This window comes from Lampetra fluviatilis, chromosome 73 (genome assembly GCF_964198595.1).
Source record: "Lampetra fluviatilis chromosome 73, kcLamFluv1.1, whole genome shotgun sequence".
In the NCBI taxonomy this organism is placed as follows: Eukaryota; Metazoa; Chordata; class Hyperoartia; order Petromyzontiformes; family Petromyzontidae; genus Lampetra; species Lampetra fluviatilis.
In genome coordinates, this window is record NC_136347.1 from 2,503,592 (window position 1) to 2,568,803 (window position 65,212).

Sequence of the window (65,212 nt, forward strand, 5' to 3'; positions counted from 1 at the left end):
TAGTGTAGAAGTATATAGTAGTATATAATGTATATAATAGTATATAACGTAGTATAGTGGTATATAATGCAGTGTAGGAGTATATAATGTAGTGTAGTAGTATAGTATATAGTAGTGTCGTAATATATAGTAGTGTAATAGTATGTAGTAGTGTAGAAGTACAAAGTACTATATAATGTAGTATAATAGTGTATAATGTATAGCAGTACTGTACTTACCGTACAACACGTTTGAAATCGACAGGAGCAAAGTTGGGCTTACGAACAAATCGACTTACGAACAGACATCTCGAACCTCTTCGTAAGTAGAGGAGTCCCTGTATCTTTGGGCTCTACTTGACTGCACGTCGCGTGGCACGGGTACGGAGTTGCTGGCGGCCCGAGATAACCAATGGCGATGATCCACTTCCCCCCAGAGGGTCCCGTCGTTGTGAACTGCAGCCTCTTTGTGGAACACTTCGGCTCGGTGGAAGAGACTACCATGGTGAGAGACGTGTGGGTGGGTGATTGGGTGAGTGGGTGAGTGAGTGGGTGAGTAAGTGGGTGGGTGAGTGGGTGGGTGGGTGAGTGGGTGGGTGGGTGATTGGGTGGGTGAGTGGGTCGGTGAGTGGGTGGGTGGGTGATTGGGTGGGTGAGTGGGTGGGTCGGTGAGTGGGTGGGTGAGTGGGTGTGTGAGTAGGTCGGTAAGTGGGTGGGTTGGTGAGTGGCTGAGTGGGTGAGTGAGAGGATGGGCGGGTAGGTGAGTGAGTGGGTGGTTGAGTGTGTGGGAGAGTGAGTGATAATGTGGGTGAGTGAGTGAGTGAGTGGGTGAGTGGGTGGGTTGGCGAGTGGATGAAGTGAGTAGATGAGTGGGTGAGTGATTGGGTGGGTGGGCGAGTAGGTGGGTGAGTGGGTGAGTGGATGAGTGTTATTATATCACCTGCGGTGTGGTGGTTGACGTTCTCAACGTGGGTTGAAGGAACAAGTGGGCGAAGTTCGCTGAACTAGTCACTGTGGTTGTAGCAATGGAAGAGTGACGAGCAGGTGACTGAGCATCATTGGGTCTGTGCTTGGCAATCGCGACATACATTAAAAAAAGAGTCAAACCAACATTGTGTTCATTGTGATATGGTGACATTTGTTATTGTATTGTGTGCAATCTCGCCACCCACCCAATCATTCACTGACTCACCGGCCCGCCACCTACACACCCAATCACCCACCCACCCCACCCAATCATCAACCGACCCACCTGCCACCCACCCACCTATCCACCCACTCACTCACCCACCCACCCAATCATTCACCCACCCACCTGCCACCCACCCAAATAACTCACCCACCAACCCACCTACTCACTCACCCACCCACACACTCACCCACCCAATCATCCACCGATCCAACTGCCATCCACCCACGCCACCCACCCACTCACCCATCCACCCACCCACCCACCTGCCACCCACCCACCCATTCACCCACCCACCCACACCCACCTCATGCGCCAGGACTACGAGGTGACCATCTTCGTCCGGCAGCAGTGGAACGACCAGCGGCTGTCCAACTCCTCCAAGCATGAGACCCTGGACCTCGACTACACCACCATGGACGCGGTGTGGCGGCCCGACCTGTACTTCGCCAACGAGAAGAGCGGCCGCTTCCACACCATCACCACGGACAACCGCATGATGCGCCTACACCGAAACGGGGACATCTTCCACTCCATCAGGTTGTTCCGACCTCTCCCTTAACAACGACTTAAACTCTTCTTGGTTCTTTCGGTAAAGTCACGTAGAAGGGAAGTAATAAAATAATAAAATAAAACATAAAATAATTCTCACGACGTTTCGGCCACAATGCAAGCAGCCGCGTTGTGGCCGAAACGTCGTGAGAATTATTTTATTGTTTTATTTTATTATTTTATTACTTCCCTTCTACGTGATGACTTTACCGAAAGAACCAAGAAGATGAATTCCTGCAGTCACGAAAGCTTTAAATCGAAATTTAACGACTTAAACTATCAGTGTAACACGCTGTCGGCTGTCGCGAACAATATCGTCCACAATGCCGTGTTTTTTTTTGGGGGGGTGGTGGGGGGTTAAATCGCGTAAGTATAAATATCTCGACAAACCCAGATTGTAAATGTTGTGGATTTGCTCTCCAACGCGCAAACGGTGAGCGCTGTGCTAGTGTAGAGGTGTAAACTCACACGGAGACGATATTCGCTGTAAGGGCTCTTGCCAGTTTATTAACTACTACACTCACGTACAGAATCACCGGATGACACCAAAGGTAGACAGACATCCGCTTAACTCCTCGGCCTATCCTAACCGAAGCTCCCCACTAATCCCACTCCGATTCCTCGTGTCTTCCGATCCTTTGGCTCCTCACAACGACCCCGCATCTCATCCCGGGGTCCCGCCTAAGTACCTTTGCCCCTCTGGATACATGACGTAAAGCTATGACGTCATCCCACCCTTTCCTGCCGATTCCTCACTTCCTCCCACTACTCCTCTAAACGAGTAACGAATTGACAACGTTCTCTTTATGTGACAGAGCTCCTTACTAATTGGCTGTGCCGGGTGGTGGCGGGTTTAATGACACATTTATATTTACGTGATCTAACCCAACAAAAACTACTTTTATGGATAATATTGGTCACGAAAGCCTCCTACTACCTCTATCACTCTCTCTATCACTACTTCTATCAATACCCCTATGACTACCCCTACCACTACCCCTATCACTACCCCTATCACTGTCTCTATCACTACCAATATCAATACCCCTATCACTACCCCTACCCCTATCACTACCCCTACCACTACCCTTATCACTACCCCTATCACTACCACTACCCCTATCACTACCCCTATCACTATTCCCTTCAATGCCTCTATCACTACCCCTATCAATACCCCTATCACTACCCCTACCACTACCCCTACCACTACCCCTATCACTGTCACTATCACTACCCCTATCACTACCCATATAACTACCCCTACCACTATCACTACCCCTACCACTGTCTCTATCACTACCCCTATTAATACCCCTATCACTACCCCTTATCACTACCCTTATCACTACCCTATCACTAACACTACCCCTATCACTATAACTACCCCTAACACTACGCCTATCACTACCCCTATCACTACTGCTACCACAACCCCAACTCAGTGTTGGTGCTATCACGTGGTTCTTCCATGAGTTAACACAATGCGGAACGCGCACTCTTATTGTGACGTCGTTGTGCCACCCTCATCGCTGTGCCACCACTCCCCATCGCAGGCTCTCTCTGACTCTCTCCTGCCCCATGAATCTGCGCAACTTCCCCATGGACACTCAGAAGTGCTACATCTTCCTGGAGAGCTGTAAGTAACTCCTCTAACACCCCGCCATCCCTCCAACCCACCAGCAACAACATACGAATGGCAACGACTCACCCAACCACTCACTTACCCGCTCACTCGCTCGTCCACTCAATCACCCACTCACTCACTCGCCCAAACACTCACCCACTCACTCGCTCGCCCGCTAAATCACCCAGTCAATCACCCACTTTCCCACTTACTCACCCACCCGGCCACACACTCACTCCCCTACTCACTCACCCACTCACTCACACTCACTGACCCAACCACTCACCCACTCCTCCACCCACCCACCCACCCACCCACTCACTCACCCAACCACTCACTAACCCACCCACCCACTCACCCATCTACCAACTAAATCACCCACCCACCTCTCTGGCCATGGTGTCTCGTCCCACCCGCAGATGGCTACACCACAGCCGACCTCCTGTTCCAGTGGGTCCCAGGTCAAGCGGTGGAGCTCGCCAAAGACCTCAGCCTGCCCCAGTTCACCCTCAGCAGCAACATCAAGCTCAGCACGTGCAACAAATACTACGTCAAAGGTAATCGTGGCAGCAGTGACCACGTGCAACAAGTATTACGTCTGACTGCGATGACTGGCCGATGCACCAGCTGTGCCAGGCTAGGCGCCGGAGGAGGTCATGGGCCAGACCCAGCAGGTGCCATGGGTTGATCGACCGAGATGACTGGCAGATGCCACAGATGTGCCGCCTCCTGAGCCAGGCTAGGTGCAGGAGGAGACAACGTATTAGCCTAGACAGCATCCTTCTTTAGGCCCTATTCTCACTACCAGTGTCAGGCAAGAGAACGCCAAAAGGCGACCAGTACAAGGACAATGCACTATCAGGGCATTTATAGCTCGGGGTGAGCAGCTACATAATAGGAGCTTTTTGTCTAACACTGGTAGAGACAATGCCATCATATATAATTATCAGAACATGTTTGTTTAACACGTAGGCTTTTGTGACCAATATCATCCATATTAGAGGTATTTTTGGGGGTTAGATCGTGTAAATATATAAATGTGTCGTTAAAACTTGCCACCACTCGACACAGCCAACTAGTAAGGGTTGTCACGTAAACTGAACGTGGCCAATTTGTCACTAGTTCAGCACTAACCGCTTGTGTGCTTCAGAGTAAACCTACTATACACGTTTACATATTCGACCAGCCGTCACGTTTCGCCAGTAATTGCAACAACAACAACCACAACAACAACAACAACCACAACAACAACCAGTAGTGTTGTGGAGAAATCCTCCCTTCTCCTATTTTGGTCTTATAATGGATAACTACGGATAATAATGGACACGAAAGTCTGCGTGCTGAACTGAATAATAATTGCGCCAAAAATGTGAAGTTATACAGGGACTCTTCCACTTACGAACATTCGACTTAAGAACTTTCAGAGATACGAACAAACCTCTCCCGTATGTCGAGTTACATCAGCGTCTACATAACATGAAGAACCAGTAGCATCTATGTATACAGATGATACAACTTTTAAAGCCATTCCCCCACTTTAGTGTACATGCCGTCCAACACGTTTGGAATCGATAAGAGTAAAGTTGGACGAACACATCGACTTACGAACAGACCTCTGGAACCTAACTTGTTCATAAGTAGAGGAGTCCCTGTAGCCGTGTAGTATACAGTAGTTTATAGTAGTATAGTGTGTAGTTGTGTTGTGTATAGTATAGTGTATAGTGTGTAGTAGTGTAGTGGATAGTGTAGTGTATGTATGTTGAACTTCTTTCGCACCGTACGTCGTGTGGTCAGCGGTCAGACAAGAGGCTGTCTCATTCATTAATTCATAAACTTTCCCTGCAAACCCGTTGGTGGTCAACCGGTAAGGAAGTTTGTCAATTAGGCATGACGTAGGCATCACGTGGTTGTCACGTGGGCGTCACGTGGGCGTCGCACACTGTACGTGTGACAAGCCACATTTCGTGACTCGCCCCCTGGGTGTTTCCGTTATGCACCATGAACACCACCCCCCACCTACCCCCACACCCCCCACCCACCCCCACACCCCCCACCGACCCCCCACCCCTACCCCCACGTGGCAACTGACGCAGGGAACTACTCCTGCATCAGCGCCTGCTTCCGGCTGCGGCGTCAGATGGGCTTCTACCTCATCCAGCTCTACACGCCCAGTGTGCTCATCGTCATCATCTCCTGGATGTCCTTCTGGATCGACATGTCCCTGACACCGGCTCGCGTGGGTTTGGGCATCACCACGGTGCTCACCATGACCACGCAGAGCATGGGGTCACGCTCCTCCATGCCCAAGGTGATGGATGGGGCGCTTCCTAAATTACAGGGGGTCTCCTCTTACGAACGGGTAACGTTACAGAAGTCTGTTCGTAAGTCGATTTTGACCGTAAGTCGAACTGTTCATAAGTCCAGCTTTACTGCTGTCGATTCCAAACATGTTGTACAGCGTGTACATTAAACATGGGGAATTGCTTTAAAGGTTGTGTAACATCCTTTAGATGTAGATGCCACTGGTTCTTCATTTTCTGTAGATGTAGATGCCATTGTTTCTTCACGTTCTGTAGATGAAGATGCCACTTGTTCTTCACGTTCTGCAGATGTAGATGCCACTCGTTCTTCATGTTCTGCAGATGTAGATACCCATTGGTTCTTCATGTTCTGCAGATGTAGATGCCACTGGTTCTTCATGTTTTGCAGATGTAGATGCCACTGATTCTTCACGTTCTGCAGATGTAGATGCCACTGGTTCGTCATGTTTTGCAGATGTACATTGACTGATGGTGATGATGGTGGTGGTGATGATGATGATGTTGCGATCCGGTGGATTGTAACATGACTGATGATAATGATGGTGATGATTGTGATGATCATGGTGGTGATGGTTATGATGGTGAGGATGATGATGGTTATGATGGTGATGGCTATGATGGTCATGGTGAAGGTTATGCTGGCGATGGTGATGTGCTACCTGTGTGAGTGCAGCTCTCCTACATCAACGCCATGGACGTGTGGATGACCTCGTGCCTCATCTTCGTCTTTGCCGCCCTCTTCGAGTTCGTGCTGGTCATCATGATGTCAGGGACCTTCAGCATCCTCAACCAGCACGCGCCGCCCGCCTACCAGGTATACCCCCCACGTGATCACAATCGTCGTCGCCGTCATCATCATCATCATCATCATCATTATCGTCGTCATTATGGTCGTCATCATCATCATCATCATCGTCATCAACGTTGTCATCATCATCATCGTCGTCATCATCGTAAATCATCATCATCATTCTCGTCATCTTCATCATCATCATCGTTGTCATCATCCTCGTCATCTTCATCATCATCGTCATCATCGTTGTCATCATCCTCGTCATCTTCATCATCATCGTCATTATCATCGTCGTTGTCGTCATCATCATCATTATCGTCGTCATTATGGTCGTCATCATCATCATCATCATCGTCATCAACGTTGTCATCATCATCATCGTCGTCATCATCGTAAATCATCATCATCATCATCATCATTCTCGTCATCTTCATCATCATCATCGTTGTCATCATCCTCGTCATCTTCATCATCATCGTCATCATCGTTGTCATCATCCTCGTCATCTTCATCATCATCGTCATCATCGTTGTCATCATCCTCCTCATCGTCATCATCATTATCCCATCATCGTCGTCGTCATCATCATCATCCAGGCGTTGGTGGCTACAAAAGCACGTGGCTGCCTGCGATCGAGAATCGAGGGTTGGTGGATCACACACACGCGCCCCAGCGATCATGGCCGATAATGATGATGGTGGTAATGATTGCTTTGTTCGCTCTCCTACCGTTGTCTGTCAAAGGCCGACGCCCCAGGGATGAAGAGTGAAGGTTCTGACACGGTAAAGTGCAACACAAACATCCCCCGTGTAGTCCTCAAAAGGCTGTCGGGGAAAGTGCCTATGAAGGCCGGGAACGGCACACGAGGGGATGGGTGGCCAGCAACACGCTCACCCGGCCGCCTTTGTCTCCCCAGTACCGATGATTTTTACACACCACACCAGGTACCAATTTGAGGCTGAGTCGACCTAGGGGGTGGAGGCCCAGGACAGGTTCAGTTAATCGTCATTGATGGTGTTGGTGGCCTTGAGCGGGAATCGATATCGGGTCTCTGTCGGGTTCATAGGGCAGCGTAGCGCTAACTGCTGTGCCACCACTAAACCCCACCCCCACCCCCCCAGTTCTCTCTCCGTGTGCCCGGCAATGTAAATGGGTTCACCACAGTACGATGATCGGTAGGTCACGTGTGGTGGTGATGGTGGTGGTGGAGTAAATTGTGGTCAACTGATGGAAAATGAATAGGGTGCTTTACCCATTCCGGTAATGCTACAGGAGGTGTGTTCAGATGTTCATATGCCAAATAGACGACACACAGCTGCTATCACCAGAAGGCATCGTCAAGTCTGCATTAACCACACGTGCATCTCTGGTCTAACATTGGAGGCCTGTAACTCTGGTGTAGGCCAATCAGTTCCAAGGTCAATGTGTAACATCGTGTTTGTTGGCGTTGTCCTTGTACTGTTCATCTCTTTGGCATTGTTCTCCGGTCTAACACTGGTGGTGACACAAGGCCATAGAGCAGGAGGCTATAGGCTCTGGTCTAGGCCAATCAGTTCCAAGGACAATGCGTAACGCAAATATTAAAGAAGTGTCTGTGTTGTACATTTTACTAAAAGCACGATGTGTGTTTAATGCTGACTTGATGCCTTGTAATGATACTATCTGTGTGGGGAGCAGTAGTGTAGCGCCTCACTGCGCCACGGACCTGGTAGAATCCTGAGTTTGATTCGCGCTCACGGCCACCAACACCAGTGACAATTATCTGAACCGGGCCTGCAGGGCCTCTTCCCCAAGGTCGACTCTAACGAGTACCTGTTGCGGTGGTGTGTAGTAAACATCGCCACTAGGGAGACAAAGGCGGCCGGGCGTGGTGTTGTCCACCCACCCTCTCGTGTGCCACAGTGCCGACCTTCATAGGTTGTGTTCGTTAACAGCACTTGCCCCCAACAGTCTGTTAAGGCTATATGGGGGATCTTTGTCTATTTGGTGTTTGTTGTGTGTCTGCTGAGTCGACCTTGAGAATACACTTCTTAGCTCGATATGCTTCACTCGGGAAATCGACTCCCGATTCTTCTGATTCTGAACATCTTAACACACACGTATTCTTGCCGGAATAAGATGGGTACATCCATAACAGAGGCTTATTTGGTTGGGGTTGATCGCATACATATACAATGTGTTGTTAAACACACCACCGCCCGACATGGCCAATTATATAGGAGGTTTGTCACGTAAACAAAGTGTGCTAATTCGTTACTAGTTCAGCACTAACCGGTATGTGTGCATTGGGGAGTAAACCCACTACAACATTTAGACAATTCGAGAAACAGTGACGTTTCGCCGGTGATTACAACAACCAGCATCATCAGGCAACAGCCAACTCTGGCTGTCGCGATCTAACCCCAAAAAGCCTCATCGGTAATATTGGCCACGAAAGCCTCCTATGGATACGGGTTAAGATGGGTAAAGCCAACTCCTTTTGTCATCACCTTGCTAAGTAGTACCGGCATAATAGGTCCCGTAACATATGTGGGTTTGTTGGGGGTAACTACCAAATCTTTCCAATGTGGACCGGCCAACGTGGAAGAGTAGGCCAACACAAAAAAATACCCACTTCATTCGAGGGGGGAGGGGAGGGAAGAGGAGGGGGGGAGAGAGGGTAAGAGAGTGGTGTGTTCCTCTTTTGAGAGAGCTCCTTCCTCCGGCTTGGAGGACGCACTTTGGTGGCTAGGCCTCGCCTGGTATGCAGGAGGTTGTAAATTCGATCCTGACCCTGATGACGCCTGCTGCTGTATATTTGGAGTTTCCATGTTATCTCCCTCACCGGGTATGCGGGAGGTCGTTGCTTCGATCTTATTTACATTTGAGGTTTGCACGTCCTTCTCTCTCTCCGTGGTTCGCGTGGATTTTTCTCCGGGTTCTCCGGTTTTTGTCCCACCTCCACATTTATAATCAACGGTCATGCATTCAGAGCATTTGGCTGCCGCTATGAATTCCCATGTAACGATGACGATGATCGCAAGCCGCCACTTCGTTGTTGAGCGAGCTATCATTTGTGGTAAGTTAATACCTCAGTGGGCTTTGCCTGGTAGGATGGGGATTGTTTAGTTTTATTTGTAATGTGTTTGGGTGATTTCTTTACCTTTCTTGTACTTTGCACTCGTATTGTGTTTTATATTGTTTGTTGTTGTAACGTTCTTACCCCATGCCCCTTCTGGACATCTGTGATGAAAGAGCTTTATAGCTCATCCAATTCTTGCAATATACATAATGATTGACACGTAGACTTTCGCGACCAATATCATCCATAATAGAGGTTTTTGTTTGTGGGTTGGATCGCATAAATATATAAATGTGTCGTTAAAACTCGCCACCACCCGACACAGCTAACTAGCCACAAATTTGGTTGTCGCCTGATGAGGCTAGTTGTAATTACTAGCAAAACGTCGTACTTAGATTGTAAATGTTGTGGCTGTACTAGTGACGAATTGGCACATTCTGTTTATGTGACAACCCTTACTAGTTGGCTGTGTCGGGCAGTGGCGGGTTTTAACGACACATTTATCTATTTACACGATCTAACCCAAAAAAAAACCTCTATTATACATAATGATTAAGATTCTGCTGATTCTGATTCACCTGGTAAAAATAAACAATAGTTTTAGTTGAGGGATGATGCTCCTTCCGCTGCCAGTGACGGGAGTGAGGGAGCATTTGCTGGAGCGGCGCCATTTTGTTCTAGTTGCACTTGGCATTGGCGCGCCATTTTGTTTTGTTGCACTTGACATGGGTGCCGCCATTTTGTTTTGTTGTACGTGGGAGGCGGCGACATTTTGTTTTTGTTGCACATAGCAGGGGCGTGCGGGCGAGGAGCCGTCCTGCGAGGAGGCGATGCGGCGCGCCCGCGTCATCGACAGCTGCTCCCGCCTCCTCTTCCCCATCGCCTTCGTGCTCTTCAATGTCATCTACTGGGTTGTCTACCTCGCAGTCATTAGCCCATAGTTGTTGTTATCATGGTGTGGGTCAGGGACTGTTGTCTTGGTGTGTGGTCTGGGACTGTTGTTGTCTTAGAGTGGGTCTACTGGGGTTGTCGACCTGGCCGTGAGGAGCCCCAAGTTTTTGTTGTCATAGTGTGGGTGTGTTGGTTTGGGACTGTTGTTGTTATCTTGGTGTGGTCTTCGACTGTTGTTCTTGTTTTTGTCTTGGTGTGTGGGTTTAGGACTGTTGCTATCTTGGTGTGGTCTTGGACTGTTGTTGCCTTGGATTAGTCTGGGACTGTTGTTGTTTTTTGTGTGGTCTGGGACTGTTGTTGTTGTCTTGGTGTGGTCTGTTTTTGCATTGCTGCATTTCCCCAAGAGTGAAGTTGGTGGGAATTTACATACATGCTTTATATATTTATTTAGTTTAGTGACTTGCTTAATTTTTCTGCGTTATAATGGTGCTCGCGTTCCGTGTTATAATAACGGTGCTCGTTACGTGTTATAATAGTGTGTGCATTCTGCGTTATAACGGTGTGCTCGTTCCACGTTATAACAGCCCTCACATTCCGTGTTATAATAACGGTGCTCGCGTTTCGCGTTATAATAACGGTGCTCGTTCCGCATTATAACAGTGTGTGCATTGTATGTTATAATAGTGTGCTCGTTCCGCGTTACAACAGTGTGTGCTTTCCGCGTTATAAGCGTGTGCGTTCCGCGTCATAACGGTGTGTGTGTTCCACGTTATAATAACAGTGTGCGCATTCCACGTACAATGATACAGTACGCGGAGTGAGTGGGAGAGTGGGTGCGTGAGCAGGCGAGTGAGTGAGTTGGTGGGCGAGTGAGTGTGTGGGAGAGTGAGTATGTGGGTGAGTGAGTGTGTGGGTGGGCGAGTGGGAGAGTGGGTGGATGAGTGGGCGAGTGAGTGTTTGTGGGTGGGCGAGTGGGAGAGTGAGTGTGTGGGGGGGTCGAGTGAGTGGGAGCGTTCGTGAGTGGGTGAGTGGGAGAGTGAGTGGGCGAGGGAGTGTGTGGGAGAGTGAGTGGGCGAGGGAGTGTGTGGGAGAGTGAGTGGGTGAGCGAGTGAGTGTGTGGTTGAGTGAGTGGGTGGGCGAGTGAGTGAGTGGATGGGCGAGTGAGTGGGAGCGTTAGTGAGTGGGCGAGTTAGTGTGTGGGTGAGAGAGTGGGTGGGCGAGTCCGTGAGTGAGTGGGAGTGAATGAGTAATTATGTGGAATGCTTCGATTCTCCAGTGATCCCGTGTCTCCGTGTCCACTGCTGAAGTGCTCGCTAGCAATAAAGATGCTCACACAACATTCGTTCTCTGTTTGATTGCACGGTGTCTTTTTGCCTTCACCACCACATTTGTGTGATGGCACACAATTATACGGGGGGGGCGTGATCTATGTATCTATAAGTCTCTATTTATCAGTGTGAGTATATAAGTCTATTTGTGTCTCTATGAGTCTCTAAGTATGTATCTCCATGTATCGCTGTGTATCTCCATGAGTCCCTTTGTATCACTGGGAACATGAGTCTCTATGTATCTCTATACGTCTATTTTTATCTCTATGTGACGTATAGAGATATATAGAGACTCATATACTTCCTCTGAGTCTAGTTGTGTCTCTATAAGTTTATTCATCTCTATGTATCTCGATGAGTCTCTCTGTTAGTGTTTGAGTGGTTGGCTGAGGTGCCATCTGTTGAGGAATTGCGAAGGGCAATCTGAAGCTTGAAACGAGATAAAGCGCCGGGGAAAGATGGGGTGGGGGCAAACATCCACCCCACCACCCCCGCCGACCGAGTGATGGAGCCCTCCGTGCGAGCACCCTCTCTGAGGGACACACTCGTGCTGCTGGCTCACAGCCGCAGGGAGTTAACCCACGCACCCGCGTACGCTAACGCAGCACACAGCGGCACAGCGGCACGCTTGCGGCCACAAATGCGAGCGATTACTTTTCCTCTGGCAGCGCGTTTCCCCAGGCAGTCGCTCTGCACATAAATCAGCGACACCACACCGATGCTCTGTGCTAACTTTTATTCGCGACGCAAACCCCGCACTGCCAAAAGGGAATATTTGGCGAGACGAGCTTAGCCTACTGCTGCCCAAGTCCCCTGATACTCAAACGCCCTATCACGTACCTCGCAGCTGTACTCACGGCGTCGCACGGACACTGTGAGAGTTGGAGGGAGGAGGACGAAAGAGAACTTCACCTATCCCTTTCTAGATTTGAAGCTTTCGTGACTGCAAGGATTCATACTCTTAGGCTTTTTCGGTAAAGTCACGTAGGTAAAAAATAAAATTAATAGAAGTAATAATAGAAATAAAATAATAAATCACAACGTTTCGGAGGCAACACAAGTCTCCGTCATCAGGTGGGACCGTCACAGCTAAAATTACTGCATCGAGTGAGGAAAAATTCCAAAAGACCAGCCCTTAAATACAAGTTAAGGGGGGAGGGGCTTATCTGAATGTGGTAACCAGGGAATGGAACGTGGGGGTGGTGGGCGGGGCTACAAGAGAAATTGGCCAACGTCATCATGTGCAAGAGAACAATCGGTGTACCTCGACCTATCCCTGCCTTGTGGCGACACTCGCTGGCGTCGCACGGACGCTGCGAGCGGCTCGAGAAGGCAGGACGGCAGGGAGTTGGTCTTGGCGGCCAAGATGTTGAAGAAAAAGAGACCCTGAATGGTCCCGGCTTCCTCTTTTCATTCCCCTAACTTCAAAAGCCCGGGGTGACGTTGTACCGCGTGGCCCATCTCTGATGGTGCATTGTCTTTGAGTTGTGCGCCTTTTGGCGTCATCTGGTCCAACCCATGTGAGACTAGGCTCTAAGGAAAGCTGTCTCGGGTGTGGACCAATCAATTTCAAGGACAGTGCATACATTATCAGAGTTATGTTTTTTGTTTGCATTATGTCTGCAGGTATTGTGGTCTATGCAAACATGACTCCTCGTTAAAAAAGGTGTCAGTTTTGTTGCCAGATAAAATGGTAAAAAACCAATTATCATATTTTTTACTGGCAAATGATGTACCAATGGTGCACTTATACCTTGTCTTACGTGGAGTGCGGTGGCCGCTTGTTTCCGACCACCCATTGTCCTTCCATGCTCATTAATTCAGACCTCATGGTCTGCTCTTCTTGCTCAATATTCCACCCTCAGCCCCTCCCGTTGTCGTGAATGACTCATTGCGGCTGGCCCAGTGAACCTTGTTGCGCCCATATAATTTTAAACCAACTCAGAGGCACCGCAATGTGACCTGTCCCGCGAGGGTCAGCCAATCTCCTGGCACCGGGAAACCGTGGGATTTTCCTCCTAGGGACCCTTTGAATTAAAACCCGTCGTACCAGGCAATCCGCTCCTAGACAATACGTTTGTGTGCTGCGTGTGGGTGCTCAGTGTGGGGGCTAAGTGTGGGGGCCAGGGGTGAGTTGCTTCGAGGCCGTGGTACCACAGTGGCATTTGTGCAAAGACTGCCCTACATGAGATCATAACAACAGTCTGGACCACTGGACGGGTTCCGCAGGATTGGAAGGAGGCCCTAGTGGACCCCCTCTTTAAGAAGGGGGGGACCGCACAGACTGTAACAACTACAAGGGCATCTCCCCTGTGCCAGCCTTCATAGGTGCTCACTAACAACACTTGCTCCAACAATCTGTTGAAGGCTATATGGGGTATATTTGTCTTTGTGTCATGGCGTATACGAGTATGTGATGATTTAAACTCATGCGTTTGCTCAGAGGAGTTCATGTATCGTCTGAAGTTCCCCGTGCGTGACTCACTCACTCAGCCACCACCACGATGATCAAACAAGACAAAGATCCCTCGTATAGCCTTAGCTGACTGTTGGGGAAAGTGCTGTTAGCGAGCACCTATGAGACCAGAACGACACACGAAGGGATGGGTTGCGAGCACCACGCCGGGCCGCCTTTGTCTCCCCAGTGGCGATGTTTACCGCACACCGCACCAGGTACTCATTTGAGGCTGAATCGACCTAGGGGAGCCCCAGGACTGGTTCAAATATTCGTCACTTGTGTTGACCGTGAGTTGGAATCGAACTCAGGTCGCCGGGTTCATAGAGCAGCGTAGCGCTAACCGCTACACTACCGCTCCCCACACACACACACACAGACAAAGACACACACACAGAGACAGACACACGCAGAGAAATAGACACAAAGACATACAACAACCGCCCACGTGAAGTGTCGAAAGCCCGCTGGCAGGAGGACTGGCCGATGCACCACCTGTGCCTCCTACTGTGCGAACTTGCTGTGCTTTAGCCACCCGGCACCCCACTCATTGTTGTGAGCGTCGCTCCTCTGCCCTCCGTTGTTGCTTGAGGGCGACTGCCTCCAACTGCCCAGTAGCAGCGTCCTTCAGGAGCCTCCTCAATAGAGCTTGATCTTGACACCGCTGGTACCGGCCATCGGCAAGTCCACTCAGCTCCACATCTTCTTTAACCACATCACTCCATCTGTTCTCTAGCCCATTTAGCCTCTATTCGGCCGAACAAAAGCTGTTTAGGCATGTGGTGGCTGGGCATGCGGGCTACATGACCCAGCCAACACAGCCTTGCCTGCCGGAGGAGCTCACCGATGGGACTTTGTCCAGATCTTTCAAGGATTTGTGAGCTCCTCACACAATCCAGCCTGGTTAAACCCAGGATGGATCGTAGACAGGCCAGCCTAAATGTTTCTAACTGGCGAAGATGTTCCATTAGGGAGGTCCACGTTTCGCAAGTGGAGAGAAGGGAGGGCAAGACTGTGGCCGAGAAGGCCCGAAGCTTCGTGTGGAGCGACAGACCAGGAAGCTTCCACACAGTGCTACGCAACCGATGAAAAGATAATGCCATTCGACTGATTCGGAGTGAGACCTCTGCTGTCAAGCCAGAGCTGGTCATGAGCACACTGCCCAGTTTTGGGAAACTCTCCTCTCTCTCCACACATGTCCCATCACCAATTGGGAGTTGTGGGGATGGAGTGTCTGATAGTACAAAATACCCAGGCAGGTGCTTATTTTTGTTCAGCAGCATCGCCTCCAACTCCCCCTCTGAGTGAGATAACGACACATACAGACAGACTCACGCAGATAAATAGACACGCACAGACATACACACAGAGACAGACACGCGCGCTAACCGCTACACCACCGCTCCCTACACAGACACACACAAAGACACACACACAGAGACATACACACAGATAGACACAGAGAGCCATATGTGCACACAGAGACAGACACACGCAGAGAAATAGACACAGACATACACAGAGACAGACACGCTAACCACTACACCACCGCTCCCCACACAGACACACGTAGACAAAGACACACACACAGACAGACACACGCATAGATATAGACACACAGATAGACATACGCAGATAGACACGCAGAGACATAGACACACATAGAGACAGACACGTGTGCTAACCGCTACAGTATCGCTCCACACCAGGGGCGGTTTCTTCATTAGGGCGATTGGGCGACGCACCACCAATGTCATTCAACCACAGAGTCACGCTAGCCGTCACTGTGCCTCTGGATATAGTCCAATCAGCGTCATGCTACGTTCTGTGGAGTACCGCCTCTTTTTGGGCGATTTCCCTCCAGCTGAGAATCGCCCCGAGTGGTCCCATAGATTTACATTCAAAGATGTTTTTTTTCGAACGGGGGCGCTGCAATGCATTCTCTATGGCTTCCGGGAGGGCTCGCCCTAACGTGCTTACGTCATCATACGTGCTTACGTCATCATACGTAAGCACGTTTCATCCAACAATATAATTTGTCGCCACCTAGTGGAATCTTTAATAAAAGAAACTTGAGTGGTTTGTTTTAATAGTGAGTATAGAAACAAACAAGATGTATTGTAAGAGTCACTTTATTTTTCATTAATATTAAAGAAGTGAAGTTGTCTTTACATGCTTAAGCTGTTAATTTATCCATTGCATGGGTGGACCTTATCCTTATCAATCATCCAGACATTTGCCCCCCCTGAGAGATTTTGCAGGAGCCGCCACTGCTCCACACCATGATCACCACCACCATCATTATCATCATCGCCACCACCACCACCATCATTATCATCATCGCCACCACCACCGCCACCATCATCATCGCCACCACCATCATCATTAACATCATCGCCACCATCATTATCATCATCGCCACCACCACCATCATCACCACCATCATCACAATCATCATCGCCACCACCACCACCATCATTATCATCATCGCCACCACCACCACCGTCATTATCATCATCATCGCCACCACCACCACCACCACCATTAGCATCGCAACCACCACCACCACCATCATTATCATCATCGCCACCACCACCACCGTCATTATCATCATCATCATCGCCACCACCACCACCACCATTAGCATCGCCACCACCACCACAATCATTATCATCATCGCCACCACCACCATCACCATCATCACCACCACCATTATCACCACTACCATCATTATCATCATCATCACCACCACCACTACCACAATTATCATCGCCACCACCACCATTATCGCCACCACCATCATTATCATCGCCACCACCACCGTCATCACCACCACCACCGTCATCAGCTCGTCACAGAAGAGCTGACACGGCGTAACGCGAGGCGCGCGCGGGGCGTCCTGCCGGGTTTGCGTCTCCGAACGCGACACGCGGACGGGATAATGAGTGGCGCCAAACCCAAGCCCAGAGACAACATCCCTCGCGCATCGGTGGGCGACAAGAAACAAAAGAGCTGAGCACGTGGGACATCTTGTTGACGATGCAAACCGGGGTGGGGTGGGGGTGTGGGGGATGAAAGTTCACCTTGTTCGGCATTTCTGCGTCGTTGGCACTTCAGTGACAAGCTCCGACTGTTGGCTACTGCTGCTGCCCCGTGTCGCTGCTAACACCGCCGTCACTTCGCTCGTTGCACGCGGAATTTGGCCCAGCCGCTGGACATATGTCGCACACGCAAGGGGCCGTCCATATATGACGTCACGCCCCTAGGGGGGTGGGAGGTCAGACATTTGTGACGATGTGTGACGGGGGGTTTGAGAAATGTGACGTCACATCAAAATGCGCAACTTTAAATACATACAGACAACACGTTCTACTTAATTAAATAGACCTTTTTAATAAATGTTTTCTCCTACAACATCAGAGTGCAGCGCCACATTAAATGCGCACTACAATGACAATAGTTTAAAGCGATTTGAAGAGGGGGGGGCAGAGCTTTGTGACGTAATATTTGAGGGAGGGGGGTCTGACTTTTTGTGACGCCGTGTGACGATGGGGGGGGGGGTCAAAAATCATCCAAAATCGCGTGACGTCATTTATGGACGGCCACCAACGCATCTGACCAATAGGGAGCCGGCATCCCTTGACTGCACCCAGGCATCGATCATCCTCCCGTCGTATCTGCACCAGGTGGAAGTAACTCTGGCATCGCCAGGGCCCAATGAGGGTTCATCTTGGTAGGCCCTAGGCACAACTGTGTCGAAGGCACTTCAGTGATAAGCTCCCACAGTTGGTCACTGCTGCCCGTGTTGACTGCCCGAGCACGGCCACTCTTTGCTGAGAATGAGGTTTGTGCCAAAGAGAGCGTTTGAAGATGTTTATTTGCTCATTTTTGCAATGACATAATTTTTCGAAAAAAACTCAACGGTGTTGGATTTCTCCCTCACTTTGGGTGAGTCGGTGATTGAGTGTGTTGTGATGAGTGGGTGAGTGGCTGGGTGAGTGGGTGAGTGAGTGTGTTGTGATGAGGGGATGAGTGGCTGGGTGAGTGGGTGAGTGAGTGTGTTGTGATGAGTGGGTGAGTGGCTGAGTGAGTGTGTTGTGATGAGTGGATGAGTGGCTGAGTGAGTGTGTTGTGATGAGTGGGTGAGTGGCTGGGTGAGTGAGTGAGTGTGTTGTGATGAGTGGGTGAGTGGCTTAGTGAGTGTGTTGTGATGAGTGGGTGAGTGGCTGGGTGAGTGGGTGATTGAGTGTGTTGTGATGAGTGGGTGAGTGGCTGGGTGAGTGGATGATTGAGTGTGTTATGATGAGTGGGTGAGTGGCTTGGTGAGTGGGTGATTGAGTGTGTCGTGATGAGTGGGTGAGTGGCTGGGTGAGTGGGGGAGTGAGTGTGTTGTGATGAGTGGGTGAGTGGCTGGGTGAGTGGCTGAGTGAGTGTGTTGTGATGAGGGGATGAGTGGCTGGGTGAGTGGGTGAGTGAGTGTGTTGTGATGAGTGGGTGAGTGGCTGGGTGAGTGGGTGAGTGAGTGTGTTGTGATGAGTGGGTGAGTGGCTGGGTGAGTGGTTGAGTGAGTGTGTTGTGATGAGTGGGTGAGTGGCTGGGTGAGTGGGTGAGTGAGTGTATTGCGATGAGTGGGTGAGTGGCTGGGTAAGTGGCTGAGTGAGTGTGTTGTGATGAGTGGGTGAGTGGCTGAGTGAGTAGGTGAGTGAGTGTGTTGTGATGAGTGGGTGAGTGGCTGGGTGAGTGAGTGAGTGTGTTGTGATGAGTGGGTGAGTGGCTGGGTGAGTGGGTGATTGAGTGTGTTGTGATGAGTGGGTGAGTGGCTGGGTGAGTGGATGATTGAGTCTGTTATGATGAGTGGGTGAGTGGCTTGGTGAGTGGGTGATTGAGTGTGTCGTGATGAGTGGGTGAGTGGCTGGGTGAGTGGGGGAGTGAGTGTGTTGTGATGAGTGGGTGAGTGGCTGGGTGAGTGGCTAAATGAGTGTGTTGTGATGAGGGGATGAGTGGCTGGGTGAGTGGGTGAGTGAGTGTGTTGTGATGAGTGGGTGAGTGGCTGGGTGAGTGGGTGAGTGAGTGTGTTGTGATGAGTGGGTGAGTGGCTGGGTGAGTAGGTGAGTGAGTGTGTTGTGATGAGTGGGTGAGTGGCTGGGTGAGTGGGTGAGTGAGTGTATTGCGATGAGTGGGTGAGTGGCTGGGTAAGTGGCTGAGTGAGTGTGTTGTGATGAGTGGGTGAGTGGCTGGGGGAGTGGGTGAGTGGCTGAGTGAGTGAGTGATTGAGTGTATTGTGATGAGTGGGTGAGTGGCTGGGTGAGTGGGTGATTGATTGTGTTGTGATGAGTGGGTGAGTGGCTGGGTGAGTGGGTGATTGAGTGTGTTGTGATGAGTGGGTGAGTGGCTGAGTGGCTGTGTGAGTGAGTGTGTTGTGATGAGTGGGTGAGTGGCTGGGTGAGTGGGTGATTGAGTGTGTGGTGATCAGTGGGTGAGTGGCTGGGTGAGTGGGTGATTGAGTGTGTTCTGATGAGTGGGTGAGTGGCTGGGTGAGTGGGTGATTGAGTGTGTTGTGATGAGTGGGTGAGTGGCTGGGTGAGTGGGTGATTGAGTGTGTTGTGATGAGTGGGTGAGTGGCTGGGTGAGTGGATGATTGAGTGTGTTATGATGAGTGGGTGAGTGGCTGGGTGAGTGGGTGATTGAGTGTGTCGTGATGAGTGGGTGAGTGGCTGGGTGAGTGGGGGAGTGAGTGTGTTGTGATGAGTGGGTGAGTGAGTGGCTGAATGAGTGTGTTGTGATGAGTGGGTGAGTGAGTGTGTCGTGATGAGTGGGTGAGTGGCTGGGTGAGTGGCTGAGTGAGTGAGTAATTGAGTGTATTGTGATGAGTGGGTGAGTGGCTGGGTGATTGAGTGTGTTGTGATGAGGGGATGAGTGGCTGGGTGAGTGGGTGAGTGAGTGTGTTGTGATGAGTGGGTGAGTGGCTGGGTGAGTGGGTGAGTGAGTGTGTTGTGATGAGTGGGTGAGTGGCTGGGTGTGTGGGTGAGTGAGTGTGTTGTGATGAGTGGGTGAGTGGCTGGGTGAGTGGGTGAGTGAGTGTGTTGTGATGAGTGGGTGAGTGGCTGGGTGAGTGGCTGAGTGAGTGTGTTGTGATGAGTGGGTGAGTGAGTGTGTCGTGATGAGTGGGTGAGTGGCTGGCTGAATGAATTAGTGTGTTGTGATGAGTGGATGAGTTGCTGGGTGAGTGAGTGTGTTGTGATGAGTGGGTGAGTGGCTGGGTGCGTGAGTGATTGAGTGACAGCTCCACAAAGTATCTTATAATTTGGACATTAATCGCAGCAAAACCATTTCATGATCCACTCGCCTCCCTCCCTCCCTCATCAAAGAGACCGCTGTCACAGCAGAGCCGGGAATCCGTCCCCTGATGCTACCTGTAAGTGGACCCTTCGCCGGTAACGCCCCCTCGGCTCGAGTCTCGCTCGGTCGCTCGGTTATTCGAGCAGCACCAGCCCCCATCCCAGTCATCACGGTGTAACTCACACGACCTATAACAACACCCTTAGCGTGGCCAATTACCCACCACTTATTTAAACACACAGAGACACACACAGACACACAGAGAGACACACACACACACACGCGCGCGCGACGGGCACACGACTTGCATGCGAAACCAGGGTCACTATTTGCCCGGGTCTCCTATAAGCCGTGCTCGGAGCTCCAAGGCTCAACGGGGTTGGCATTTTCTTGGCGGATCAACAGCGCTGAAGGGGTGGGGGGAATAGCGAGGAGGTGGAGTTGGAGGAGGTTGGAGGAGGTTGGAGGAGGTTGGAGGAGATTGGAGGAGGTGGAGGAGGTGGAGGAGGTGGAGGAGATTGGAGGAGGTGGAGGAGGTGGAGGAGGTGGTTAAAGACGGGACGAGGTTCAGGCGCTCGTGGTTCGGTGGAGGTGAATGGAAACGAATCGTCCTGTACATCGTTATTTAGGATCTCTGTTGTATCAACAAAACAGATTGTTTAAACAGCAACAACAACACCTGCAACTACAATACACCACTACACACTCACACATATACACCGCTACACAAACTCACATATATACACCACTACACACTCACATATTTACACCACTACACACACACACATATATACACCACTACACACACACACACATATTTAAATCATTGCACACTCTCTGCACAGAAGAACTGCCGCTAGTGTAGCTGCTGGAGATGGTCGAGGTGGTGGTGGTGGCGGCGGCTTCCCTGATGCTGCTCGCCATGCTCTCGACATCTAGGTGAGCCTCTACTCCACCACCTCCTCCACCACCTTCACCACAACCACATTTGCCACCACCACCTCCTCTTACAACTCCTCTTCCATCTCCTCCACAACCACTTTCACCACCACCACCACCACCACCTCCTCTTCCAACTCCTCCACAACCATTTTCACCACCACCACCTCCACCACCTCCACCTCCTCCACCACCTCTTCCACCTCCTCCTCCACCACCTCCTCTTCCAACTCTTCCACCACCACCACCATCTCCTCCACCACCTCCTCTTCCATCTCCACAACCACTTTCATCACCTCCACCACTTTCACCACCACCACCACCACCGCCACCACCTCCTCCTCCACCACCTCCTCTTCCAACTCCTCCACCACCACTTTCACCACCACCACCACCACCACCACCACTACCACCACCACCACCACCACCATCTCCACCACCTCTTCCAACTCCTCCACAATCACTTTCACCACCACCACCAGCACCACCACCACCTCCTCCACCACCACCACCACTTCCTCCACCACCTCCTCTTCCATCTCCTCCACAACCACTTTCACCACCACCATCACCACCACCACCACCTCCTACACCTCCTCTTCCATCTCCTCTACAACCACTTTCACAACCACCACCACCTGCTCCACCAACTTCTCCTCCACACCCAGGAACCCATTCAAACGCACAGTGGCCTGGTCTCAGCTAGCTGATGAAAGTTGCAAGCGAGAATGTCATCATCGCTTGCCGAGGGTAAATGCGCGAGGTTTAAGACTGTGAATCATGCAGCTGCAATGGCTGCTTAGGGTACACGGTCCAAACCTCCCCAGAGACCCTGGCTGACAGAGGATGTGTTCAGGCTGGCTTATAAAAAGCGACACGCCCACTCTCATCGTCTACAGTATCCCACGTTCGAGAATGAGGAGGTTTACCACAGCCCTCGCTCGGAGGTTCGGAGAGCCTTGAGGTGCTGCAAAGATGGGTGGTGGTTGTGGGTTGCTGAGGAGATGGAGTCTGCCTCAGTATCCCACGATCACAAATAACTCTTTGACTCCATCATCACAAAATAACTTGCAGCGCACGCCTATCGCCGTCACTAGGGGCAAGAAGGCGATCCGATCTCCAACCCCCAGGAACAGGTTTATAGATTGGCTGAGCATTTTTGTGAGGTCTTGGGATAGGGAAAATCGCTCAGCCTGGAAAACATCATGGGGCAAAGTGGGGATGAGCCTGCTAAGGATGCCGTGCCTCAAATATTTCGGTAGAAGTAGTCACTCCCTGTGAGTGGCTGGCTGAGGTGACATCTGTTGAGGAAGTACTGAAGGCGATCCAGAGTCTGAGACCAGGAAAGGCACCGGGCAGAGATGATCTCCCAAGCGAAATGCTGAGGGAGGGTGGCATGTGTGCGCAGGCTGCCCTATATGACATCATAAAACGAGTCTTGACCACTGGACGGATTCCATAGGATTGGAATGATGCCCTGGTGGTCCCCCTCTTTCTGAAGGAGGACCGTACGGACTATAACAACTACAGGGGCATCTCCCTCCTCAGTATGCCGAAAAAGGTCCTGGCAAGGATTATTCAACATCACCTTGCCAGGTACGCTGAGGTGAGGCTTACAGAGCCCCAATGTGGTTTCAGGAAAGGGCGGTCCTGCACAGATGCTATATTCTCTGTTCGTATTCTACAGCAGAGGTGTAGGGAATTCCAACGAGACCCACATCTCTGCTTTATTGACGTGGTCATGGCCTATGATACTATCAATAGGCCTGGGCTCTCCGTTGTTGTGAGCAGAGAGTCAGGGACTCTCTGCTCACAATCATTAAGGACCTCAATGATGGTGAGCAGGTCTGGGTAAAACTACATGGCTGGGAGTCGGAGCTATTCCCTGTTCACCTTGGGGTGCGACAGGGATATCCTCTGGCTCCCATGATATTTAACATCTATTTCGACCACGTAGTTCGTGAAGCCTTCGATGGCTGTATTGGAAGAATTTCCATCTGGTACAGATACAATGGGAGGCTGATCGATGCCCGGGTGTGGTTAAGGGATGGCTCCCTAATGGTCAAACATGTTACGTTTGCTGATGATCTGGTGATTGCTGCTCACTCAAAGGAGGAGTTGGAGGCGCTGCCACTATAAGATGGGGCCTTACCATCATCACCACAAAAACAAAGCACCTGCCTGGGTATTTTGTACCATCAGACACTTCACCCCTACAGCTCCCAATTCATGATGGGGCAGTTGTGGAGAGAGTGGAGAGTTTTCCATACCTGGGAAGTGTCCTCATGACCGGCTCCGGTTTAACAGCAGAGGTGTCACTCCGAATCAGTCGAGCGGCATTATCTTTTCATTGGCTACATGATGCTGTGTCGAAGCTATCTGGTCTGTCGCTCCACGAAGCTTCGGGTCTTTTCGACCACGGTCATTCCCTCCCTTCTCTATGCTTGCGAAACGTGGACCCCCTAATAGAACATCTTCGCCAGTTAGACATATTTAGGCTGGTCTGCCTACGATCTATCCTGGGTGTAACCAGGCTGTATTGTGTGAGGAGCTCATAAATCCTTGAAAGATCTGGCTAAATTCCCATTGGTGAGTTCCTCCGGCGGGCAAGGCTGCATTGGCTGGGGCATGTAGCCCGCATGCTCAGCCACCGCATGCCTAAACAGATGCTGTTCAGTCGGATTGAGGGGGCTGAACGGGCACGGCACGGGCTAGAGAATAGATGGCGTGATGTGGTACAAGAGGACGTGGAGCTGAGTGGACTTGCCGATGACTGGTACCAGGGATATCTAGATTGGCCTCTGTGGAGGAGGCTCGCGAAGGAGGCTGCTACTGGGCAGTTGGAGGCAGTCGCCCTCCAGCAACAAAGGAGGGCAGAGGAGCGACGCTCACAACAACCAGCGGAGCGTCGGGCAGCTAAAACGCATCAAGTTGGCATAGTAGTCTAGATTTGAAGTTTTCGTGACTGCAAGAATCCATACTTTTTGGTTCTTTCGGTAAAGTCACGTAGGTGAAAATATTTTAAAAAACGACGTGAGTTTATATGAATTTTTTTTTATTATATATATTTTCACCTACATGACTTTACCGAAAGAACCGAAGAGTTTGGCATAGTAGGGCGCACAAATGGTGCATCGGCTAGTCATCTCAGTCAGTCGACCCATGCATGACACCTGGTTCTGTCCCGTGACCTCCTGCCAGCGGGCGTTCGACACTTCACGTGGCCTTAACTTGCACATATCCTGGCACAATCGCCATGGTGACGTCACCTCCACTTTGTGGAGAATGTCGGTTTTTGTTGTTGTGTTTTTGTCTCTATGTTTCTGTGTATCTTTCTCTGTGTGTGTGTCTCTGTGGGTCTGTCTCTCCGTGTGTGTCTTTTTGTCTGTGTGTGGGTGTCTGTGTTGGGAGGGGTCGTGTAGCAGTTAGCGCTATGCTGCGCTAACTGCTACAGTGCCGGCCTTCACAGGTACTCGCTAACAGCACTTGCCCCAACAGTCTGTTAGAGGCTACACGTGGGCAATATTTGTCTTTGTGTAATAAAGGTCGTTGAGGCGACTTCTGGAATCCGGTCTTTTATTCACTTTTCATTACAGCGCTCCTTCACGCTGCTGACCGGCAGTGTGAGAGGGATAGAGAGAGAGAGAGAGATGCGCAGCCACGTGGCAACTTAGAGCCCCGCTCTCGCGTGGCCTCCTCCGTTCGTTCCAGTTCTGACCACGTGTTGTTCGTCTCCACCCCTATTTAATACCCGGGTCACGTAGTACGTTTCCACCAATCCTGGTTAGCCTCTATGGAATCTTCCAAACTCCCTCGTAGGCTCTCGGGACCACGCCCCTGACTCATCTCCCCATTGGCTGTGGCCAAAGCCAGCAGAACCAATCCTTTACTTACAGCTGTCACCTTTCCATTACGTCAGGGCAACACCCCTAGGCTTCCCCCCGTTGGCTATGGACCAGGACCGGCAGAGTCAATCATCATGACGAGTTGTGATACGTCAGTGAGCCGGATATATCCTCACATTACATTTACATTGTGGCTGAACTTCATGGGGGGCGGTGGCGCAGCGGTGACGAACACCAGCACCCACCAATCCTGGGTCTCCCTCTAGGTCAACTCAGTCCTTCAAAATGAGCGACTCAACACTTACACCCCACGCCCGACAAAGTCTGCCGAAGGTTCCACGTGCGCGTGGCTGTGGGTGCGAACTCTGTCTGTTGTAAGCGCGGAGTTGGCAAACGTCTCGGTGTCGGCGGCGGCGAATGAGACGATAGTCGTCCCTTCCACGTTCCTGGAGACCCTCCTGGGCCCTTCTTCTGGCTACGACTTCAGACTCAGGCCGAACTTCGAAGGTGGGAGGAGGAATCCGCAAGCACCTCGAACACGACGCATACACCCAATCATTATTGTCGCGACTAAGGGGTGTGTGGGTAGGTGCGTGGGTAGGTGGGTGTATCTGTGGGTATGTGGAGGTGTGGGTGGGTGGGTGTGTAGGTTGGTGGGTGGGTGTGTAGTTGGGTGGGTGTGTCTGTGGGTGTGTGGGGGTGTGGGTGGCTCTGGGTGTCTGTATGTAGGCGTATTTGTGTGTGGCAAGGCTGCGTTGGCTAGGCCATGTAGCCCTCGTGCCCAATCACCACATGCCCAAACAGCTTTTGTTCAGCCGGATCGAGGGGGCTAATCGGGCGCGCACGGGCTATAGAAGAAATGGAGTGATGTGGTACAGGAGGATGTGGAGAGTGGACTTGCCGATGACTGGTACCAGCGGTGTCAAGATCGGCCTCTGTGGAGGAGACTCGTGAAGGACGCTACTGGGCAGTTGGAGGCAGTCGCCCTTCAACAACAACAGAGGTCGGAGGAGCGACGCTCACAACAACGAGCGGAGCGCCGGGTGGCTAAAGCACAGCAAGTTGGCACAGTAGGCGGCACAGGTGGTGCATCAGCCAGTCATCTCGGTCATCTCAGTCAGTCGACCGAGTGGTGATCGTGGTTACTTATGCCCCCACCGAAGATGAACATCAGTGGAGGGATGCAGGCAAAGCCGATGAGTCAGATGACTTATATGACTTCCTGTCACAGCTGCTAGCTAAAGTGGCCTTTTGGGATAGAGTCATCCTGTTGGGTGACTTCAATGCCCAAGTTAGTCATGATGATGGGACCTGGTCTGGAGTGATTGGAGGGCATGGGCCAGATCAGCTCACTAACAATGGTTCGGAGGCTGCTAGATTTTTCTGCAACCCATGTGCTTGTAATGACCAACACGCTGTTCCGGCATCCGTGCATCCACACAACATCATGGATGCAAGCGAGATCATCTGCTGGACGATATAGTGATGGAACAGCGGATGTGAGCCCATATACTTGACACCAGGACCTACCGTGGAGGTGATCTGCCCACTGACCATCGACTTGTCATCTGTAAGATGCGCCTGCCATTCTTCCACTCTGGTGGTGGGTGTACACCCAGGACCCCATACCGGAGGAATTTCCATCTGGTACAGATATAACGGGAGGCTGATCGATGCCCGGGTGCAGTCAAGGGATGGCCTCGCCTCGGCCTGAAATGAGTACCTGGTGTGGTGTGTAAACATCACCACTGGGGAGACAAAGGCGGCCGGGCGTGGTATTGGCCACCCATCCCCGCATGTGCCGTGCCGGCCTTCATAGGTGCGACTCGATAACAGCACTTGTCCCAACACTCTGTAAAGGCTATACGGGGGATCGTTGTCTTTGGTGTGAACTCGACAGGAAAACCCGTGGTGGTGAACTGCAGCATGTTCCTGGAGTACATTGGCTCCATCGAGGAGACTACCATGGTGAGTCCACAACCACCCAGAGACCCCGCGCCTCCGATTAGCTACGGTTGGCTACGTACGGGGTGATATAAGTTAAACATACATCCAGTACACTATACACTACACTACTATACACTATACACAACACACTACACTATACACTACATTACTACACAACTATACTACTATACACTAAACTACTACACACTACACTATAACACACTACACTATACACTACACTACTACACAACTATACTACTATACACTACACTACTACACACTACACTGTAACACACTACGCTATACACTACATTACTACACAACTATACTACTATACACTAAACTACTACACACTACACTATAACACACTACACTATACACTACACTACTACACAACTATACTACTATACACTAAACTACTACACACTACACTATAACACACTACACTATACACTACATTACTACACACGACACTACACTATAACACACTCCACTATACACTAGACTACTATACACTACAACACACTCCACTGCACTATACATGACACTATACACTACTACGCACTACACTACTATACACTACAACGCACTGCACTGCACTATAGAAGACACTATACACTACTACGCACTACACTATGCGGTACTACACACTGAACTATACACTAGACTATTTACTGCTATACAATACACTACTACACACTACACGAAAACACACTACACTATACACTACACTATTACACAACTATACTACGATACACTACACTACTACACACTACACTACACACTACACTACACACTACATTACTACACACGACACTACACTATAACACACTACACTATACACTACACACCACCACCCCACGTGCTTCTCACCCACCCACGCACACCACCACCCCACGTGCTTCTCACCCACCCACGCACACCACCACCCCACGTGCTTCTCACCCACCCACGCACACCACCACCCCACGTGCTTCTCACCCACCCACGCACACCACCACCCCACGTGCTTCTCACCCACCCACGCACACCACCACCCCACGTGCTTCTCACCCACCCACCCACCCACGCACACCACCACCCCACGTGCTTCTCACCCACGCACACCACCACCCCACGTGCTTCTCACCCACCCACCCACCCACGCACACCACCACCCCACGTGCTTCTCACCCACGCACACCACCACCACCCCACGTGCTTCTCACCCACCCACGCACACCACCACCCCACGTGCTTCTCACCCACCCACCCACGCACACCACCACCACCCCACGTGCTTCTCACCCACCCACGCACACCACCACCCCACGTGCTTCTCACCCACCCACGCACACCACCACCACCCCACGTGCTTCTCACCCACCCACCCACGCACACCACCACCCCACGTGCTTCTCACCCACGCACACCACCACCCCACGTGCTTCTCACCCACCCACGCACACCACCACCCCACGTGCTTCTCACCCACCCACGCACACCACCACCCCACGTGCTTCTCACCCACCCACGCACACCACCACCCCACGTGCTTCTCACCCACCCACGCACACCACCACCACCCCACGTGCTTCTCACCCACCCACGCACACCACCACCCCACGTGCTTCTCACCCACCCACGCACACCACCACCCCACGTGCTTCTCACCCACCCACGCACACCACCACCCCACGTGCTTCTCACCCACCCACCCACCCACGCACACCACCACCCCACGTGCTTCTCACCCACCCACGCACACCACCACCCCACGTGCTTCTCACCCACCCACCCACCCACGCACACCACCACCCCACGTGCTTCTCACCCACGCACACCACCACCACCCCACGTGCTTCTCACCCACCCACGCACACCACCACCCCAACCGCTTCTCACCCACCCACGCACACCACCACCCCACGTGCTTCTCACCCACCCACGCACACCACCACCCCACGTGCTTCTCACCCACCCACGCACACCACCACCCCACGTGCTTCTCACCCACCCACGCACACCACCACCCCACGTGCTTCTCACCCACCCACCCACCCACGCACACCACCACCCCACGTGCTTCTCACCCACGCACACCACCACCACCCCACGTGCTTCTCACCCACCCACGCACACCACCACCCCAACCGCTTCTCACCCACCCACGCACACCACCACCCCACGTGCTTCTCACCCACCCACGCACACCACCACCCCACGTGCTTCTCACCCACCCACGCACACCACCACCCCACGTGCTTCTCACCCACCCACGCACACCACCACCACCCCACGTGCTTCTCACCCACCCACGCACACCACCACCCCACGTGCTTCTCACCCACCCACGCACGCACACCACCCCACACATATCTCCCCCCCCGCACCCCGCCCCTGTAGGACTACCAGCTGAACATCTTCCTGCGCGAGAAGTGGCACGACCCGCGCATGACGTACGACGTGGCGCGCCCCTTCCTCGACCTGGACAACACCATCATCGGCTCCATCTGGAAGCCCGACCTCTTCTTCGGCAACGAGAAGAGCGCCAGCTTCCACCGCGTCACCACGGACAACATGATGCTGCGCGTCTTCCGCAACGGGGACGTCTACTTCTCCATCAGGTCCGGACAGACACGGACAGACTGAGTGAATGGGTGGCTGGGTGAGTGAGTGGGTGGGTGGCTGGGTGAGTGAGTGAGTGGCTGGGTGAGTGAGTGGGTGAGTTGCTGGGTGAGTGAGTGGGTGGGTGAGTGAGTGGTTGGCTGGGTGAGTGAATGGGTGAGTGGCTGGGTGAGTGAGTGGGTGGGTGAGTGAGTGAGTGGCTTAGGTGAGTGAGTGGGTTAGTAGTTGGGTGAGTGAGTGGGTGGGTGGGTGAGTGAGTTAGTGAGTGGGTGAGTGGCTGGGTGAGTGAGTGGCTGAGTGAGTGAATGGGTGGGTGAGTGAGTGGTTGGCTGGGTGAGTGAATGGGTGAGTGGCTGGGTGAGTGAGTGGGTGGGTGAGTGAGTGAGTGGCTTAGGTGAGTGAGTGGGTTAGTAGTTGGGTGAGTGAGTGGGTGGGTGGGTGAGTGAGTTAGTGAGTGGGTGAGTGGCTGGGTGAGTGAGTGGCTGAGTGAGTGAATGGGTGGCTGGGTGAGTGGCTGGGTGAGTGAGTGGGTGGGTGAGTGAGTGGGTGGGTGAGTGGGTGAGTGATTGAGTGGCTGGCTGGGTGAGTGAGTGAATGGGTGGCTGGGTGAGTGAGTGGGTGAGTGGGTGGCAGGATGAGTGAGTGGCTGGGCGAGTGAGTAGTCCCTAGGCACAGTGCCTACTGCTGTGGCCTATTGGATAACACGGCCCTGGGGCAGACCCCCAGCAGAGCGGTTCCTTCGCTTCGTCACCAGCGTCCAGGATCATCCTCGACTTTGATGCGGCCCCGGCTTAACGGATCATCTTGTGACCGCACTACACGGGGAGTGAGTTACTCAGCCCTGAGGTTTGTGTTGTTGCTGCTCCTGCTGCAGGTTGTCCCTGACTCTCTCCTGCCCCATGGACCTCCACACCTTCCCCATGGACACCCAGATCTGCCGCATCTCCCTGCAGAGCTGTGAGTGCTGCCGCTACGGGAGGTCTGCGGTCGCTCAATCGTTGTTCTCGCTGCTGTAGGCGGCAATCACTGCTCGGTGATAAACTATCACCAGCCCCCCCCCTCCACCAACCACAACCAACCACCACCCACTACTAACCACCAATCACCCACCAACCAGCCATTACTAACCACCACCAGCCACCACCAGCCACCACCCATCACTAACCATCATGACCCACCCAGCACCACCTACCCAGCACCACTCACCACCACCAACCAACCACCATCAGCCACCCACCACCACCAACCACCACCAACCACCAACACACAAACTATCTACTATCCACCACCAACCACCACCACCCACCCACCAGCACCACCCACCACCACCAACCACCACCACCCACCACCCACCACCACCAACCACCACCCACCAACCACCACCACACCAACCACCTACGATCCATCCACCACTAAAAACCACCACCCACCCACCAACCCGTCCACCTCGAACCACTCACCACCCGTGTGTGTCTGTGTGTGTGTGTCTGTGTGTGTCTGTGTGTGTGTGTCTATGTGTGTCTGTGCGTGTGGCTGTGTGTCTGTGTGTGTGTCTGTGCGTGTGTCTGTGTGTGTGTCTGTGTGTGTGTCTGTCTGTGTGTCTGTGTGTGTGTCTGTGCGTGTGTCTGTGTCCGTGTGTGTGTCTGTGCGTGTGTCTGTGTGTGTGTTTGTGTGTGTGTCTGTGTGTGTGTCTGTCTGTGTGTCTGTGTGTGTGTCTGTGCGTGTGTCTGTGTCTGTGTGTGTGTCTGTGCGTGTGTCTGTGTGTGTGTCTGTGTGTGTGTCTGTGTGTGTGTCTGTGCGTGTGTCTGTGTGTGTGTCTGTGCGTGTGTCTGTGTGTGTGTCTGTGTGTGTGTCTGTCTGTGTGTGTGTCTATGTGTGTGTCTGTGCGTGCCTGAACGCAGACGGCTACACCAACGATGACCTCATCGTCCAGTGGCTGGCCAAGAGCCCCGTGGACTTCTCCGACACGCTGAGCCTGCCCCAGTTCGAGCTGAGCCGCAACGTCCAGTTCGGAGACTGCTCCAAGAATTACGTCATCGGTAAACCGGAGCCACGAGAGCCACGAGAGCCACGGGGAGTCGAATTAAATTCGCATCGGGAGAGAGACAGAGAGACTCGTTTTAGACTGCAGGAGGGGGAGGCAGGGGGGGGGAGGAGGGAAGGAGGGAAGAGGGAGGGGGGACAAGGGAGAGACACGTGAAGGTGGCCGTGAGCGGGAATCGAACACGAACCGCTGCGCCACCACTCCCTCCTCCCTCCCCCCTCACCCTCGTTCCCTCTCCTCCCTCCCTTCCTCCACTCCCTCCCTCTCCTCCCTCTCCTCCATTCCTCTACTCCCTCCACTCCCTCCGCTCCCTCTCCTCCGCTCCCTCCAAACCCTCCCTCCACTCCCTCCCCTCCCTCCACTCCCTCCCTCCCCCTCCTCCCTCCCTCCCTCTCCTCCCTCCACTCCCTCCCCCCTCCCTATCTCCCTATCTCCCTCCCCTCCCTCCACTCCCTCCCTCCCTCCCTCCGCTCCCTCCCAACTCTCCCTCCACTCCCTCCCTCTCCATCCCTCCCTCCCTCCACTGCCTCCACTCCCTCTCCTCTCCTCCCTCCCTCTGCTCCCTCCCAACTCTCCCTCCACTCCCTCCCTCTCCGTCCATCCCTCCCTCCCTCCACTCCCTCCACTCCCTCTCCTCTCCTCCCTCCACAGGGATCTTCTCGTGCATCGAGGCGCGCTTTATCCTGCGGCGTCAGATGGGCTTCTACCTCATCCAGCTCTACATCCCCAGCGTGCTCATCGTCATCATCTCCTGGGTCTCCTTCTGGATCAACATGGACGTGGCGCCCGCTCGCGTGGGTCTGGGCATCACCACAGTGCTCACCATGACCACGCAGAGCACGGGGTCACGCTCCTCCATGCCCAAGGTGATGGCGGGGGGGCGCTGAGATGCAACTTAGTGGGTGAGTGGCTGGGTGGGTGGGTGGATGAATTAGTGGGTGAGTGAGTGGCTGGGTAGGTGGGTGGCTGGGTGGGTGGGTGGATGAGTTAGTGGGTGGGTGAGTTAGGAGGTGGTGGGTGGATGAGTTAGTGGGTGGGTGGGTGGCTGGGACAGTGGGTAAGTGGCTGGGTGGGTGGGTGCAATGAGTTAGTGGATGGGTGGGTGAGTGGCTGGGTGGGTGGATTACTTAGTGGGTGAGTGGCTGGGTGGGTGGATGAATTAGTGGGTGAGTGAGTGGCTGGGTAGGTGGGTGGCTGGGTGGGTGGGTGGATGAGTTAATGGGTGGGTGGATGAGTTAGTGGGTGGGTGGGTGAGTTAGGAGGTGGTGGGTGGATGAGTTAGTGGGTGGGTGGGTGGCTGGGACAGTGGGTGAGTGGCTGGGTGGGTGGGTGCAATGAGTTAGTGGGTGGGTGGGTAAGTGGCTGGGTGGGTGCGTCGGTGGGTGGGTGAGTGGCTGGGTGGGTGGATTACTTAGTGGGTGAGTGGCTGGGTGGGTTGGTGGATGAGTTAGTGGGTGAGTGAGTGGCTGGGTAGGTGGGTGGCTGGATGGGTGGGTGGATTAGTTAATGGGTGGGTGGATGAGTTAGTGGGTGGGTGGGTGAGTTAGGAGGTGGTGGGTGGATGAGTTAGTGGGTGGGTGGGTGGCTGGGACAGTGGGTGAGTGGCTGGGTGGGTGGGTGCAATGAGTTGGTGGGTGCGTCGGTGGGTGGGTGAGTGGCTGGGTGGGTGGGTGAGTTAGTGGGTGGGTGGATGAGTTAGTGGGTGGGTGGGATGTTCTGATGCGCTGGATGGTACCATGGCCGTTGGTGATGATGATGGTCATGATGATGATGATGGTGATGATGATGGCGATGATGAGGATGGTGATGATTGTGATGTGTCCCCCAGCTCTCCTACATCAACGCGATGGACGTGTGGATGACCACGTGCCTGGTGTTCGTCTTTGCCGCGATGCTCGAGTTTGTGCTGGTCATCATGACCGCTCGCAAGTTCAAGGCGCTGGCCGCCCAGCATCTGCCCATCTTCCCGGTGAGATGAACAACAGACAGACAGTCGAACGATGCACGAGTTGGAAGCTGATTGGGTTGGAGGCTGAAGGGGCTGGAGGCATATATCACCAGAGCATGTTTTTGTTTGCATGTTCACCACGAGTGTGTGTGGTTCATGCCGACATGATTCCTTGCCGGAAAAGGTAAAACCTATCGGCATATTTTGATACTGCCAAGAAAGGTCCCATGATGAATAAACGGACTTAATGAAGACGTGGTTTTAAGAAGACACTTAAAAGTGTTCACAACTAGCGGATTAACGAATTTCCAACGGGAGGGAATTCCACTGCCGTGGCAGAGACGCAGCGAGTCGCCCACTCAGCCCAGGAACGCAGCCGGGATCGAGGTCGCGGCACGAGTGTGGCTGTGTCCAGCACGAATCTTCTGCCTCAGGGTGTTATTTTGAAGTAAGATTCTCACGATGTTAAGGGTAGGAAACGAGGTTGTTCCAAAACGTTGGCGGTGGTGCGCCAACAGCAATGGCTCCGTCACCTCTTACAATTATTGTTCCAGGGATACTTAAACGCAATTAGACGGGTACGGGTACCCGTTTGCGACCCTGGTGCGGCCGGGTACGGGTAGACCGTGAGTCACTGATGAGTCACCGTTTGTCACTCATTTCCCAACGTCTTGTCTCTTGTCACAATTCAAGTTCCTAGAATCAACCCAACCACGCCTGCAACATGGCTTCATCCCAGAGTTCTAGATTTGAAGCTTTCGTGACTGCAGTAATTTTAGCTGCGACGGTTCCACCTGATGACGGAGACTTGTGTTGCCTCCGAAACTTTGATTAACTTTTAATTTTATTTTTTTACCTACGTGACTTTACCGAGAAAACCTAACAGTATTCATCCCAGAGGTCGCAATCAGGTACCCGATACCCGTACCCAGCTGGGTACAGGGGTAGGGTACGGCCGGGTACGGGTACGGGTACGGCCGGGTACGGGTACCCGTTTGCGACCCTGGTGTGGCCGGGTACGGGTACGGGTAAGGAATCAAAACCCGTTTGGGACCTCTGGGGTGGGTTAACCGTGGGGATTTGCGACCCCCAGGCCCCGCAGGATGTGGAAGGGGAGAAGCGGGTGCGCTTGGCTCAGCAGATCGACAACCTGTCGCGATGGCTCTTCCCCGTCAGCTTCGCGGTCTTCAACGTCCTCTACTGGATCCTCTTCCTCGTCGTACTCAAGAGTGACGTGTGACGTGCGGGATTGGGGGGGGGGGTACGCCGGCTCTGACGCTGCAGTCACCCTCGTTACCAGAGGTGTGGACTCGAGTCATGTAACTTGGACTCGAGTCAGACTCGAGTCATGAATTTGATGACTTGCGACTCGACTTGGACTTGCATAACAATGACTTTGTCCCACCTATGAGATGTGGACTCGAGTCATGTGACTTGGACTCGAGTCAGACTCGAGTCATGAATTTGATGACTTGCGACTCGACTTGGACTTGCATAACAATGACTTTGTCCCACCTCTGCTCGTTACTACCACTACCACCACTGCTGCTGCTAACCGCTTACACTACATTTCGATTTAAAGCTTTCGTGACTGCAGGGATTCATCTTCTTGGTTCTTTCGGTAAAGTCACATAGAAGGGAAGTAATAAAATAATAAAAAATGAAACACGACGTTTTGGCCACAACGCAAGCAGCCGTCCTCACCTGAGAATTATTTTATTATGTTTTATTTTTTATTATTTTATTACTTCCCTTCTACGTGACTTTACCGAAAGAACCAAGAAGAAGAACACTTACACTACGGTAGACTCTAGATTATTGCGCGCGTGCCGTTCATCCGAATTGCAGATTGACGGTCGTGCGCCGGAGATTTCGACGTAAACTATCTTTACTCTTTGGTTCTTTCGGTAAAGTCACGTAGGTATAAGATAGAATAAAATGATTATGCCTACGTGACTTTACCGAAAAAACCAAAGAGTATGGATTCCTGCAGCCACAAAAACTTCAAATCAAGAGTCAACTATCTTACCTTATGCAGGATTTTATATGGCGCATTTTTTTTGTCAAAGCGCTTTAAAAGTGGTTCATTAGTTACACTGGTCAACAAAAAAAAAGCATTTTTTTCTGGCCTGGACTTTTGCAGCTGTTTTAGACTAATTTCAGGGTGCTGATTCCAAATCTGATCTCAGATTTGCTCTATCACATCTCATTTTATGCTATCGGCATACCCCTTTTTCATTGATTTTACCCGAAATTAACTCTGTCACTTATGATTGCAAGTTGTTGCGAGTCAGTGACTGCTTTAGTGTTAAAATATTATGCTGTATTTTTAGGATAGTGTGTTTATAATATCATTTAATGTAGATATCCACATTTATTTAATATTATTCTTCTGAGATTTTTATTGAAAATGCAATATTTGATATCTCAAAAACCTGATGGGATAGACTTAAACTGATGCCAGATTTGGAATCAGCACCTCAAAATTACCTTAAAACCGTTGGAATACCTTATGCCAGAAAAAGTGTGTTGACCAGTGTTATTGGCTGATGGGGATAGGGAGGGGATTTGAGTGTTGGGGAGGGGTGGAAGGGTGATCCCAGGGAGAGGGAGGGGCGAGGTGAGGAAGGCGAAGGGAGAGGTTTCAAGAACGAGGGCAGGAAGTAGTTTAACAAGTAGTAGGCTATTGTGACCAATATAATCCACAATGCAGATTTTTTTGGTTAGAGCACGTAAATATATAAATGTGTCGTTAAACCTGCCACCACCCGACACAGCCAACTCCCCATCATTAGCACAGAAAATCGAGAGTCTACTGTACTACTAACGAAATCTTGACTTAAAGCTTTCGTGACTGCAGGAATTCATATTCGTTGGGTCTTTCGGTAAAGTCACGTAGATAGGTTCAAAGTAAATAACAAAAATAACAAAAAACGACGTTTCAATCGCAACGCAAGTGGTCGTCATCAGGCTGACTAAACACTGCCCACAGATTCTAGATTTGAAGCTTTTGTGAATGAAAGGATTCATACTCTTAGGTTTTTTCGTTAAGTCACGTAGGTAAAAATAAATAATAAAAATAATAGAAATAATAATAGAAATACAATTATAAATCGTGATTTATAATTGTATTCATCGTGATTTATAATTTTATTCATATTATTTCTATTATTTTTATTATTTATTTTTTACCTACGTGACTTTACCGACAAAACCTAAGAGTCGTAGTTTCTTGTTATTTTTGCTATTTTCTTTGAACCTATCTACGTGACTTTACCAAAAGACCCAAATAATATGTCCTACTAACTACTTTTCTTTTACCAGGTAAGGCCTACTGAGCAGTGCAGCTCTAGAAGTGACCTATCACAAATAATAGCAGCTCAGCCAAGTTGGCGTATCATCACCGTCGTGTGGAAATGTGTTGTGTGCTTAATGACGACGCGGAGGCAGGACTTCATGTAAGGGCTTGCGCTGGTTTATTAATAGGGCTTACTGACAACTTTCACCAGAGGTAGGCGCCCTACACTGAATCCTTCACGTGGACCCTTGGCTCTGTCTGTCCCTAGCCTCGGCTATCTCTTGGGCTCTCTCACTCGAGTCGGATCGGGGGTTCAGCCAACACCGACCGACCGAGGAGAGCAGAGCACCTTCCACGACTACCGCCGGCTTCTCTCCAGACTCCTTGAGCTCTACCCCTGGCTGTCTCTTCAACCGCTCTCCATCCCGGGCTCCCACAATGACCCCGTTTCGTCACGGGGCGCCCCTTTAAGTACCACGAGGAGACATGACGTCATCGCACCGCACAGCGCGTATGACGTCACGTCCCCATACTACTCCTCTACAAATGTATAGCAGCAGGTAATTACTCTCTAAAAGCGTCACGTTGATTCTAAATGTGGAGGGGAACAAGTGGAAGACCAAGAGAAAAAAATCCATGCGACCATCACGTGGAGAGAGAGCGAGAGACGCAAACTTCAAATATACAGCAGGCATTGTCAGGGTCGACATCGAACCCACGAACTCTTGCGTACTAGGCGAGGTAGTTAACATCTCCTAGCCACCACGGCTGCTGTCTCTCTGTGTGTGGTGTTTATTTTTTGTGGGGAGCAGTAGTGTAGCGGTTAGCACGCTGCACTACGAACCCTGCGGCCCGAGTTTGATTCCTGCTCACAGCCAACACCAGTAACGATTATCTGAACGGGTCCTGGGTCCCCCCAAGGTAGACTCAGCCTCAAATGACTACGTGGTGCGGTGTGTAAGCATCGCAACTGGGGAGACAAATGCGGCCGGGCGTGGTGCTGGTCACCCCACCCACTCGTGTGCTGTTCTGGCCTTCATAGGTGCTCACCAACAGCACTTTCCTCAACAGTCTGTTCAGGCTATTCGAGGGATCCATAGAGACACAACACAGAGAGAGGGACACGCCAACTCCAAATATACAGCAGGCGGTCAGGGTCGGGATCCAACCCACGACCTCCCGCAAATCAGGCGAGGTAGTTAACATCTCCTGAAGCCACCATGGGTGCAGCTAGCTGGGTGGCGGGAGTGGTGACACTCGTGACTTCCCTGCAACCATTGACCCGAGTTTGATTGCCGATTCGGGTGCTCCCTATATTTTTGTTGTTGTCCTGTGTGGAGTTTGTACGCTCTCCTCCTGTTCTGCACGAGTCAGGGATTAAAGGCTTATCCGTTTTTATTCCACCGAGCCTTTCGGAAACCCACTGGGTGGGGCGGTAACTGTCCCTGTTGAAGCAGGACGTTTGGTAGATTTACAGCGTAACCCTAAAAAGCAGTGCTTCTCAACCCTTCTGTATGAATTCCACGGCACCCACTTTCTCGCTCGGTCTTCGTGGTAACACCGAACCAAAAAAGATGACCGTGATGGTACATTATGAGATGGGGTGAGATAAGGAGACGTGGTCTGAGATATGATGATATGTGATCGGCCACTTCAAATAAGGTGACAAGGGGGGGATGAAGGGGAGAAAATGGGAGAGATAACAGCACGATGGAGGAGAGCTGTGGGTGAAGGAGGGAGCTGTGGATGAAGGAAGGAGCTGTGGATGAAGGAGGGAGCTGTGGGTGGAGGAGGGAGGTGTGGATGAAGGAGGGAGCTGTGAAGTTGGGAGCTGTGGATGAAGGAGGGAGCTGTGGATGAAGGAGGGAGTTGCAGATGAAGGAGGGAGCTGCGGATGAAGGAGGGAGTTGCGGATGAAGGAGGGAGCTGTGGATGAAGGAGGGAGCTGTGGATGAAGGAGAGAGCTGTGGATGAAGGAGGGAGCTGTGGATGAAGGAGAGAGCTGTGGATGAAGGAGGGAACTGTGGATGAAGGAGGGAGCTGTGGATGAAGGAGGGAGCTGTGGATGAAGGAGAGAGCTGTGGATGAAGGAGGGAGCTGTGGATGAAGGAGGGAGCTGTGGATGAAGTAGGGAGCTGTGGATGAAGGAGGGAGCTGTGGATGAAGGAGAGAGCTGTGGATGAAGGAGGGAGCTGTGGATGAAGGACAGAGCTGTGGATGAAGGAGAGAGCTGTGGATGAAGGAGGGAGCTGTGTATGTTACTGGGGTGAAATAAATTAACTTGAACCTTGCCTGTCTCCGCGTGTTGGTGAGAGGAGTGCTTGTTCTGTAGAATCACACTCTGGATTACAGGGGCTCCTCCACTTATGAGCATTCGACTTACGAACTTTCAGAGATACGAACAAACTTGCCTATTTGAACCGAGAGTCGTAAGTTCAACCGCCGTGTAATAAATGGTGGTGACATCTACATCTGCAGAACGTGAAGAACCAGTGGCATCTACATCTACAGGAGATTCTACAACTTGTAATGCCATCCCCCGTGTTTAGTGTGCATGCCGTACATTGCATTTGGAATTGCCAGGATGTAAAGTTGAACTTACGACCAAATCGACTTACGAATCGAACGCTGGAACCTAACTCATTCGTAAGTAGAGGAGTCCCTGCAATAATAAAGCTCACATAATCTTAAATTTCGATTTAAAGCTTTCGTGACTGCAGGGATTCATCTTCTTGGTTCTTTCGGTAAAGTCACGTAGAAGGGAAGTAATAAAATAATAAAAATAAAACATAATAAAATAATATAATAATAGAATATAATAAATAATATAATAAAATATAATAATTCTCATCACGTAATCTGTTACCAGGCTAATAGCTTGCCCAAATTTCAGTTTAACATGTCGTAGTAGTAGGCTTTTGCGATCAATATCATCCATAGTATAGGTTTTTTGGGGAAGTTAGATCGCGTAAATATGCGTCGCGTAATATAAATGCGTAATGTAAAACATTATGTATGTTTACTAACTGTGAATAACGCAACCAATAATATATATCCATTGTAATTTATATGAATACATTAACCCACCCCCCTCTGGTCTTCGCACGAGATTGGCTCACAAGTCATTCAAAGGTCGTAAATTGGGAGTTCGTAAATCGAGGAATGCCCATACGTATGTATGCGTGTGTGTACGTTGGATTTCTTTCGCACCGTACGTAGATAACCGCGCTCATAGGTGCAAGGGAAGGACAACAAACTGAACACAACAACAAGAAACGGTTATCGAGAAATTAGTTCTCAATGTAGTAAAGTGGTGTAGTGTAGTGTATAGTGTTGTGTATAGTAGTGTAAAGTGTAGCATATAATGTTGTGTATAGTAGTGGATAGTGTAGTGTGTAATAGTGTCATGTGTAGTAGTGTCGTGTATAATAGGGTAGTGTATAGTGTAGCATATAGTTGTGCAGTATATAGTGTAGTGTATAGTAGTTTTATTCAATACTACAAAACTATAGTGGTACAGTAGTATATAATAGTGTAGTCTACGAGTACAACAAACTAAACACAACAAAACAACAAGCGGTGTAGTATAGTGGTGGAGTGTAATGTATAGTAGTCTATAGTGTAGTATATGGTAGTGTAGTGTATAGTGTAGTGTATAGCGTAGTATATTCTAGTGTAGTGTATAACAGTGTAGTGTGTAGCGTAGTGTATAGTGTAGTGTATATTCAACTTCTTTCGCACCATATGCAGCCAACCGTAGCGAATCGGAGGTTCAGGGGGAAGGACAACAACATCAACATAACAAGAACAACAAGCAGTTCTAAGAAATGAGCTCTCAGTGTAGTAAAGTAGTGTATAGTAGTGTAGTGTATAGTGTAATGTATAATAGTATACTGGTGTAGTTTAGTGGATAGTGTAGTGTATAGTAGTATAGTGGTGTAGTGTATAGTATATAACAGCGTAGTGTATAGTAGTGTATAGTGTAGTGTATTGTATAGTGTATAACAGTGTGGTGTAGTGTATAGTAGTATAGTGGTGTAGTGTATAATAGTGTAGTGTATAGTTGTGTAGTATATCGTGTAGTGTATGGCAGTGTAGTGTATGTGAAGTGCATAACAATGTAGTGTATAGTAGTATAGTGGTGTAGTGTATAGTGTAGTATATAACATTAAAGTGTATATCAATGTCGTGTATAGCGTAGTGTATAGTGTAGTGTATAGTATAGTGTATAGTAGTGTATAGTGTAGTGTATAGTGTAGTGTATAGTGTCGTGTAAAGTGTAGTGTGTAGTGTAGTGTATAGTAGTGTATAGTGTAGTGTATAGTGTAGTGTATAGTGTAGTGTATAGTGTAGTGTATAGTATAGTGTATAGTAGTGTATAGTGTAGTGTATAGTGTAGTGTATAGTGTCGTGTAAAGTGTAGTGTATAGTAGTGTATAGTGTAGTGTATAGTGTAGTGTATAGCGTAGTGTATAGTGTAGTGTATAGTAGTGTATAGTGTAGTGTATAGTGTAGTGTATAGTGTAGTGTATAGTAGTGTATAGTGTAGTGTATAGTGTAGTGTATAGTGTAGTGTATAGTGTAGTGTATGTTAAACTTCTTTCGCACCACACGGAGTCAACCGTAGCTAATCGGAGGTGCGGGTCGAAGGACAACAAACTAAACACAACAACCGCAACAACAACAACAACAACGAGCAGTGCGTATAACTTTGTTGTGGCCTAGCAGCAAGGACAACATACAAAGCGTGCACTCATCACACTCCCAACAACGGAACAAATAGCTCCCCCCAACAGCCTGGCAACACACACACACAGAGAGAGAGACACCGTCCGCCCGCCTGCCCCTGGCCACGGAACTCGTCAACGCTGCAGGGCCACGTAGAACAGGAGCCAGTAGTGGAGGTTGAAGAGGGCGAAGGAGACGGGGAGGACGACGCGGGAAGCTGTGTCCAGGCGGGCGGCTCGCTCCGACGATTCCTCCTCGCTCACCTGGGACACACGGGGGGGGGGGGGGGGGTAGCGGGGGACGGTGGAGGGGAGATGATGCTGCTGATGCTGCGGATGATGCTGCTGATAATTATGCTGATAATGATGCTGATGATGATGCTGCTGCTGATGATTCTGCCGATGCTGCTGCCGATGCTGCTGCCGATGCTGCTGCCGATGATGATGATGCTGCTGATAATGATGCTGATAATGATGATGCTGATGATGATGCTGCTGATGATGCTGATAATGATGCTGCTGATGATGCTGATGATGATGATGCTGATGATTCTGCCGATGCTGCTGATGATTTTGCTGATGCTGCTGCGGATGCTGCTGCTGATGATGCTGCTCATGATGATTCTGCTAATGATGCTGATGATTCTGCCGATGCTGTTGATGATTTTGCTGATGCTGATAATTTTGCTGCTGATGATGATTCTGCTCATGATGCTGCTGATGATAATGCTGATGATTCTGCTGATGCTGCTGCTGCTGATGATGAAACGATTGCTTCACCTGACGTGCAGACACCTGCGTCTGCTGCTGCTGCTGCATCTGCTGCTGCTGTGCTGCCGTTCCCTCCTTCTGCTCGAGCATGGAGACCAGCACGGACTCGAGCAGCGCGGAGAAGACGAACACCAGGCACGTGGTCATCCAGATGTCCATGGCCGTGATGTAGGAGAGCTGGTCGCGGGGTGGAGGGCGCGGGGCGACAGGACCGGTTCAGATCATCGTCACCGATGGTGTTGGCCGTGAGTGGGAATTGAACTCGGGTCACCGGGTTCGTAGCGCAGCGTAGCGCTAAACGCTGCACCCACCGCTGCCCAGGTTTGGTGCAGGAGGAGGTTTCGGGACAAACCCAGCAGGTGCCATGGGTTGCCTGACTGAGATGACCGGTAGATGCACCACCTGTACCCGCTACTGTGCCAGGCTAGGTGCAGGAGGAGGGTTCAGGACAAACCCAGCAGGTGCCATGGGTTGGCTGACTGAGATGACCGGCAAATGCACCACCAGCTGTACCCCCTACTGTGCCAGGCTAGGTGCAGGAGGAGGTTTCGGGACAAACCCAGCAGGTGCCATGGGTTGGCTGACTGAGATGACCGGCAGATGCACGAGCTGTATCCCCTACTGTGCCAGGCTAGGTGCAGGAGGAGGTTTCGGGACAAACCCAGCAGGTGCCATGGGTTGGCTGACTGAGATGACCGGCAGATGCACAACCTGTACCCCCTACTGTGCCAGGCTAGGTGCAGGACGAGTTATCAGGACAAACTCAGCAGGTGCCATGGGTTGGCTGACTGAGATGACCAGCAGATGCACCACCAGCTGTACCCCCTACTGTGCCAGGCTAGGTGCAGGAGGAGGTTTCACGACAAACCCAGCAGGTGCCATGGGTTGGCTGACTGAGATGACTGGCAGATGCACCACCAGCAGTTGTGCCCCCCACTAAGCCAACTCGCTGCGTTGGCTCATTGTTCTGAGCATCGCTCCTCTGCCTCTCCGTTATTGCCGGAGGGTGACCGCCTGAAACTGCCCAGCATCTGCGGTGTTCTTCACGCATCATCCCCATCCACCCACCCACTTACCCACCCCAGAGCCGGCCAAGCCACTAAGCGACCCTTGCAATTGCAAAGGGCCCCGTGGCCAGCAGAGGGCCCCCTAGAGTCACTGCTAGCTAGTAGGCCTTACTTAAAGCGGTCAAAGGGGCCTCCAACCAAATTTTGCTTAGGGCCCCCAAAGGTCTAGGGCCGGCTCTGACCCACCCACACCACACCACCCCACCCCCATCTCCCCCACCAATCACCTTGGGCAGGGAGAAACGCGAGCCGCTGATCTGCGTGGTCATGGTGAGCACCGTGGTGATGCCCAGCGCCACGCGCGCCACCATCGCCTGTGTCTTCATCCATGAGGAGAGCCACGACACGACCACGATGAGGGTGCTGGGAGCATAGATCTGGATGACGTAGAAGCCAGTCTCCCTGCGCAGTGAGAATGTGACGGAGATATGCGAGTATGTGCCTGGGGTGGGGGGTGGGTGGAGGGGTGGGTGGGATGGGTGAGTGGGATGGGTGAGTGGGATGGGTGAGTGGGATGAGTGAGTGGGATGGGTGAGTGGGATGGGTGAGTGGGATGGGTGGGTGGAGGGATGGGCGGAGGAATGGGGTGGGTGGAGGGTTGGGATGGGTGGGTGGAGGGGTGGGTGAGATGGGTGGGTGGAGGAAGAGGCCAAAGTCAGAATGACGTTTCCAGGGACGCTTTCAACTTACGAACGTTTAGAGATATGAACAATGCCTTTCCCGTACTTCCGGTTGCCTGTTTAAAAAAATTAAGGATACGTCCTCATAATTCAAGGTTATACGTACATTCCAATTTCGCTTTACAATCATGAAAACGTAATAATTTATAACAATACTTTCAAGTGCAGGGACACTACTTACGAACATTCGAACATTCAGCAGATACGAACAAATCCTTTTAACACGTAGCCTTTCGCGACCAATATCATCCATAATAGAGGTTTTTATTGGGGGTTAGATCGCGTAAATATATAAATGTGTCATTAAACCCGCCACCACCCGACACAGCCAACTAGTAAGCGTTGTCACGTAAACGAGAAGTCGTAAGATCAACGACCACGTGATAAATGGCGGTGGTTGTTCGGGTGTGATTACCCAGCATTCCCAGCATTTCATTTCTGCCTGGGTCGTCACCATCGATGCTCTATCTCTCTGCTTTTCACGAACATTATTAACTTCCCCCCCCCCCATCGTGTCTCAGAAGCGTTAGAGTGGTGAGAGTGTTGAGGGTGGTCGTAAGAAGAGGGGAGGAGATCACACAAACTCCACTCACTTCCTGTGTAGAACAAAGGGAGATCATACAAACTCCACTCACTCACTCTGTAGTACAGGGGGAGATCATACAAACTCCACTCACTCACTCTGTAGTACAGGGGGAGATCATACACACTCCACTCACTCACTCTGTAGTACAGGGGGAGATCATACAAACTCCACTCACTCACTCTGTAGTACATGGGGAGATCAAACAAGCTCCACTCACTCACTCTGTAGTACAGGGGGAGATCATACAAACTCCACTCACTCACTCTGTAGTACAGGGGGAGATCATACAAACTCCACTCACTCACTCTGTAGTACAAGGGGAGATCATACAAACTCCACTCACTCACTCTGTAGTACAGGGGGAGATCATACAAACTCCACTCACTCACTCTGTAGTACAGGGGGAGATCATACAAACTCCACTCACTCTGTAGTACAGGGCGAGATCATCAAACTCCACTCATTTCCTGTGTAGAACAGGGGGAGATCATACAAACTACACTCACTTACTCTGTAGAACAGGGGGAGATCATACAAACTCCACTCACTCACTCTGTAGTACAGAGGGAGATCATACAAAATCCACTCACTCTTTAGAACAGGAGGAGATCATACAAACTCACTCACTCTGTAGAACAGGAAGAGATCATACAAACTCCATTCACTCACTCTGTAGTACAGAGGGAGATCATACAAACCCCACTCACTCACTCTGTAGTACGGAGGGAGATCATACAAACTCCACTCACTCACTCTGTAGAACAGGGGGAGATCATACAAACTCCACTCACTCACTCTGTAGTACAGGGGGACATCATACAAACTAGACTCACTCACTCTGTAGTACAGGGGGACATCATACAAACTAGACTCACTCACTCTGTAGTACAGGACGAGATCATACAAACCCCATTCACTCACTCTGTAGTACAGAGGGAGATCATACAAAATCCACTCACTCTGTAGAACAGGAGGAAATCATACAAACTCCACTAACTCACTCTGTAGTACAGGGGGAGATCATACAAACTCTACTCACTCACTCTGTAGAACAGGGGGACATCATACAAACTCCACTCACTCACTCTGTAGAACAGGGGGAGATCATACGAACTCCACTCACTCACTCTGTAGAACAGGGGGAGATCATACGAACGCCACTCACTCTGTAGTACAGGGGGAGATCATACAAACTCCACTCACTCACTCTGTAGTACAGGGCGAGATCATACAAACTCCACTCATTTCCTGTGTAGAACATAGGGAGATCATACAAACTACACTCACTCACTCTGTAGTACAGAGGGAGATCATACAAACTACACTCATTCTGTAGAACAGGGGGAGATCATGCAAACTACACTCATTCTGTAGAACAGGGGGAGATCATACAAACTCCACTAACTCACTCTATAGAACAGGTGGAGATAATACAAATTCCACTAACTCGCTCTGTAGAACAGAGGGAGATCATACAAACTCCACTCACTCACTCTGTAGAACAGGGGGAGATCATACAAACTACACTCACTCACTCTGTAGTACAGAGGGAGATCATACAAACTACACTCATTCTGTAGAACAGGGGGGAGATCATACAAACTCCACTCACTCACTCTGTAGAACAGGGGGAGATCATACAAACTCCACTCACTCACTCTGTAGTACAGGGCGAGATCATACAAACTACACTCACTTCCTTTGTAGAACAGAGGGAGATCATACAAACCCCACTCACTCACTCTGTAGTACTGGGGGATATCATACAAACTAGACTCACTCACTCTGTAGTACAGGGCGAGATCATACAAACTACACTCACTTCCTTTGTAGAACTGAGGGAGATCATACAAACTACACTCATTCTGTAGAACAGGGGGAGATCATACAAACTCCACTCACTCACTCACTCTGTAGAACAGAGGGACATCACACAAACTCCACTCACTCTGTAGAACAGGAGGAGATCATACAAACTCCACTAACTCACTCTATAGAACAGGTGGAGATCATACAAACTCCACTCACTCACTGTGTAGTACAGGGAGAGATCATACAAACTCCACTCACTCACTGTGTAGTACAGGGAGAGATCATACAAACTCCACTCACTCACTCTGTAGTACAGGGGGAGATCATACAAACTCCACTCACTCACTCTGTAGTACAGGGGGAGATCATACAAACTTCACTCACTCACTGTGTAGTACAGGGGGAGATCATACAAACTCCACTCACTCACTCTGTAGTACAGGGGGAGATCATACAAACTCCACTCACTCACTCTGTAGTACAGGGGGAGATCATACAAACTCCACTCACTCACTCTGTAGTACAGGGGGAGATCATACAAACTCCACTCACTCACTCTGTAGTACAGGGGGAGATCATACAAACTCCACTCACTCACTCTGTAGTACAGGGCGAGATCATACAAACTCCACTCATTTCCTGTGTAGAACAGGGGGAGATCATACAAACTCCGCTCACTCACTCTGTAGAACAGAGGGACATCACACAATCTCCACTCACTCTGTAGAACAGGAGGAGATCATACAAATTCCACTAACTCACTCTATAGAACAGGTGGAGATCATACAAATGCCACTAACTCACTCTGTAGAACAGGGAGAGATCATACAAACTCCACTCACTCACTGTGTAGTACAGGGAGAGATCATACAAACTCCACTCACTCACTGTGTAGTACAGGGAGAGATCATACAAACTCCACTCACTCACTCTGTAGTACAGGGGGAGATCATACAAACTCCACTCACTCACTCTGTAGTACAGGGGGAGATCATACAAACTCCACTCACTCACTGTGTAGTACAGGGGGAGATCATACAAACTCCACTCACTCACTCTGTAGTACAGGGGGAGATCATACAAACTCCACTCACTCACTCTGTAGTACAGGGGGAGATCATACAAACTCCACTCACTCACTCTATAGTACAGGGGGAGATCATACAAACTCCACTCACTCACTCTGTAGTACAGGGAGAGATCATACAAACTCGACTGTCGGGGGGGGCGGGGGGAGGGCGAGAGACCGACGAGATAGGCGGAGGATATGCCGTCGCTCCGCGCCTCTCACCGACGGAGTAATTCTGCGCGCCGTTCTTGACGATGATGCGCGGCCCCAACGAGAACTCGTTGAGTCTGATGAACTGAGACAGGAAGACCGCCTCTGGCGTGGCCCAGCGGAACTCGAGGTCGCTCACCATGCTGCTGACTTCGAGACGACAAATACATAACATATGCATGAACGCACAATCGTACAGCCATAGTACGTCTATGGGGACCCCCCCTTTGTTAAGTTTGTTTTACAACTTTTCTTAATGCCAAGGTAGAAGGCCACCCAAATTTTGGGGGTTAGATTGCGTAAATATATAAATGTGTCGTTAAACCCGCCACCACCCGACACAGCCAATTAGTAAGGTAAACAAAACATGCCAATTCGTGACTAGTACAGCACACCGGTGTGTTGGAGAGCAAAGCCACATTGTAGCTCTTTTGGCAGAAGCGACCATTTGCCGCCGTCACACGTGATGACGAAGTAGCTCGCCGCGTGGAAACGGTTCTCTGCCAAGCGATCTAAACGTGTTGTGACTCCAATTCTAAATGCGGAGGGGAAGAAACCAGAGGCACCCGGAGATAAAATCCACGTGGCCATGGGGAGAGAGAGGGAAGCAAACTCCAAATATACAGCAGCGGGCGTCGGGATCAAACACACTACCTCCTGTATACCAGGCGAGGTAGTTAACACCTACTCTTAGTTTTTTTTCGGTAAAGTCACGTAGGTAAAAAAATATATGTTTTTAGCTGTGACGGTCCCACCTGAAGACGGAGACTTGTGTTGCCTCTAAAACGTCGTGATTTAATTGAGTTATTTTCATTCATTATTATTTTATTATTATATACATATATTTTTTTACCTACGTGACTTTACCGAAAAAAAACCTAAGAGTATGAATCCTTGCAGTCACGAAAGCTTCAAATCTAGAATTAGTTAACACCTCTTCGCCAACCATGGCACCCTTAAAATGGCAGCCTTCCACGTGGCATTAGCCTTCTGCAAAATACAAACCCCCAACCATCCCTACCCCCAGCGATGGTACGCAACGGTGGAACATCTCCGCGAGTGCGAAATCTTACAGCTGTCCAGGTAGATGGGGCAGATCTGGGTGTCCATGGGGAAGTTGCGCAGATCCATGGGGCAGGCGAGAGTAAGAGAGAGCCTGCGGAGAAACGTGGAAGACAAAGGGGCCGCGTGCTCCTCTTCATACAACAACGTGTAGGGCACACAACACACACAGAGACACAACAACAACAACCGCCATTCGCCACTAAGTGGCGGTGACGTCACCACGACACTTGTGTCAGTCCATGTGCACCTTGAGACCACACACACACAGACACACAAAAAACAAAGATCCCCTGTATATCTTTAACAGATTGTTGGGCAAGTTCTGTTAGCAAGCACCTATGAAGGCTGGCACTGCACATGAGGGGGTGGGTAGCCAACATCACGCCCGGCCGCCTTTGTCTCCCTAGTGACGATGTTTACACACCACACCAGGTACTCATTTCAGGTTCATCGACCTAGGGGAGGCCCAGGACCAGTTCAGAGCATTGTCACTGGTGTTGGCCGTGAGCGGGAATCGAACCTGGGTCGCAGGTTAGGAGCGCAGTGCGTTAACCGCTACACTACCGCTTCCCACAGACACAACACACAGACACAACACACACATAGATACCAGACGCGGTGGCTATGAGATGATAATGACGTTACCTCGTATGAAGGAGGTTGTGGGTTCGATCCTGACCCTGACACCTGCTGTATATTTGGAGTTTGTGTATCTCTCTCATCATCATCACCACGATGGCTAGAAGATGTTAACTACCTTGCCTCATTAGCAGGAGGTCGTGAGTACGATCCCGACTCTGATGACGCCTGCTGCTGTATATTTCGAGTAGGCATCTCTCTCTCCCACCATTGCCTCCCCCCCAACAACAACACAAAGCTCCTCGACAAAAGCGACTCCGGACGTGGTTTGCGGGACGATTAATGGCCGCCCGCACGCTCGCATGCCACGTGGGGACCGACCGGATGGAGTAGGAGACGGTGCCGTTGCTGAAGATGCGCAGCAGTGCGTTGGGCATGGTGATGTCGTGGAAGCTACCACGCTTCTCATTCGAGTAATGCAGCCGCGGCTTCCAGATGGAGCCCATCAGACGGTTGCCCGGGTCCACCCACGTCGAATTGCTGTTGTCCGTCTTGTGCACCAAGCGGTGGTCCGTCCACTCCATGCCCTGGTGGACCATGATTTGGTACTCCTGCCACCAACCCCCACAGCCCCAGACGCGAGATGCCAATGAGAATTTTAATACAATCTTGATTTGAAGCTTTCGTGACTGCAGGAATCCATACTCTTTGGTTCTTTCGGTAAAGTCACGTAGGTGAAAAATGAAAATTGTAAAAATCACGACGTCCGTCATCAGCTGGAACCATACTTTCCCACCTGATGATGACGGACGCTTGTGTTGCGCCCGAAACGTCGTGATTTATTTTATTTTATACCCACGTGACTTTACCGAAAGAACCGCAGAGTAATTTAAATACAGCAGGATTTTGGATAAATAATAAAACTAATCCGCGGTACACTGCCAATGGCATTGCGAATACGCGTCCCACAGTGGCGCACACAAACACATAGCATGTGGTGTAGATCTCAAGCATTGTCTCTCCTAGCACAGTCTCTCTGTAGCACAGTCTCTCTGTAGCCCAGTCTCTCTGTAGCACAGTCTCTCCTAGCACAGTCTCTCTGTAGCCCATTCTCTCTGTAGCCCAGTCTCTCTGTAGCCCAGTCCCTCTGTAGCCCAGTCTCTCCTAGCACAGTCTCTCTGTAGCCCAGTCTCTCTGTAGCTCAGTCTCTCCTAGCACAGTCTCTCTGTAGCCCAGTCTCTCTGTAGCACAGTCTCTCTGTAGCCCAGTCTCTCTGTAGCACAGTCTCTCTGTAGCCCATTCTCTCTGTAGCCCAGTCTCTCTGTAGCACAGTCTCTCTGTAGCCCAGTCCCTCTGTAGCCCAGTCTCTCCTAGCACAGTCTCTCTATAGCCCAGTGTCTCTGTAGCCCAGTCTCTCCTAGCACAGTCTCTCTATAGCCCAGTCTCTTTGTAGCCCAGTCTCTCTGTAGCTCAGTCTCTCCTAGCACAGTCTCTCTGTAGCCCAGTCTCTCTGTAGCCCATTCTCTCTGTAGCCCAGTCTCTCTGTAGCACAGTCTCTCTGTAGCCCAGTCCCTCTGTAGCCCAGTCTCTCCTAGCACAGTCTCTCTATAGCCCAGTGTCTCTGTAGCCCAGTCTCTCCTAGCACAGTCTCTCTATAGCCCAGTCTCTCTGTAGCCCAGTCTCTCTGTAGCTCAGTCTCTCCTAGCACACTCTCCATAGCTCAGGGTCTCTGTAGCCCAGTCTCTCTGTAGCCCAGTCTCTCTGTAGCCCAGTCTCTCTGTAGCCCAGTCTCTCTGTAGCCCAGTCTCTCTGTAGCCCAGTCTCTCCTAGCCCAGTCTATCTATAGCCCAATCTCTCTATAGCCCAGCCTCTCTGTAGCCCAGTTTCTCTTGATTTTCATTAAAAAAGAACACTGAGTACATCACAGCGGCAACATACATGAACACGTTTTCGCTAGAACGCGGTTCTTCCATTAGGGAACAGTTTTCGCACAACGTGGAATACGCACCGTTATAACGCAGAACGTGTGTACACCGTTATAACGTGGAATGCATGCACAGCTATAAGGCAGAACGTGTACACCGTTATAACAGGTACACCGTTATTACGAGATACACGTACACCATTATATAATGCGGAACGCGTACACCGTTATAATGCATACACCTTGGTTCTTTCGGTAAAGTCACGTAGAAGGGAAATAATAACATGATAAAAATTAAACATAATAAAATTACGTACACCGCTATAACGCGTACACCGTTACAACGCGACTTCTGAGCGGTCAACGACGAACTACTTTCTTGAGCTGCGGCTGACCGGTGAAGTGATAGAGTACGCGGAGTGACACGGTAACGTGGTGGTGGTGGTGGTGCACCCTCAGTTCTGTGTCCCGCCATCTCACTCCTGTGTGTCTGCATACATCGTGTGCACCTTATTTAGGGGGAAATTGTTTTCGCTCAATAGGTGTTTCGCTTAACGTGGAACATTTCAGGAACGCGTCTACTGTGTTAACCGATGATTCGCTGCACTGACCCCTGCGCGTGCGTGGTGTGTGTGTATCACTCACCATTGTGCTCTCCTCGATAGAACCGAACTCCATGATAGTCAAATGACAGTTCACAATTACGGGCTCCCCTGGTACAAACACACACACATGCATACAGACAGACGCACACACACACACACGCTCATATGCATAAATTGTAGTGTCATTTCAATGTCCTAATTTGTGTGAACGTAAGATGGAAACATTTTCAAAACAAAAACAAAATTGCCACAAGTGCAGCTTTCTTGAGCTGATAGTGTGGATCGGGCCGAGGAGCTGCCAAACCAGAGCTGGTCCTAAGCACACTGCTCAGGTATGGAGAACTCTCCACTCTCTCCACATCAGTTGAGGAGGTGGAGTATTATATAATACAAAATACCCAGGGAGATGCTTAGTTTTGGTGGAGCTGATGGTAAGGGCCCACCTCTTAGTAGCACACTCCAGGTAGAGCAGCAGCGCCTCCAACTTCTCCTCTAAGTGAGCAGCAATCACCAGATCATCAGCGTACATAACACGGTTGACCAATAGGCAACCATCCCTCAACCACAGCTGCGTTAAATGTGTACCAGATGGAAATTCCTCCGGTACAGCCATGGATCGTTTCTCAAACTATGTGGTCGAAGAGGATGTAAAAAACAATGTGAAAGCCAGAGGACATCCCTGTCGTACCCCAAGATGAACAGGGAATGGCTCTGACTCTCGGGCAGGCAACTTTACCCGGGCCTACCCACCATCATGAAGGTGCGTAATGAGCGTGAGCAGAGATTCAGGGACTCCGAAAGCACAAAGAACAACACAGAGCCCAGGCCTACTGATAGTATCATAGGCTTTGACCAGGTCAATTAAGCAGAGATCTAGGTCTTGTTGGAATTCTTTACACCTCTGCTGTAGCAGATAGAACATAGCATCTGTGTAGTGCCGTAGATGGGCCACACTTACCGGCAGTGGTAGACAGGGCCCATCTGCAAGGGTACCCCGTACCCCCAGGGGAGGGGCTGATGCGCCAGCCCAAGAGCGGAGGGGCTGCTGGGGGCTCAGGATCCTAGGCAGCTAAGCCCCACGGCGCCACCAACGATGATCAAGGGGGATAAAAGGACACCTCCCCAGCCGATCGGGGCCAGTCGCAGCCGAAGTACGAATACCAGCCAGCTTAGGACCCTGGACCCCCTCGCCACGCTGTCCTCGTAAGGGCCGGGACGCTGTGCGGGCCAGTGGTGAGACTCTGGGACTCCCGGCTCCACGCCCTTGTAAGGGCGAAGTCCGAGGAAGCCAGAGTCGAGACCCGCACCTTGGCTGGGTCGGGTCAGGTAGACCCCCCCCCCCCTAGGGTAATTGTAGCCGGAGGACCCGGGAGCGTAGCTAGAGTCAGGCTCGCTAGAAGTAGGATGTGTCCCTAGGCTGTAACAGTGTATCAGGACTGTTGGAGTGGTGTATTGTAATAAAGAAGTTGCCTATGCGAAGTGTCTCCGGAACCCATTACATCTGTGCAAGGCCACCCTTTTCTGAAGCCGCATCGGGGCTCCGCAAGCCTCTCCTCAGCGTGCCTAGCAAGGCGATGTTGACTAATCCTTGCCAGGACCTTTCCCGGCACACTGAGGTGGGAGATGCCCCTGTAGTTGTTACTGTCTGTGCGGTACCCCTTCTTAAGGAGGGGGACCACCAGGGCATCATTCCAATCTAGATTTGAAGCTTTCGTGACTGCAAGGATTCATACTCTTAGGTTTTTTCGGTAAAGTCACGTAGGTAAAAATAAAAATAAAAAATGATAATAGAAATAAAATAATAAATCACGACGTTTCGGAGGCTTGTGTTGCCTCCGAAACGTCGTGATTTATTATTTTATTTCTATTATAATTTTTTTACCTTTTTACCTACGTGACTTTACCGAAAAATCTTAAGAGTATCATTCCAATGCTGCGGAACAAAGTCCAGTGGTCCAGATTCTGACTATGATGTCATGTAGGGCAGTCTGCGCACACATGGCACTCTCGATCCGAACAGGCAACTGGACATAAGGACAGGTTTGTCCGTGTCTCTGAACGTACGTAAGTTGCCTGTTCATAAGCAGAGAAGTCCCCGTATTTATATTACCCTTTGTAGTGTCACACAGCACCATTGACGAGCGTGTTTCTGTGATACATTCATCTGAGAATAAACGACGCGAAACGACATACGGGCGGGGGGGAAGGTTTGAACATCGACGATGACGCTGAAAACGGAAAAGTAAATTTGGGGCCGCATCTTTACCGTTCAGCTTGGGCAGAACGCGGCGGTCGTAATTCCGCGAGTTGATGATCTTTAGGAGGCTGCGAGAACGTGAGCAGCGGATGTAGAACTCACGCCCCAACACACAAAGACAAAGATCCCCCGTATATAGCCTTAGCAGACTGTAGGGGCAAGTTCTGTTAGCGAGCACCTATGAAGGCCGGAACGGTACACGAGGGGGTGGGTGGCCAGCACCACGCCCGACCGCCTTTGTCTCCCCAGTGGCGATGTTTACACACCGCACCAGGTACTCATTTAAGGCTGAGTCGACCTAGGGGTGGCCCAGGACCGGTTCAAGAAAATCGTCACTGGTGTTAGCCGTGAGCGGGAATCGAACCCGGGTCGCCAGGTTCATAGCGCAGCGCGCTAACCGCTACACTACAACACACACATACATATACACGCGCACACGGCAAGGCGCGTTCCTGAAGGCGACAAAGCTCGTAAAGCTAAAATTATTTCAAACAACGGTTTTAGCCCCGCCCCCCTCCCCCTGTGACGTCACGGTGACGTTCGGCGAGGTATGACGCAACGACCACGAGTAACGCCGTACCGCTCCGCCACGCGGCTCAAGAATGCAGTTTGTCGTTGACGGCTTCGTAGCCACGTTGTCACGGGTGCGTGTGTGTGTTCCACGTTATCACGGTGTGTGTGTGTGTTTCACGTTATCACGGTGTGTGTGTGTTCCTCGTTATCACGGTGTGTGTGTGTGTTCCACGTTATCACGGTGTGTGTGTGTTCCTCGTTATCACGGTGTGTGTGTGTTCCTCGTTATCACGGTGTGTGTGTGTTCCACGTTATCACGGTGTGTGTGTGTGTTTCACGTTATCACGGTGTGTGTGTGTTCCTCGTTATCACGGTGTGTGTGTGTGTTTCACGTTATCACGGTGTGTGTGTGTTCCTCGTTATCACGGTGTGTGTGTGTTCCTCGTTATCACGGTGTGTGTGTGTTCCACGTTATCACGGTGTGTGTGTGTGTTCCACGTTATCACGGTGTGTGTGTGTTCCTCGTTATCATTGTGTGTGTGTGTGTGTTCCACGTTATCACGGTGTGTGTGTGTTTCTCGTTATCACTGTGTGTGTGTGTTCCTCGTTATCATGGTGTGTGTGTGTTCCACGTTATCATTGTGTGTGTGTGTGTGTGTGTTCCACGTTATCACTGTGTGTGTGTGTTTCTCGTTATCACTGTGTGTGTGTGTTCCTCGTTATCATGGTGTGTGTGTGTTCCACGTTATCACGGTGTGTGTGTGTTCCTCGTTATCATTGTGTGTGTGTGTGTGTGTTCCACGTTATCACTGTGTGTGTGTGTTTCTCGTTATCACTGTGTGTGTGTGTTCCTCGTTATCATGGTGTGTGTGTGTTCCACGTTATCACGGTGTGTGTGTGTTCCTCGTTATCATTGTGTGTGTGTGTGTGTGTTCCACGTTATCACTGTGTGTGTGTGTTTCTCGTTATCACTGTGTGTGTGTTCCTCGTTATCACGGTGTGTGTGTGTTCCACGTTATCACGGTGTGTGTGTGTGTTCCTCGTTATCACGGTGTGTGTGTGTGTTCCACGTTATCACGTTGTGTGTGTGTGTTCCTCGTTATCACGGTGTGTGTGTGTTCCACGTTATCACGGTGTGTGTGTGTTCCACGTTATCACGGTGTGTGTGTGTTCCTCGTTATCACGGTGTGTGTGTGTTCCACGTTATCACGGTGTGTGTGTGTGTTCCACGTTATCACGGTGTGTGTGTGTTCCTCGTTATCACGGTGTGTGTGTGTTCCTCGTTATCACGGTGTGTGTGTGTTCCACGTTATCACGGTGTGTGTGTGTTCCTCGTTATCACGGTGTGTGTGTGTTCCACGTTATCACGGTGTGTGTGTGTGTTCCACGTTATCACGGTGTGTGTGTGTTCCTCGTTATCACGGTGTGTGTGTGTTCCTCGTTATCATGGTGTGTGTGTGTCCCACGTTATCATGGTGTGTGTGTGTGTTCCACGTTATCACGGTGTGTGTGTGTCCCACGTTATCATGGTGTGTGTGTGTGTTCCACGTTATCACGGTGTGTGTGTGTGTTCCACGTTATCACCGTGTGTGTGTGTCCCACGTTATCACGGTGTGTGTGTGTGTGTCCCTCGTTATCACGGTGTGTGTGTGTTCCACGTTATCACGTTGTGTGTGTGTGTTCCTCGTTATCACGTTGTGTGTGTGTGTTCCTCGTTATCACGCTGTGTGTGTGTGTTCCTCGTTATCACGTTGTGTGTGTGTGTTCCTCGTTATCACGGTGTGTGTGTGTGTTCCTCGTTATCACGGTGTGTGTGTGTGTTCCTCGTTATCACGGTGTGTGTGTGTTCCACGTTATCGCCGTGTGTGTGTGTCCCTCGTTATCACGGTGTGTGTGTGTTCCACGTTATCGCCGTGTGTGTGTGTCCCACGTTATCACGGTGTGTGTGTGTTCCACGTTATCACTGTGTGTGTGTCCCACGTTATCACGGTGTGTGTGTGTGTTCCACGTATCGCCGTGTGTGTGTGTTCCACGTTATCACGGTGTGTGTGTGTCCCACGTTATCACGGTGTGTGTGTGTGTTCCACGTTATCGCCGTGTGTGTGTGTTCCACGTTATCACGTTGTGTGTGTGTGTTCCTCGTTATCACGGTGTGTGTGTGTGTTCCACGTTATCACGTTGTGTGTGTGTGTTCCACGTTATCACGGTGTGTGTGTGTGTCCCTCGTTATCACCGTGTGTGTGTGTGTTCCTCGTTATCACGGTGTGTGTGTGTGTCCCACGTTATCACGGTGTGTGTGTGTGTTCCACGTTATCACGGTGTGTGTGTGTGTCCCACGTTATCATGGTGTGTGGGTGTCCCACGTTATCATGGTGTGTGTGTGTCCCACGTTATCATGGTGTGTGTGTGTCCCACGTTATCACGGTGTGTGTGTGTGTCCCACGTTATCACGGTGTGTGTGTGTCCCACGTTATCACGGTGTGTGTGTGGTCCACGCTAAAACTGCGGTGTGTATTGCCGAGTTGCACCAAAAGTGCTCCCTCGTGCAAGAAACTGTGTTGCAGCGAAAGCGCGTGGCAGTGTGAACACATTCTAGATTTGAAGCGTTCGTGACTGCAATGATTCATACTCTTCGTTTGTTTCGGTAAAGTCACGTAGGTAAAAAAATTAATTAAAATTAATGAAAGTAATAATAGAAATAAAATAATAAATCACGACGTTTCGGAGCAGGGGCGGTTTCTTCATTAGGGCGATTGGGCGACGCACCACCAATGTCATTCAACCACAGAGTCACGCTAGCCGTCACTGTGCCTCTGGATATAGTCCAATCAGCGTCATGTCACGTTCTGTGGAGTACCGCCTCTTTTTGGGCGATTTCACTCCGGCTGAGAATCGCCCAGAGTGTTCCCATAGACTTGCATTCAAAGATGTTTGTTTTCGAACGGGGGCGCTGCAATGCATTCTCTATGGCTTCCGGGAGGGCTCGCACTAACGTGCTTACGTCATCATACGTAAGCACGTTGCATCCAACAATATGATTTGTCGCCACCTAGTGGAATCTTTAATAAAAGAAACTTGAGTGGATTGTATTAATAGTGAGTATAGAAACAAACAAGATGTATTGTAAGAGTCACTTTATTTTTCATTAATATTAAAGAAGTGAAGTTGCCTTTACATGCTTAAGCTGTTAATGTATCCTTTGCATGGGTGGACCTTATCCTTATAAATCATCCAGACATTTGCCCCCCCTGAGAGATTTTGCAGGAGCCGCCACTGTTTCGGAGGCAACACAAGTCTCCGTCATCAGGTGGGACCGTCACAGCTAGATTTACTGTATCAAGTGAGGCAATTTTTTTGTGTGCACACAGCCACGCTCGTTAAGCGAGGACTGCACCCTGTTTGTAGACTCGTTAAGCGAGGACCGCACCCTGTCTGTAGATTCGTTAAGCGAGGACTGCACCTTGTCTGTAGATTCGTTAAGCGAGGACTGCACGGAGTCTGTAGGCTCGTTAAGTGAGGACTGCACGGAGTCTGTAGATTCGTTAAGCAAGGATTGCACCCTGTCTGTAGGCTCGTTAAGCGAGGACTGCATCCTGTCTGTAGGCTCGTTAAGCGAGGACTGCACGGAGTCTGTAGGCTCGTTAAGCGAGGACTGCACGGAGTCTGTAGGCACGTTACGCGAGGACTGCACGGAGTCTGTAGATTCGTTAAGCGAGGACTGCACCTTGTCTGTAGATTCGTTAAGCGAAGACTGCACGGAGTCTGTAGACTCGTTAAGCGAGGACTGCACGGAGTCTGTAAGTTCGTTAAGCGAGGACTGCACGGTGTTTGTAGATTTGTTAAGCGAGGACTGCACCTTGTCTGTAGACTCGTTAAGTGAGGACTGCACCCTGTCTGTAGGCTCGTTAAGCGAGGATTGCACGGAGTCTGTAGGCGCGTTAAGCGAGGACTGCATCCTGTCTGTAGGACTCACCTGACAGGACGCGAACTCAGAGTCGCGACCACGACCACCACGAAGGCAGCGAGCAGAAGATGCCGTGTCATGGCTGAAGAGAGAAGGGGGGGGGGTGAGAGGGGAGGGTGAGAGAGGGGGGGGGTGAGAGGGGGGAGAGTGAGAGAGAGGGGGGAGGGTGAGAGAAAGAGTTCCATCCAGCCTTGTCGAGCAGGAGTTGGAGGAACACAAACAAAGACACAGGTCCCCCGTGTAGCCTCTAACAGACTGCAGGGGCAAGTGCTGTTAGCGAGTAGCACCAATGAAGGCCGGCACGGCGCACGAGGGGGTGGGTGGCCAGCCCCACGCCCGGCCGCCTTTGTCTCCCCGGCGGCGATGTTGACACGCAGCACCAGGCTGAGTCGATCAAAACCCAACGAAAAAAAACCACCCCTGATGCATTCACGTCGCCAATGATTTGTCTTTAAACATCGCCAGGGATGTACAGCTCCCTCCTCCCGTTCCCTCCTACCTCTGCGTGTGGACCCGATCGGGTTGGACAGACGACAGACCCCAGGAGGGGTTGTTGCCGGTTGATTCGCTCTCGTTCTCTGTCTCTCTCTCTCTCTCGTCTCACCCGCAACTCGGCGGAAGAGCACGCGGCGACTGTCTGGGTGGTTGCCTCGGCACTGCGTGCAAGCGATTCCTTGATGTGCCGTGAGGTGTGTACATCACTGCGTCGTGTGGACCCCACCCCCTCCTCTCCCCCCCATAGCGTAGAGAGAGTAGGGAGAGAGGGGGTAGAGAGAGAGGGGGGTAGAGAGAGATTGAAGGGGTAAGGAGATCAGAGCGTGAAAGCTATTGTGAAATCTTTCATTTTAAAAGGGGGCGGGGGGGAGTTACATAAAGCAAGGCATAAAAAAAACAAAAAAAACTAAATGATGATCTGATCGTAAAGAAAAGAGAGAGACGACGATGTTGTTGAACCTGCAAGATCTGGCAATTCACCAAAGCCTGGCTCTGCTGATTGAGACACTGAAAGTGGAAAGCGGTCCAGAGATGTTGCTGGGTCTTGAATGAACGCTGCTGAAATCACGCACGCCCAGAATGTGCGCTGATGGGGATGGCTGAGGAGTAATTGAGGATAACTCTTTGGTTCTTTCGGTAAAGTCACGATTGCAACACAAGCAATCATCATTAGGTACACGTGAGAAAACAAACCTAGTAAACTTAGAAATAGTATGCAATACAACACAGAGAGTCGGCTAATATAACAGTCAACACCCTACCTGGTTGATTACGTAATCAACTGTTATGTCGTATACTCTTACACCATTGGAACCTCCTTTGCCAGTAGCAAAATATGATAATTGGTTATTTACCCTTTTATCTTGCAACAAAACCTTTTTTACAAGGAGTCATGTTTGCATTGACCACAATACCTGCGGTCGGAATGCAAACAAAAAACATAACTCTGATAATGTATGCACTGTCCTTGAAATTGATTGGTCCACACCCGAGACAGCTTTTCTTAGAGCCTAGTCTCACATGGTGTTGGCGCCATCTGGTCCAACACACACACACACCTTACACACACACACCTTACACACACACACCTTACACACACACACACACCTCACACACACACACACACACACACCTTACACACACACACACCTTACACACACACACATCTTACACACACACACACCTTACACACACACACACACCTTACACACACACACACACCTTACACACACACACACCTTACACACACAGACACCTTACACACACACACCTTACACACACAGACACACACCTTACACACACACATTACACACACACCTTACACACACACACCTTACACACACACACACACACACACCTTACACACACACACACACCTCACACACACACACACACCTTACACACACACACACCTTACACACACAGACACCTTACACACACACACCTTACACACACAGACACACACCTTACACACACACATTACACACACACCTTACACACACACACCTTACACACACAGACACACACCTTACACACACAGACACACACCTTACACACACACACCTTACACACACAGACACACACCTTACACACACACACATTACACACACACCTTACACACACACACACCTTACACACACAGACACACACCTTACACACACACATAGATCTCACAATCAACAAGGCGGGCCGGCGCGGCACGGTAGCAACTACATTAGTGGTGGTGGTGATGGTGGTGGTGTTGATAATGGTGGTTGATGGTGGTGGTGATGGTGGTGATGATGATGGCGGTGATGATGATGGTGGTGATGATGATGGTGGTGATAATGGTGATGATGATGGTGATGATGGCGGTGATGATAATGGTGGTGATAATGATGCTGATGATGGTGTTGATTATGATGGCGGTGATAATGGTGGTGCAGGTGGTGATGATGATGATGATGGTGGTGATGGTGATGATGATGGTAGTGATGATGATGGTGGTGCTGGTGATGATGATGCTATCGATCAGTGGTTCCTCTTCTTCTTAACCAGGGGGTGCGTGATGCCCCTTTTGGGGGGCGGGCGCGTGCGAGACGCGCGGCCAGAATTATTTAAAAACAGCAAATCATCGAAGCACGCAAATTAAAGCACGGGTCACTTCAAGCGACAACTTACTTCGTTTCATCAACAACAACAACCCCCCTCTCTCTATGTGTTTATTGACATCGTTCCATTTGTGTAACGATTGAGGATCCCATAGGGGTGCAAGGCTGCATGCGGTCAAGGTCTAAGAAGCACGCCACCCCCCACAGATGGTTGAAGGTTTGTGGATGCGTTCTACGGAGGGTCGGGGTAACGCGACATCGAGACGATGCTGGGATCCGCTGACTCTGTTTGGCCAAAGACCTCGGCTCACGAGGATAGGAGTATGAGTTCAACACAACCACCACCACCATCTTCACCTTAACCACGATCGCCACCATCAATTGCATAACCACCACAATCACCACTATACACCACAGTAACCATACAGGGTAAATACAGTGAGGGATCAAAAGTATTTGATCCCCTGCTGATTTTGTACGTTTGCCCACTGACAAAGAAATGATCAGTCTATAATTTTAATGGTAGGTTTATTTGAACAGTGAGAGACAGAATAACAACAACAAAATCCAGAAAAACGCATGTCAAATTTTTTATAAATGGATTTGCATTTTAAGGAGGGAAATAAGTATTTGACCCCTCTGCAAAACATGACTTAGTACTTGGTGGCAAAACCCTTGTTGGCAATCACAGAGGTCAGACGTTTCTTGTTGTTGGCCACAAGGTTTGCAAAAATCTCAGGAGGGATTTTGTAGGAACGTTAAGCGAGAACTGCACGGAGTCTGTAGGCTCGTTAAGCGAGGACTCGAGCAGCAGCATCTTTGGGACTCACCTGACAGGACGCGAACTCAGAGTCGCGACTACGACCACCACGAAGGCAGCGAGCAGAAGATGCCGTCTCATGGCTGAAGAGAGAAGGGGGGGGGGCGATGTAGCCGCATTAATCCGAATGTTTGCCCCCCGTGAGTCCGTGGATAGACGCGCGCACACAAATCACGGTGGATCACGTTACATGCATCATCATCAGCAGCAGCATCAGTAGTAGCTGCAGCAGCCGCCGCGCGCGCTCCGTGTGTCATTGTTTGTTTATTCAACTTTGTTGAATCACCTGGCTGCGGGATTTGGGGGCTAAGCTTTAGCAGCTCGCTGCTCTCGGTCGCGAGGAGATGTCGACTACCTCGCCTGGTACGCAGGAGGCTCGTGGGTTCGATCCCGACCCTGACGCCTGCTGTTGTATGTTTGGAGTTTGCGTCTCTCTCTCTCTCATCATCATCACGGTGGCTAAGAGATGTCAACTCCCTCGCCTGGTATAAAGGAGGTCGTGGGTTCGATCCCGACCCTAACGCCTGCTGTTGTAGATTTGAAGTCTGCGTCTCTTTCTCTCTCCCCGTGGTCGCGTAGATTTTTCTCCGCGGTCCTCCTGGTTTTCTCGTCCACATTTAGAAACAAACAATGTGGTCACGCGTGACAGTGTTTGCTATACAATGGCCACATGATGATGATGAGCCGTTTGGGTTCTCATTTGTGATAGCTTCTGAAAAAGTGGGGCTTTACGCAACTGGTAAAATAAAAATATAGTTTAGTTGAATATCGATTTAAAGCTTTCGTGACTGCAGGGATTCATCTTCTTGGTTCTTTCGGTAAAGTCACGTAGAAGGAAAGTAATAACATAATAAAAATAAAACATAAAATAATTATCACAGAGAATTATTAAAATATTTTTTTTTTTATTACTTTATTACTTCCCTTCTACGTGATTTTACCGAAAGAACCAAGATGATTTAGTGGAATAGTTTAGTTTAGTGTAAGGTTGCTGCTCACACCGCGACCCAACCTTCCCTCCGCTCATCCCTCATCACAAAGACAAAGATTCCCCCCCTATAGCCCGTAACAGGCTGTTGGGGCAAGTGCTGTTCGTAGCGAGTAGCAGCAGCGCCTATGAAGGCTACCGGCACTGTGGCACATGAGGGAGTGGGTGGCCAGCATCATGCCCGGCAGCCTTTGTCTCCCCAGTGGCGATGTTTTCTACACACCGCTACGCCAGGTACACATTTGAGGCTGAGTCGACCTCGGGGAGGCCAACGACATGCAAAGACAAAGAACCCCCGTATAGCCGTAACAGACTTTTGAGGCAAGTGCTCTTTTTAGCGAGTAGCAGCAGCGCTATGAAGGCTACAGGCACTGTGGAATACGAGGGAGTGAGTGGCCAGCATCATGCCCGGCAGCCTTTGTCTCCCCAGTGGCGATGTTTTCTACACACCGCTACACCAGTAACTCACTCGAGGCTGAGTCGACCTTGGGGAGGCCCAGGACTGGTTCTGATATAAATACGTCACTGGTGTTGGCCGCGAGCTAGAATCGAACTTGGCGCTTGTGCCAGGCTAGGTGTACTTTAAGGCCACGTGAAGTGTCGAACGCCCGCTGGCAGGCGGTCACCGGACAGACCCAGCAATTGTCATGGGTTGGCTGACTGAGATGACTGGCCGATGCACCACCCGTGCCCCCTGCTGTGCAAACTAGCTGCGTTTTAGCCGCCCGGCGCTCCGCTCGTTGTTGTGAGCGTCCCTCCTGTGCCCTCCGCTGTTGCCGGAGAGCAACTGCCTCCAACCAGCCCAGTAGCAGCGTCCTTCATGAGCCTCCTTCGTACGTTGCACCTTCCCCTGGGCTGTAACAATCAGATACGTGCTACACTGCACGATGACCTGACGCAATGGAATCTACAGCCGACTCTCGATTATCCACGCACACGCGCGTGCGGTTGATCCGATTTGCGGATTTTTACGTGGATTTATAAGTTATGGGTTTTCCCTGAAGCCCAAATTAATGATCTAATACGAGTTATGAATTGTTATTCTTGGAAATGTGTTATTACAAGTCACACACGTTGCTTAAACCAAGTAAATATGTTGCATCCGATTTAAAGCTTTCGTGACTGCAGGGATTCATCTTCTTGGTTCTTTCGGTAAAGTCACGTAGAAGGAAAATAATAAAATAATAAAAATTAAACAATAAAATAATTCTCACGACGTTTTGGCCACAACGCAAGCAGCCGTCTTCAGGTGGAGAACAGGTCTGTCGAGAGGCAGAGTCTGAATGACTATTATTTTCCTTCTACGTCACTTTACCGAAAGAACCAAGAAGATGTTGCATCCGATTAATCCGAAATCCATGTGATCGCCTCTACAGTACAGTAGTTGCCATATATTTACAACAGTGGGCAGAGTTTGATTGATGTTGATTGGCTGTGGCTCTGCTATCATCCACTAAGTGGGCCGGGTCTTCTGCTGGAGAGACACACACAGACTGAGCCCCAAGGTTTGGACCAGGGGACGTCAGCGGTGCTGGTTTATTGACATCGACATGGCCACGTGAAGGTGTTCCCGGTTCGGTTTTGGAAGTTGCGATTGTGCTCTGGGATGATGTAGTAGTGGACCTCGTGGTTTCGTGTCTCTGTTGGCATGAGAACTTTTGCCTTCCGTTGTTTGTGCCGTTTCTATTGTGGTGCGATTTCTTGATTCTGTTTTAATTCATTGTGGATGTTCGCTTGCAAGTTGTAGAAGTCTTATTACTTGCTTGGTATTGGCTGGAAATGGGGATTTGGTCCTTTTATATTTTACAGCCTATCATCGATTACACTG

At 50.6% G+C, this 65,212-nt stretch overlaps 3 protein-coding genes across 3 annotated transcripts; 2 read left to right on the plus strand and 1 right to left on the minus strand.

Annotated features, from left to right (window-relative positions):
- Window positions 1–390: 390 nt before the first annotated feature.
- On the plus strand, window positions 391–10,462 carry LOC144953270 (glycine receptor subunit alpha-1-like). Its single transcript, XM_078883841.1, has 7 exons — window positions 391–483; window positions 1,487–1,707; window positions 3,276–3,358; window positions 3,766–3,903; window positions 5,440–5,654; window positions 6,341–6,481; window positions 10,313–10,462. The coding sequence occupies exons 1-7, from the start codon at window positions 391–393 to the stop codon at window positions 10,460–10,462; spliced, it is 1,041 nt and encodes a 346-aa protein (XP_078739967.1).
- Window positions 10,463–21,408: 10,946 nt separating this feature from the next.
- LOC144953271 (glycine receptor subunit alpha-2-like) lies at window positions 21,409–35,615 on the plus strand. Its single transcript, XM_078883842.1, has 9 exons — window positions 21,409–21,473; window positions 25,698–25,825; window positions 27,219–27,286; window positions 29,651–29,871; window positions 30,747–30,829; window positions 31,774–31,911; window positions 32,568–32,782; window positions 33,745–33,885; window positions 34,958–35,615. The coding sequence occupies exons 1-9, from the start codon at window positions 21,409–21,411 to the stop codon at window positions 35,102–35,104; spliced, it is 1,206 nt and encodes a 401-aa protein (XP_078739968.1). The 3' UTR covers window positions 35,105–35,615.
- Window positions 35,616–41,990: 6,375 nt separating this feature from the next.
- LOC144953286 (glycine receptor subunit alpha-2-like) lies at window positions 41,991–59,690 on the minus strand. The gene is made up of 11 exons (XM_078883857.1): window positions 59,621–59,690; window positions 59,407–59,526; window positions 59,001–59,073; window positions 54,524–54,582; window positions 52,298–52,365; window positions 50,110–50,339; window positions 49,158–49,240; window positions 48,097–48,234; window positions 43,955–44,169; window positions 42,670–42,837; window positions 41,991–42,141 (listed from the first exon to the last, which is right to left on the minus strand). Exons 1-11 carry the CDS (start codon window positions 59,688–59,690, stop codon window positions 42,025–42,027), a joined length of 1,341 nt encoding a protein of 446 aa, XP_078739983.1. The 3' UTR covers window positions 41,991–42,024.
- Between the last annotated feature and the right edge of the window lie 5,522 nt (window positions 59,691–65,212).

What these genes read in the sequence shown, in the direction of transcription:
- LOC144953271 (XM_078883842.1), top strand. Translation starts at nt 21,409, where the DNA reads ATGGTCGAGGTGGTGGTGGTGGCGGCGGCTTCCCTGATGCTGCTCGCC. An exon ending in GCCATGCTCTCGACATCTAG is followed by an intron (nt 21,474 to 25,697) that starts GTGAGCCTCTAC and finishes GTCTGTTGTAAG; the next exon opens with CGCGGAGTTGGCAAACGTCT. An exon ending in CACGCTCCTCCATGCCCAAG is followed by an intron (nt 32,783 to 33,744) that starts GTGATGGCGGGG and finishes TGTGTCCCCCAG; the next exon opens with CTCTCCTACATCAACGCGAT.
- LOC144953286 (XM_078883857.1), bottom strand. Translation starts at nt 59,690, where the DNA reads ATGTACACACCTCACGGCACATCAAGGAATCGCTTGCACGCAGTGCCG. An exon ending in CTGAGTTCGCGTCCTGTCAG is followed by an intron (nt 54,583 to 59,000) that starts GTGAGTCCTACA and finishes ACGTTCTCGCAG; the next exon opens with CCTCCTAAAGATCATCAACT. An exon ending in CGCGTTTCTCCCTGCCCAAG is followed by an intron (nt 42,838 to 43,954) that starts GTGATTGGTGGG and finishes CCCCGCGACCAG; the next exon opens with CTCTCCTACATCACGGCCAT.
- LOC144953270 (XM_078883841.1), top strand. Translation starts at nt 391, where the DNA reads ATGGCGATGATCCACTTCCCCCCAGAGGGTCCCGTCGTTGTGAACTGC. An exon ending in CAACAAATACTACGTCAAAG is followed by an intron (nt 3,904 to 5,439) that starts GTAATCGTGGCA and finishes CAACTGACGCAG; the next exon opens with GGAACTACTCCTGCATCAGC. An exon ending in ACGCGCCGCCCGCCTACCAG is followed by an intron (nt 6,482 to 10,312) that starts GTATACCCCCCA and finishes TGTTGCACATAG; the next exon opens with CAGGGGCGTGCGGGCGAGGA.